Source organism: Hetaerina americana, unplaced genomic scaffold, assembly GCF_022747635.1.
Source record: "Hetaerina americana unplaced genomic scaffold, ioHetAmer1.1.p SCAF_2, whole genome shotgun sequence".
Lineage (NCBI taxonomy): Eukaryota > Metazoa > Arthropoda > Insecta > Odonata > Calopterygidae > Hetaerina > Hetaerina americana.
In genome coordinates, this window is record NW_027286763.1 from 89,904,424 (window position 1) to 89,976,512 (window position 72,089).

The window sequence follows — 72,089 nt, forward strand, 5'->3', positions numbered from 1 at the left end:
GGCATATACATTCATGCAAAAACCATTTCAACCTGCATGCATACCTATCAAATAACAAACAATGGCACCTTAGGATGCAGTACAAAATTTATTCGACCACGTGAAAGCTAGAATTTGAAAAGTAAAAAGATGAAACTGCACTTCTACATGAGCATACAACATACAACGGTCTCCTCTATCAAGGACACAGCTAGGGAAGGTGACCCAACGCTGTAGGAAGGGGGGGGGTGCCCCCACAGAGAGACAAGGAATGGAAGGGAAAACTTAAAAACAGGCAAAGCAGAGCAAGCAATACTATAAAGAACACTACATTATTTAATGGAAATATAATGCGGTCATGCGGGAAGGGTTTTGTTAAAAAAACACGAAGTTTGTGAAAATGCAGGCAATTGAGTAAAACTCCCCTAGACGTTGAAGGTGACAAGCGGAATTTTTGCTATCTATTACCCTCTTGCTGCTATTCCGTATTGTCCGTGGATAGAAGGAGTCCTTTACTCTGTTAGTTCTAGCATCTATTTCCTGAATATAATTTTCTTATTTTATGATCTTCGAAAAAAAATTCTCACAAATCATTTATTATGGTGTACTTACAATCCCCATTACAACGCCATTTAGATATGCAATCTAGATCTTGTGTTAGAATTAAACGATCCTCATCCCCAGGTATCTCCCGATGAATCACCGAGTCATCCGCGAACATACTAATCTTACATTTTACTTTGCAGTTCAAATCGTTAACAAAAATCAAGAAAAGCAATGTCCCGATTATAATTCCCGGAGGTACCACCTAGGTCACTCATACGCTGTCGGAACTAGCGCCGTCAAGGACTATCTTGTTCCCGCTCTGAAGGAAAGTCTTCAACCCAATTTATTGCACACTTATTTATACCTGCGACCTTAAATTTATGAGTAAGTTTACCATGGGAAACCGTATCAAATGCTTTCTGAAAATGCCCACTCGCCCACCTTTTCTCTTCATCACCTCCTTGAAGTCACAAGATTTCTTGTCACAAAAATCTATATTTGAGGCCCTCGACATTTCTCCCAGATGACGTTTTCAAATTTTCATCTCCTTACCTGTCATGAAAAATACAACAGCTACAAGGAAAAATAAAGCGCCTCCAGTTATCGATTATCAAACAGCAACAATGGGCATAAATACTTGATCATAGTGATAATATAATTGCCTTTGATTTCTACGCATTTATAGCAAATTACAATATTTTTCACGAGCAATTCACTATATGACGTGACTACTAGAAAAAAATAAGTATTTTTCCTATTCGGGTCAATCATGTACAGCTGTAATTATAAAACCAAATTAATTTCATGATCGAGAACATTCCTCCCGGAAGTGTGAGAGAAATACCGGAAGTCCAGCTAACATGCCATCTTGAACAGATGAAAGTTTTTCTGAGTATGCCAATTCAATTTTCTCGGTCAGCCTTGGTCATGTGCAACTTCCGAAGACCCATCAGGGAAGAGTGTCTCGAAGAGAAGAGAGGATACGATGGGGAGGAGCGAGTGGGGAAGGGAAATAAAGTCGAAGGGCCCACTTCACGGATGTCGTCGAATAAGAGACAACCAATATCAGGAATGAAAAGTCTTTCCCCTCAGTGCGGAGAAGGAGAGGGAGGAGGATTGAAGGAAGAAGAAAAAAATAACAAGGCATTAGGGACTGAGCACAAGAAATGGAAAAGGACAAGAGGAAAGAACAAGGAAAGAAAGGAGAGTGAAGAGAGATGGTTGGGAAAAGTGGTCCAAAATGAGTATGGAGTGATATTACGTTTCTGGAGAGAGAAAGACTGAAGATCAGCGTGGCGGAGATATTCGGTGGAAGTAGTGAGTGGATAACGAGAATCGAAGAAGTAATATTATGAGGAGGTAAGGAGGGGAGGATAAGGTGAGAAGGGAAAGGTGGAGGGTTGTGCAGCATTCCGATATAGCGATGCAACGTCAACATTTTCCCCTGGCCTACATGGATAATTTGAAGAAAAGATAGTCGGCCGATAATTATCTTTAATTTATTACGAAGTCGGTGTAACTTATGGAGTTAGGTAACCCTGAGGAAATGCGATATTAATGTTATTTCCCATTTTACTCGACACACTATATTAATAAATTAGCCTACCTGATCATTAGCGATCCGTTACCGAATCGCCGATAAAACTAATTGGTCACCACCTAGATACAGTTTGTGTTTCGATTGTCGATATTTGAAATTAAATATCGCACCGTCCGCAGATTAGGCGATAGGACGATGGCGGGGAATGGTTGGTTTTGTCTGCTGGAGAGCCTTGGTAAGGAGTAGCTTTAGGAAGCGGCGCTCAGCGGAGGGAATTTAGAAAGAGAGGCAGCAGAGAGAAGCGAGGGGTCGAGAGGCGGGGGAAAAGGGACGAGGCGGAGGGCGATGGGATTAGATGAAGTTATTACTTTGCCAGTGGAGTGGGTTGCTCTGCTGCCTCTTCCTCTCATTTCTTCACTACCCCTCCGTCGACTCCTTCCTTCCAACCTCCCGCTATGCTCTTTCTCCCCTCTGGACTCCCGATGTCCGTCCCAGGCATACACAGTCAGCCACCCACAAACACGCAGGCTCTTGCTGGAAAGCGGACCTCCGAAAGCCAGACCGACCGACCGTTCTGGACTGGGGACCGTTGGTAGGTAGCTTGCGCCGCAGGGGGAAGAGCAGAAAAAGCCAGGCCACCGCTTCCACCCACCCTCCTCCTCTCTTTCTCTCTCTCTCTCTCTCTCTCTCTCACTGCATTCCCCCCACTCGGACTTCTCTCTCCGGTGCTCCCTCTCTATTGAATGAGCTGGAGGTAACGAACGATGCCATCGGGATGTTTGGTCTCTTGATTAGAAAAATACTCGCTCCATCTCTCTCACTGACTCCCCCCCCTTCCTCTCTCTCTCTCTCTCGCTCGCGCGTGCCAATCGTACCCAAAGAGCATTTTAAATGTTAACGGCAGTAAAATGCTAATTGAGGTCCGACGATCTCGCCGGTTTCGCTGAGCAAACAGCAATGTTTTTTCTTGGGGAAACCGAAATGGGAGGGAGACGAGGGGAGGATCTGAAGGTGCAAAAACAATAGAAAACTGAGGAGTCACATTGCTTTTTTAGCATTTCATTATTTTCTGGTGAAAACGAATGAGGATATCATTTTTTCCGATGGGGTTCAAAGAAAGCTGTTTCGAACGTGAAGCGCGGAAGTTGTGGCCTATCGCGTCATGATATTGAATTCTGAGAACTAGGGATTCATTTCATTCATTTAGGTAGTCATATTTTCTCAATAACATTATGCATTACTGGAAACGAGGGTCTTAAATCTATTTAATGATAATTGGATTACATATGGTAAAAACGAATACAGATGGAAAAAATCGAATCTCTCGGATAGAAGTAAGAAAACTATAAAATTATGTCGGTAAACTCGAAATATTTTGAAAAATGGACGTCAAGAGTGGAAATACGTACTTCAGTCGGCTCAACGTAAGATTTGGAGAGTCAATAAAAATCAAAATGCACTCTAAATTCAAAACAAACATGCCTGCATATCCGACATAAGTATTGCCGTTTTCTAGATGATTAAAAACCATGCACACAAAGCCACAAGTAGAATTTTACATAAAGATATTCTTATCTTGATTTCTAAAGTTATCTTAATGATCAAAAACACAATATTCATAACAATATTCAAACAAATTATGGCTGATTCCGAGATTATTACCAGTAAATGTGTCAAGTGCGGTTACTATTCGATGTTATTAAAATTTTCAACTAGTATAAGTAAAACGCAGTTTATACAAATCAAAGGGCGAATGCAACCATTATTTTTACAAGAGCTCGTTCAACGTCACTCAAAATAACTAATAAGAAAAAAATTACGGCTGAAATACGTAGCTGAAGCAGTTTAATCTGTTAAATGGGTACTACACCAAAATGGAAAACGAAATTTTCTGGAAATGACATTAAAGAAATATTCCAGAGAACTGAATCCACAAGCCGGATCTACGCACGGGTGCCCAAGCCACATTCGGTCGATTTCTCATCCATTTTCACATAGTAACCTAGAAAAACAAGGTTGACACAAATACAGGGTCGCACCCAAAAGTGGTAGGACTGATTTTCTCTAGCGCGAACGCAGCGGTGTATGGGGGGTCTGCCTGGCAGGGTAAGGTGGAGGGGGCTCTTAGCTACAGACCAACACCAACCTCAGTCGCCTGCGGGCTGTCGTTGAGTGAGGACACCGTTTTTAGTGAAGCAAGTGTTTTGTCCGCGTCGAAAAACAAAATGAATCTGAATTAAGAGCAACTTTATTCCGTGAAGTTTTGTGCGAAATTCGGGAAGACGGCTACTGAGACCCTCGATATGATCAAGCAGGCTTATGGGGACACTGCCTTAAGCCGTTCCACAGTATTTGAGTGGCACAAGTTGTTTAAAGAGGGTAGGGAGCTCGTTGAAGACGACCATCGCTCCGTACGGCCGTCGACGGCAAGAACCGACACGAATGTGGACAGAGTGAGGACACTGCTGAACACAGACCGACGCTTAACCAGTGAACAAATTGCAGACCAGTTGGGTCTGTCTGCCTCCAACGTCCAACGCATTATTTCACAGGATTTGGCCATGCGCAAGGTGTGCGCCAAGATGGTGCCGAAAATTCTGCTCCTTCTGAAAATTCTGCCGAAGCTCCTGGCCAAATACGGCGTTGCCACGTTGCCGCACCCGCCCTATTCTCCCGATCTGGCACCACCGGACTTCTTCTTCCTCCCCCTGATGAAAAGACAGCTCAAGGGACGACGTTTTGACTCGATAAAGGCCGTTCAAGAGGCTTCGACGAGGGTCATCAACGGCATCCCCAAAGAAAATTTCCAGCGGGCGTACGGGGAATGGGAGCAACGTTATACTAAGTGTGTAGCAGCTCAAGAAGCATACTTTGAAGATTACTAAGTCTATGTAGGTATATCGTCAATAAAAATCTTGTAAAAAAATCAGTTCTACCACTTTTGGGTGTGACCCTGTGCGTACCCAATAAAAGCATGGGTTCGGTTGAGCCCTATAAGTGGTGATAATTACTTTATACCTCCATGCCATAACTATTTATTTATCAAAGACAAAATACTAAACAACGAATTATCATTCGCTAAATAAGCAAGGCATTTCATTTGATCGCGTAGAATTATAAATTATTTCTGAATCATGGAGACGAGCCACACGCATGTTCCCATTAATATTCTGAAATAAGACAATGATGGTTGATTGTCAGTGATTTAACCTAATATCTGTATTTGTTTTTTATTTATTCCAAAAATTCAATTCATCTAAAGACTTACGTCATTTACCAACACATCATGAACGTTATTTTTTCCATAAAATACTTCCTATGGCCGTCGGGAGTCATTGGATTCCAGCCTAAGCCTCACGAGCGGCTGCATTCCGACTGTCATATGTTTCATCTGGTTTTCTTTTTATTCTCCTCAAAACCTTATTTGATCAGTTACCGCTTTCATTCCGATATTTTAGAATTAGATCACTATTTAAACAAAACCTTTAGGAGGAGGTCTATTCATAGTAACGTATATTTTGCTGGGATAACTCACGATTTGAAATGAATAGGTCGGGGATATCTTTTACCGGGAAAAGAAATCAATAAACAAATAATAAGCTTCATATAAAAATCATATTTATTCTAATAGAAAAGGTGTAGCACATAAACACATACATGTGGCCCGTGGGCTATCTGCTAAACGAGTTTAAAAATTAAAGATAAGGCTTCAGGGAAAACGTATGACATTAACTTGGATACCCGCCCACATATATTTGTTATATTTCACGATTTCCTGAACCGGATTGCTAAAGGCAATTAAAAAATTTCACATATCTGCTCAATATCTTTTTAATCAAGAAATTTGTTTGTTTACGTGTCTTTTAAATTAAATTACATAGGCTGAATTTCACAACATTCGGCTGCAGACTTACAATATTACCACGTCCAAAATGTGAGCAAAAAACTTCAAAGGGATTTTTACTTGCATTAAATATTTTGGATCCCGATCACAATAAAAAAAATATCCAAATTTTGTTTTGGAAATATAAAGAGTAGGTAGCGTAGCTAGTTCGACATGTTCGAAATTCCAGCTTCCATACGAATTTTTTTTTCAGTCCCCTATTTCTATCCCTCCCACAATCTCTCTTTTCCTTCTCATTATCAATCATTTCCCCCTCACAAATTTTCATCTCCACGTTCGGACTCATTTTTCCAGCATGCTAACACTCTGCACACGAAATAAAGCAAATATCCAATTACCGGATACAGAATTTTCCAATTCATTTGCCTTTAATCCCTTGTACATCCTTCGTTCACCCTCTTTCACCTCCGCTGTATTTATTATCGTGTTTTGTTACTGTTTTTGCTGCCGTAATTTTGTATACCCTACATTCCTCCCAATTTCGAATCCTCTTACAAATTAAATACACTTTCTCTTGTCACAAATACTTGTAACATCTAAAAATTTAATCCGATAAAGTATTAGAGATATTACAACCAACATAAATTACGATAAGTCACCGTTTTCCTTATTAAAACAGCCTACACAGTGATTACAGCACAGGAGTTGAATGGGTAATGATGAACGTCACATGCTTACACAATGCTCACAGGATTGCCATTGATTATTTTTGGCGGCTACCCAGCAGAAATCTGATCTAATCACCTCATTTACACGACAGTAAGAACTTTACCTGAAAATAATGCATAGACATTACAAGGCTAAAAATTCTCATTCTTCGGCTTTTGCGCATCAAAGTTCACCCAGCTGAGGTCGTTGTTTTCATTAATATTTTCCTATACCTCAAAATTTTATATGACTTCTTAAATACATCTCAGAACCTTCTTCACTAACTTATTCAAACTCCGTCAGTGACGTTTTCCGTTCAAGTTTTACGCACACCGAATCTTCTGATTATCCCTAGAGGCTGTCAATAGTATCTACCGCCCGAAAATTACTGTTAATCATATATTATATTAAAACTAACTAACAAAATAAAGACGAAAACTCTTACAATTTCCCTCTTAATAAAAGATTTCTTTTCGAATAGTTTCTATGTACTTAATCATTTTCAAGGGTTCACAAAATATACTTTTGCCGAAATTTACCTACCTTTTGAATATGTAATTTCATAAGATCCCATATAGATAAAATCAACCCTCTTCAAATCGTAAATGTAATATGCTTGGGTACACTGATGGGAATTTGTTCACTGATAACGCCATTAAAATTTAACATCGGCAAAGAAAAATCATATGGAATATAAATGTATGACTTGAAAATTGGTAGGCGTAGTTAAATTGGTAATAATCTATTGATTTCTCCCGATGGACTACAACCTTGACATGGTGGAAGGGCTTATGCGTTCTGATGATCCATAGAGCTGTTCTGGAATCACGTTAAAAAGAATTCTGAGGAAGATAACCGTGAAAGACTTCAATTATTATCACATCGGACTATGAATCGTGCCCGGAGTGAGGCAAAGTTTCGACGGCCGTCGAAAAAATAGAATTACAAGATAGGACAATATTAAACGCTGCATAGACATCTGGTACATTCATAGGCGCATATGCATGTGAGTTGCTAGTATATGTATTCGCATGTGTTTAAGTTAAAATTGGTTTTTCATAAATATATACGTCTATTTGGGCGTGCCCTGGCATTTTTTTGTTTTGCATATGGTTGCACTCTATTTTACAGGCAGAGTCCTCAGACCCCCCACCACGCACCTTCGCGGTGTCTTCAGGGAATTGTAAACATTTAGGCGTAGATCTCTCGATATTTCTCTCCATTTCATCTAGTAGTAACCAAGATAGAGGAATACTCGCGAGTTATACAAGCTGTAAAGCTTCATTAATAAGAGTTCCAACGTTTTCGAAGACGATCTTTTTACAATACTTGCTAATGGATCTACTTAAGATGCTAAAAATCACATTTTTTTCTCATCATACACCATCAGTGACTCTCTATTTTAATCAAAGACTGGACTTTGGTAATATGTATGTCTTAAAATTGGTCATTAGCAATTACTGCGTACTTGAATAACCGCAGCGATTATGAACATTTCTGGCGAAACTAACAATAAAATAATTAAAATTCTAATTAACCCGAATGCAATTGAAACAACACTTGAGAGAGAATTTGTTAGCTTATTGATCCAGTTCATTGCAAGCAACTATGATTTTGTTCAGACTAACAACTTTTATCAATTGCTCCAAAATTCTAACGTTCTAAGTATCTTCCTTATCCGGGACAATAAATTTCTATATCTGATTTCCTCAGGGTTCCTCAATAGCATATCACACCGCTGTGCTTCCTTCATGGGCGTCCCCAGTCGTTGGGTCTCCCAGAACCTCATCCTAACCAGGCACATCTATTGTCTTCCTTCACTTCCTCTTCGTGTCCCCCCGATGCTTTTTTCTACATACACCAATTGTTTCTCCACCCCATTATACCGCCATTACCTTCACCCGCTTAACTCCACCACTTTCGGTCCTCCTATTTATTTTCCGAATAATAACTTTTTTTCGCACTAGTCCGTTTATTCTTCATATATTCCTTCAGGGTAACGCTGGTACACGGCCAGAATCTTCAAACACACTCCCTGTATCTCCGTTTTCCATACTCCGCCTTCCCTCTTCCTATACCCAAAACCACAATGCCTTCGCTTTTCTGCATTCCCTCTGCCACCCGCTCAGCTCCGTCTCTTTACTCTTCCCCTCTTATTTTAAGTCATGTTTTCCCTCAGCTTTTTCGTTTTTATCCACTGATTTTTCATTTTCGCAGGCACTTGGGAAATTGAACCGCTTGATGAGTAACATCGATCAAGCCACGGCCCCTTGTTCCATTCTCATCTCTGGTTTAGCCCCCAACCCCTATGCACCAATTCCCCCTCCAGAGAGAACACCCTTTCTGGTCCAGCCCACGGATATAGGTTATACACCCCTTCACCCTAATTCCTCTTCGCTCCCCATCATCTCCAGAATTGTAACTCACTGACTAACCAAGTCAATACTTACCTCATTATCCATGAGATAAGTTTTTTCTTTCACTTTCATCTTGCGTTATACTTTTTAATCTTTTTAGCCGTTCTCACATCAGTCTATTCTGGTCTTAAATAAAGAACAAGCACGCTGATATAGTACGAATCACGCATTTCGGGGGAAAAAACTTGTGGTGAAGGATGATGTCAGATATGCACACATATACGTACAGTCGCACAAACATACGTACATATTCGCACATTATTTGACAAAAAATGTGTTTTTTTAAACTCACAATTGAATCAGCACAATTTTTCCCAGTGGGGCCCCAATAGTGATAAAGTCGCGTTTAATAACTCATTCATTTCAAAATGAACTAAATGTAACTTAAGATGGAATAACTACATACTCGTATACGATAGTCAGATAACCTGAAATACGAGAAATAAAAAAATAAACTTGGAAAATCATACATTACCAACCTAAAACCATGAGTTCAGGATGGATTTATATTTAGGTGCAAGAGTTAATTACGATGAAACGTATCATTCAAAATGGTATGGATAAAATGAGATCCTTCAAGATCACTCAAGGAGATAACTCGTAATTCCTGCAGAAGCCAAAAACTCGGGGCAATGCGTACGATCGTCAAGAGTTAGTTAATTGAGACAGTTATCAGAGTGACTGGATCAAAACATGCTCTCACTCTTATTTGCAAAATTCAAACGTAACATGTCGGATTTGCATCGCAAATTGGCTCGTTAAACGTATCTCCATAATGATAACAAAATTCAACAACTGGCTCAACTTTAATCGTTTATTGACGGATGTTTTGTTATTGGAAAACATCTTATTCCTTGAACTGATTGCTAGCATTTTGGAAAAAAATAAGACAGCCATATTTAACCCCATCTACCACATACACGTTTTTGAAAGGTACAATAAATAATTTAGTTCAGGAACCACCTCTTTCCATTTATCCTGCTTTTATTCCACTTTTTCGATCAATCAATTAGCAATCTACAAGGTATCTTTCATTTAGGTGTACTGCATGTTACTCTTCTGATGAAAGAATGTGTAATAAAAATCCACTGGTTTGAAAATATATTCGACTTATTCGTAATGTGCTAAAAAAATTCGCCAATTAAGTTGGCATTTATTTTGACTCTGAGAAAGCTTAACGAATCGATGTTATTGTATATAAGTTAGACAAACGTGTATACTTCTTTCTACAGATTTTCAGCGTCAGTGAATGTTTTAAGCAAAATTTCTTGATGGAAAAGAAATATGACGTAACATACTCAATAATAACAAGGTTCAATGAGAAATAAAAGTAGAAAAAGGAAGCCTCCGATGCTTCATTATTATGATCTTCATGAATATTTATCGTTAGTATTTAATTATAAAATTCTGTTCTGACTCCCCAAGTCGGTTTGAAAATCCATACTCTTTTAAACAATGTATTGGGACGTAAAATTTCGAAAATCCGTTTCATAATTAAGTTTTTAAGAAGTTTAAATTACATAATATTAATTGTTTCTGACCACCAAATACTACTCTTGTAAGAGAATCGTAGGAATGGCCAGTAACAATTACCTTCTTTAGTTTTCGCAGCTTATTTTGTAAAATCATCTTGAAAATATATCTAAGGCCATTTGAAAAAGGCTAACCCTCTTATTGAATAAACCGTAAAACATGTGGATCAAAATTTAAAGAGCACTACTATGTTCCATGAGAAATAATGTACAACGGTGATATTCAAAGATGTAGTACATAAAATAGTCCCTGAATTGTGGTGTTTTATGAGTGAGTTGGTGACGAGGAAAAGCAGAGCAGAAAATAACAGTTTCACGCAGTTCGTAATTGGTGCTGAAAGCTGATATCAACGATATAATAGAGAGACAAAATCTGGAATTATAGAGGAGATCAGAACAAATAAGGATCTCCTGGAGTGATTAGTACTCGTAAAAGGATAGCCATATTAAAACGTTACACCTCTTTAGCAATTATCTGTTAGAAACAAAATAGAAGTTAGCAATCCTTGACGAATATGTTTAACAAAGGCGTAGAAAAAATAAACAGGATTAAAATAAAAGATTTAACAACGAATAAGAACAAATTAAATGAAAAATTCTGCTTATGAAGCTTAAAATTGAGGGCTGGACGTGTATACGTATTAGAAACTGCGTAGGGACGTATATTTCAAACGCAATCTTCGGAGAAATCAAAGCTACTAAGTTATGCTTTAAACACCTTTTTCCCTCGTACGTTACCGCATATTTTTTTCAGGAGAATACATTTTCAAGGTCCCTCTTTACATATATTATACGGAAAGTTAATCTCTACCATGACTAGTGTTTTACCAGCTCGCAGACTTGAAGAGATGGAACACAACAGAGCATAGCAGCTGGAAACTGTCTATATTGTTTTTTCTTAATATGTTATTTCATTCAACATTGTCTGTATTATTTGCGAACGGATTAAATTTACTTTACTAAATTTTGTACTTGAAAGATGAAATCCTAAAGATGTTGAGCCTCTTTTTTTAAACACGTACACATTATCAGGGTTATTTTACGGAAAAAATCGTGACCATTAAAAAAATTGGACAGGAGAACCCGGGAAAGTCGTGGAATTTATCAGCATGGCGCGGAAATTTTAATCTCGTTAGCATAGGAGAAAGTGTGAATTCATTGTAGGTCTAATAAATTCATTTTTTTGGACATAATATAGTTTCATATAGCCAAAACATGTGGCATTCTGCGGTAGTAGCCAGGGATATATGGATTTACTTTTACTTCTCAAATTCTCACTCTTAATTGTTTCCATGCGGCCTTTAGGTCTTATCCACAGGGAGAGAGATTAAAAATGATAACGAGTCACGAAGCAGAAAAATAGGGTCATTTATATGTAAAAATATTTAGGGTAATTTTCAAGCTTACTGTCGGTGTAACGGAATATGTAAACATTTCTTTACTCTAAGAAGGCTAAAGCTAGGCCCTGTATCAACCGATCGATCGGTTGAATAGTTTGCTCTTTATAAACACTTTTATACTACAAAATCGTCGTAGAATGGCAAGAAAATAAAGGAAGTACTTTTAAAGTACCAAGAAAAATAATATTTTAAGTTGTAGATTAATTAATTCCTATATAAGTGCGCATTTTTGCCAGAAAATATATAATTTAAATTTTGTTACCAGACACACTGCAGTCAAAACCATTTCATACAAAAAAATTCCTTCGTGCCTTGCCTACTTTGGATTAAAATACGTAAACCATTAGGGAAGCTTTCAGTATTATTTCTCGTCAAACTGAGTTTTTCATGTGCGTAATTCTTTACAATTATTGTTATTGTTTGTGTGAAGGATCATAGCAACTAATGTTATAGACTCACGGTAAGAACTACTGTATTCAGGATTTATCTGAAATTATATGATCACATGCGATTTATTGATCCACAATTATGTTGACACTATACGCAATGAATACCATTACCATCAAAAACACTTAATCTCCCGGTTACGAAATATCTTTAACGCGAATTTGAACTATTTGCTTAACATATTTGGGAAAGAAAAAAAATCATATTTTTTCAGTATTTACCTATATGTAATAAATAATCCTCCGAAACACAAGTGTGGAACGAAACGAACTTTGCCTTTCTTTCAATATTTTTTTTTACAACTCCAGTAAAATAAGTTATCCAAAAAATGAAAAGGTTCTTATGGCTAATTGCCTTTTTAGATAAATAGTTGAATTAGTTGAATACTTGTTACAAGTACTAAAAGCGCATGAATTAATAACCTGTCCATTAACTTATTAAATATTTTTCAAAAACTCTTTTAAGGAACATGATACATTAATTGAGATTGAAGTAAGTTTTAACAACCATGATTTTGTCCATATGGAAAGAGAGCTGGGGCATTTTCGCAGAAGTGTGGATCCATCAACGCTTAAATAAAGCCAAATCGGGTATTAAATATGATAAAACATCAAAAGATTACCTTATTACAATTCAGGGAAATCTTCTATAATAACTGCGGTAGCAATTGGCCAACAGAGAAATTACTGAGAACCTGATTATATTAAAATTTGAGATTGCTTTGCAAAAGATCTATTCACTTTTCGGTAAGAAAATAGAATTAAAATTACGCTCATGGCATAGATTTTGTTTCAATTTCATTACGACACGATAAAGATCAGCACGTAAATACTTGGAATTTCAATGAAATGAACCAATAAAAATATGCGGTTTCAATTCTTCTCCCCGTATGAATTTTCACAATTTTCTGATCATTATACATTTTGGTAATGATAAAAGTTGACAGAAAGGCATATATAACTAGGTACATCCTATACTCTTCTTTGAATATTCCATGCAAGAATGGTATACCCGTGGAAAAATGAAATAGCCAAGGCCGTAAATCTTGAACTTAAAAAGTTTACGGTCAAGGATATTTCGTTTTTCCATTGTCCCACGGCCGTAGGTAAGTACGTTTTACGTTTACATGGTATTTATGGTTACAGTTAAGCACTCGTACAACAATATACGCACGTAAACATATTTGGGAAACGCTAATTCATTCAAATATGAATAATAGTAATGCAAAACTTTTAAACGTATATTTAAAAAGATGGAAGGTATAACCCTGTTTTTGTCATCTTTGTGTGCATGAATCACACATTGTATGAGTCATATCGCGTGCTAGAGTTCCTTAACTAGACTTCAGTGTTCCCCAGGACATCCGTCTTTGCGGGCCACCAGCTTATAATTACATTTATTAAACCATAAACCTTTAGATATCACTGTAAAACTCATGGGAAGAAATGAAACGCATAACAAAAGATCTCAGCCGTTCATTAATTACAACAATAAATCAATTAATCGAGTAAAGCGAATGGTTTCAGCATTAACTGTTGCTGTGATGAAGATTAAAATTCTGGTTAACTCCGTGAGTGTTGTTTAGAATGGTGTTCACAGATATTCCACAGAATTAAGATTTGTTTTTGATGGATGCCTTAGGAGCCAAAAATCACATTTCTAATTTTTATGAAGTTTTTAATATGCTTAGCAATTTGTAGCTACATATGAGAAATTCGAAAGAGATATGACCTCACGTCAGCTTCGAATTGCTCCGAAGTGAGTCCAAATTTCGAGATCGGGAGTAATGTAGCTCACGTTTCCAAGGAAAAATGCCCTGAACCACATGAGCTACGACAGAATATGTTTCTCCGCATACCTTAGTAAAGAGCCAAACGACAAAAATAAGGATAATCCCTTTTAATACAAAATGAAGCACTTTGACCGAATGGCATAAATACTTCGATTTTTTTTCTTCCAGTGAATATGAATCAAATATTGTACACAAATAATATGATACCTAAAATTTACGGTAAGAAAGTAAATAATAAAATACCGAATTTAGTCTCTAATTGACTGCTACCCCGAAAGGAAACGGCATGAATGTACGTACACTTCGCACCAAATGCAATATCACCAAACGATCATGATCTGAAACGTAAATATTTATCAAAGACACTGCAATCGGTGTAGTTGGAAAATTCAAGACAGCTTGAATTTGAAACACTACCTTAAGTTAAATTTTGCTTAGCCGAGTTTCGTGAAGAGGTGAGATCAAAATATCCAGAGATCTGTTTTAGAAAAACAGTAGTTTACGAACCGATATGCATTATTTTTACCTCAAGAGAATATTTCGGAAATCAAAGACCACATTAGAAACATAGCAGGCCATTGAAACTGTTTTTTTACCCTATTCGATAGAATAGGGTAGAATCAACTGGAGGGTCTTTTACCCACTTGTTGTCCTATTATCAAGCTTCATTTAGAATTTAAATGAAAAAAAATAATATTTTCAAGCAGATACATCGATTTCATCAAGCTACTTATAATTATTGAAGCATATGCAATTGATTAAGAGTACCGCGGAACGTTGCCACGGACAAAGAAAAGTCATTATTTTTAGGGCTGATAGGAATAGAATAAATAAGGCAAGGATTTCTAAGATTCCTCCGTCAAGCCAGAGGTTTTAGTGATGCATTATGGCCAAACTTTAATCCATGAGACCATTTCATTCTAAACTTAACCATCATGAACGAAGGTAAAAATTAGTCTTGCCCTTCAACGTTCAACAAAACTGAGTTTAAAGAAATACTTAAGATTAACGCTAACCAGATGCTTTAAAAAGTATTATTCTTAACAGTTACAACAAGTGGGTACATTTGATATCTTCATAAATTAATGATAAGCTTCATATCTCACATTATCATTAAGCAAAGCAGCTACAAAATGAGAGGGTTCACTTCGATCCGTTCAGCGTACGCGACACAATACATTTTCAGAGATCTAGTCTTTCTGTGGTTGAGGCAACCATATTGATATAAAAAAACCATAAACACAGTAATCTACTCTAAGGTTGGTTTGGTAGGTGATGATAGAGTTCATCCGGTACTAAGCCAAACAATGGACCCATAACTAAATGGTTACTGATCCTAAAACTGCCTTGGGCAAAGATATTTTATTTTCGTGTCATGTTTTCTATCAATATAATTTAAACAGCACGAAATTCCATTGGCTGTTAGGGAATATGCCAAGGATTAAAAATATATCAATGTGTTATCAAATTCTTGAAAAATTTAATCACTGACATTCACGCAACAACACTGAGACTCTGTATTTTTACTCCCCAAAAATAAAAGATGACAGTTTCTACCTCGTGAATCGTTAAAAATTTTGGAATTCTAAACATTTCGAGGAAGGGATATATCTTATCTGCGGTGATAGCCAAACTATTTTAACTTGACTTATCCTCTTCTCTCTGCGCCGGCATATCTCTTTCTTTCAGCAGAACATTCGACGGCCTTCATCTTTTATCCTCAAATGAAGAGAATAGTCCACCTGCCTGGTCATCTACCGGGGGCGCGGCGGCAGCCAGATACAAACATTCTCGCGTCCATTGGACTCCGTCTAACCCGAGGCCGTTTGAGAGGGCGGAGAGAGGGCGAGGGGGGTTGTTGGGGTGAGGGGCGGGAAGGGGGAGAGGAAGGATCTCACGGTGGAGGAAGCGGCATCAGAGGGCGGAGAGAAGACGGAGGCACCTGGGTGGGCTCATTACGTGGACGAGTGGGAGAAAGCGCGTAGCCGATGTCGGGAAGGATGGGGTAAGGTGGACTGGTAGGGTTGGGGGCACGGGAAAAGAGAGGCGGGCAGTCGTGATGAGGGGTAGACTTTAAAGGAATGGGACGTAGGGGGGGGACGGTGGATGGGGGGACAAAACTGGACTGGTATATGGTGGGAGCGGAGCATAAAGTATTGGTGGGGAAAGGGGTATCAGGAGGGAATAAGCATGGGATAGTTGGGTGAGATTGGGTGGAATGGATTAGGAGGGGAGGCTCGGAAGAAATGTTGGAGTTGCGGGGAAGCAACGGTAAAGATTCAGGTCCGAGGCACGAGTTGGACGAAGAGTTACGCGCTCGGGAAGGGGAATGACTCAATTTTCGGAAAAAATAATTTCGTGTGCTGTCACTGAAACTGATAATTTACTCAAATTCACAATGATATGAGGACTACTTGGAGACAGAGGTATAGAGTAGCTGAGACGGGCTTTGAGTAGCTGGAAAAGTAACGTAAAAAACATAAATTCCATTTGAAAATGCAATAGAGTGTTTTACGGTTTGGAATGAATACCCACTGAGCCTGCACTAGCGGGTTTATCAATCAATACCTCCTTTAATCATTTATACAGATCAATTCCAGTCCTGTAAGGTATTCATATTTCATTACGATAAAATTAGGTGACAACATAGAACTCATTCTTCCTCATGGACTACATTCTTGACGTGGACGATGGACTTCTTCGTTCTTATGTCTCCTAGAACTGTACTGGCGGTAGCAGTGATATTTGCTCCTGTTAGGGTCTCCCGTTAGGGTCTCCCATGCCAGAGAGGTCGACCAGTAGGAATCATAAGAAAGGCAGTATAGTCTGGTCCTCAGTGAGACAGCTGCGTTTAATCCAAGTGGGAGTTCTAGTTGAGTGATGGTGTCACGTTAAAAACATCATTGAGGAAGGCAACAGGAAACCATATCAATTATTATCTCATGAGCCGATGATGGACGAGATTATTAAAACCGTTTTACAGAGTGCATGTATTCAAAACCTACCTTCAGGGTAGAATACCAAAAATGGAAATAATACACATTGCATCAAATACTTTTTTATTCTTCGAGTTTATCTCTTAGCGATTCGAACTTCGGCTGTCATCATTCTACATAACTTATTTTACCACCCCACATTTCACCCTACATTCAGAACTTAGATACCTCCCATTTGTCAATAGATCATCAGCCATCAATGACAATTTAACATTTAATACTTTAATTTTCCTTTCTCTCTGATAAAACGCATTATTTCTAACAAACTACTCTCTTTAGTAAAGATTGCTTCTTCATTAAAAAAACAGACGTGGTCTTCCTTATTTCTACATTATATCAGAGAGAAGCGGACATGAAATCCTCAATTTCATATACAAGTCTTATTAGGGATCAGAATACACAATTCTCAATAAATGAAGGATTTTTTCAACATAAAATAATGAGCAGTGCTCTTTTGCTATCTTGATTCCAGCCTCACAACTTAAGAAAGCAACAACATAAACGAATAGTTTTTAGGGTAAAAAATGCGTATAATGTTGCGCTTGCTCGTACAATCAGCCGGTATCATGGTGAGTCTCCGGTATTATGTTGACATCTCTCCGAGGCGTATAGTAGCACTCGTAACAGTGCATTGGTGACGTAAGTATATTCTATACCCGTAAATTTATAGCCTCACAGGAGCTACTCCTATCTCCATGAACTTAATGCATGCTGTTCCCATTGCGACTCCGATTCACTTCAATTCAATTTGATCGGGTAAAGGATCGATCCTGTGTAAGTGATACGACCACGGATAAATTGCCTTCAGGGGCCCGATCCGACGCGAACAAATAGATTTTTTTGTTGGGATCGTCTAGGGCTACCCCACGCACTGCAGCATGCGTAAGTGTAGAGGTGTGAGTGAATGGAAATACTGAGCGAGCGGGATTAGAAGAAGAGAGGGAGTGAGGACTGCATTACAAAGATGGATAGGCAAGAGACGGCAGGACAGATGAGAGGGTGGAAAATTGAAGCAGTAGCACGTGTGAGAAAGAAGGCGAGAGAAAATAGCCCTCGGAGAAGGAACGTCCTGGAATCACGAAAAGACGGAGTGGGAACAATAAGGAAATAACCTAGAAAAGGAGACGGCACAAGAAATAACTGTGTAATGTTCCAAAAGTTCCCATCGAGGATTCATATTTCGACGTAATTTCCAGAAGAAAATTACCCTCGTGATAAGTACACACTTGAAACTGACGCGTCTACGTTTAAATTGTGATTATAAAATTAAATTCGCATAGAATATTAAAGCCTGTCTGCCTATTTTACGGAATTATTGCACGCATTGCGGTTTGATAAACCCGAATTTATCTAAAATGTGACTTTAACATTTCAATTTAAAAAATACAGACTTTTTGACTATCTTAGTATTATTATTTTTGTAAGCTTCGGCTCTAGTGCCAAAGTTGCAACTATTGCAACCCTTTATGGAACAAAGAACTATCTAATATTTAGAAAATTACTTAATGATATTTAAATCTGGGAAGATGGAATATTATTCATTATAATGGAGACGAAGATATTTTTATACATTCTTGATGCACCTTCAACTCCTACAACGGTCACCGGTTCTGGTATTACCATGCACGGTTCATCTTACACACAAGCCTATCCGACCAATTTGGGAGATCATTCGTGTAGAAAGAGAAATAGGGTCGTTAACTTATTGGTCGTTTGGCGGTCAACAGGAACCCGATTCTTTGTTTACGAGTTTCGAAAAAAAGTTGCAAAAAATGTGATAGGGTATGAGAAAGTGTTATCAGGTGGAGAACAAACACGTGAAAAAAACAACATATTTCAAATTGAAGATTGAAAATATATGTATATTAACTCATGTCTTAAATATTCCACGATTGACCGTCACATTTACCACAGCAATATCTCTAGTCACATGACAAAAAATCTAATATCATTTTGGTTAGCACCAACGCTTCCGCCAATAATCACATTGGGGAATTAAATGGATGTACGAGTATTCTAGGGTAGCACAACAAAAAGTTTGAGAGAAATATGGCATGAAAAGGATACAGCTCTCAAAAAGGATAACTGTAAGTCACACTCAAGATATGCATTTAAAATAAAGTATTTTGTTGCTTTAGTTTTCCAGCAGGTCAATGGTAGCTTTAGACTAATTATATACCCAGTATCGCAAATTAAATCAAATATATCTTAGTTCAAACCTGAGTGCGGAAGTAATACTGGCTCAAATACTGGTTTCAAATTTTAAGGGATACCTGCAATAGTTAGACAGTGAATTTCCATCATAACTGTATGCATACACCCTAGCGAAAATTAGAAATTTAAACGAAAAGGGTTGTTTTTGACCTCTGATGAAGAATAATACACTACTAAGAGCTAAAAAGTTTGCAGAAAATGTATCGTGAATAATTACACACAAAACACGTGACACAGAACATAGTCGGAATGGTAAGAAAATGAGAGGCGTCCAATGGAATAGCGTTTTGCCACGAGGCGAAAGAAAGGGTAAGTGGGAATGGGTTGCAAACAAGGAGGAGTGGTCACGAGTGGGAAGATAATGGAGGTGCAGAACAGGAGATGTGCTAGGGGAGAGGGTTGAGGGGGCTACGGGGAAGAGACGCATGGTGGCATGAGAGGACGTGAGAGGAAGGGAAGCTGGGAATGAGGTTACAGGAAGGGTAGATGAAAAAGGACAAAAGAACCCCCGGAGAGAAATGGGGACGATACACTGCCATTGGTGAAGAAGAAATTGAGGCTAGATGGGTGGACGAATAAACAGACTAGGTAGCCCAAGTGCTCTTACTATGGAGAGTCGAATAAAAATCGTGAAACATATACTTTTAGCCTTGTAATTTCTTTAATATAAAAGATTATCAGTAATATTTTGCTCATAAGCACTCCAAATGGTGTGCAATAGAAATATTACAGTACTTAGAAAGTTAACGATACTTCCAGAGAAACTATGGCTTTAACTGCTACCAAGGTCGCTTGTGTCAATACTTATTGTAGGTAACTTGGTCAAGGGGATTCTCTCAGGGAAGTAACGCTCTTTTGGAGCTGTCTAGTTCACATGTAAACTTTGTGGAGTAACAGAGAGGAATCACCAACTTTTATTCATTGGTGAATTTTGTCATGTCATATAGTATTGCTCCTTTTTGGCACCATGCTGTTGTGAGACACTCATCAAACCATGGAAATCACCATTGTCAACAGTGGGATAATATACTTAAATTTTAGAGCACAGTTAAGGATTTCACCTAATTCACCCTAGTACTATCAAGAACACATGATAGCCCAAGGGTTTGTATTTTTAAGCTATAGAAGTACATAGAATGATAGTCATCCATTCTCAATTGTTATACTTTCTTCTAATTAGTTTGAATTCATTTTCAAATTAATCCAACCAAATGCCTCCACAATTTTCTTGTTTTTTCTTTTTCTTCTCCTGAAAACCTAATAATTTTTTAAATTACGCAAATACTGTTATACATGTGTGTATAAGGCTGCTGAAGTCATTAACATTCAACTCTGTAAAAAGAAAAAGACAAATGAGATTTTACCCGCAAATATCGCTCCAATAAATAAAGAAAGCCGTCTCTCTCTTTATATAGTGTTGCAGACGGGAGTACTTTAGGAAGGAAATGACTAGATGAAATTTTCCACCACCACAGAGTAGAGAGACATTAACTATCATAAATTAAGTACTCGTCTACAATATTATTCCCTATTTGGTGGGTTTTGTGGTTTAAAAGGAACAACCAAAGAGGCTTATGCCTCTAACATTTACTAAAATTCCTTCGAAGAAAAACCGAACGTCACTTAGACAGAAGGCGTTCTATACACATATAAATAATATGACCTCAGGTATTATAATTATCTTAACACCGGACATCCATAAATCATTATTTCGCCTTACATATCCGCGTTTAAATTCAGACGTATTCTCTATTTCAGCTGTACGAATTGCAGTTTATGTGCGGATCGACTGCGTGGCCGTATTTCATTTCATTAGCATGTATGTAGTTGGCGGTTGGTTTTGAATAAGGATAGGTATATATATATATATATATATATATATATATATATATATATATATATATATATTCGATGGATATAATGCAGGTCATGCAGGTATACTACTTTTCTGCCTTAGATAGTAGTTTCCTCGGGCTATAGCTAATGCTCGGTTAAAGATTTTTCATTTATACGGGAAAGACGTAAAGCGGAACGCCGAAAAGGATTCAAGGACTTCTGTTCTCCAGCCGTCATAAGAGAGCGACCCCGGAACGGTAAAGGAGAGGGGGTGGAGGAAACAGGGGTGAAATGGAAAGAGGGATACGTGGAACAGGAGAGAAGAAGGAGAAAGAGCGAAGGGTGATATGAGAGGAAGAAGGGGCGAGGGGACGAGAAGTGGAATGGGACATAGCCAAGGGGTATGAGAGGATTGGAGAGGGTGTTAAGGGTGCGAAGAAGCGGGAGAGAGATAGAGAGAGAAGGAAGAGGGACGGGGAAGGGAAAGTGGCAGGGAAGAGTGGGTGAGGGGGAGGCTGCGATGGGTATAGTAGGAAGATTTGCTTGGGAGATGAATGGGTTGCGAATAAAGCGAGAGGACTAGGGGAGGCGCGGAAAGCGTGAGTGGATTTAAGGGGTTGAGGAGGCGGGCTGGATATTGAAGCGGGGGAGGGAAACAAAGAAGAAACGGACGCGGCGAGCGAAGAGAAGAGGCCCGGGGAGACAAAGGGCGCGGTGGGGAAGAGGGGGACTGGAAGGGCGGGGCTGGGCGGCGGAGGAAATTAGAGCAGGAGAGGGGGAGGAGAGGGAGGATGTGAGGAGCCGGAAATGAGAATAGGGGTGGCGACTTGTATATATATGGCCCCAGTCACTTCCCTGACTCGCCCTTTGGCGATAGAACCCTCGCCCGATTCCTCCTCCCAGCCTCATTCTTCGTTCTCGGCTAGCCAGGGGGGGGGGGTGAGATGGAGCATGCAGACGCAGGCGATGCGAAAATGCAACGAAAGCCCCTCTCTCTTTTAGGCCGATTCTCACCGAACGGGATGCTGAGCACGCCATCTTCCTTAGCCTTGCGCCTTCGAGTTGCCAAAGCGGGTTTCAATCCCTCGCTTCACGTAGAGGACGAGCCATGAGGTCGAGAAGGGAACCCTACGTAGTCTCCAAGCTCCTGTCCAGTGATTTATTCCAGCTAGGATGGATCCGGAATGAATATTTATGAGTGTCAGTTTATTTCAATCCTTTCTCTCATCTAGCTGATCAACTACGATCAAATTCATACGATATTGATTATTTGAGACTTTATCGTTATTTTAACAACCTTGGAATAATATAATATTATTTTTATAAGGTAATCTACCGGTTACATGGACTATAAAATGGACATGTTGGGAATACTTGTGCGTTCAGATGACCCCTAGACCTTTGCTGGCGGGAGTAATGACCATTGCTCCTAGTCACCCATGCCAGATAGATCGATGGTTAGGAGCCAGACGAAAGGTAGTCCACGCAGCGTCTGTTCCTTAGTGAGGCTGCTGCAAAGACGTCTGACCCCAGTGGGGCGGCCATTGAGTGATGGCGTCGCGTTAAAAACACTGCTGAGGAAGGCAACGGGAAACCATCTCAATTATCATTCCCAAGAGCATAATGAAGGAATAATATACGAATGTAAAAATTGAAACCAACAGTTACGTTACACAGATGAAAAGGAAATGGATACAAACCCTCACATGCTCTTGTTTCATAGCTCAGTCTTTGGAACTGGTGTATTTGGCGTGCGAGAGGCTTACATGAGGATGTCTAACAGGGCATTCTGCTTCCTCACTTGCCTTAAATCCGTTGAGAGGTGGCCTTCAGAACTTCGTTGGGCGAAGGAAACCCTCCTCTTCGCCCACTGATTTCATTAGAAAAATGATCCGAGTGACTTATTGGATTAGTGTTACACTCTCAACAGCATCCGAAAAGGAGAGGAGAATGTCTTCAACAAATGTTTGTTCGATTGCCTCCACCATGCAGATATTAATTCATTATCCATTGATAAGCGGACTACACTCTGATCACTTCATCTAAAGAATTCACACATTTAGAAGAACACATGGATATGAAGAAATATCAACTTGAACAATCGTATCCAATTACCTAATTCCAAGAATTTCTAATCAGACCTCCAACGGAGTCATAATTAAATAAAATCAATTGCATTGACATAGTGATAAGGTAGTTTATATAGTTAAAGGAGCGAATAATTTCAAATAACGTAAAAGAGGCCATTAGCACGACAAAGACATTTATTGGAATTGAATATTGTACTAACTTCAGTAGACTACCGAAAATTTTGCTACTATGAGGTTATTGGACAACGTGGAAATTCTTATCATAGATAATAATCTTTAGCATAAATCCTTTTTGAAAGAACTAGGTTGCTATGAAAACTATTATTTTTTCATCACTTTTAAAGGCTCGTTTCGTCCAGAAAACATGGATGAGAAGGAATTCGACATTAGCGATTGTCTATATATTCCGCCTAGTTTTAAAACGTTTAAGAGATGAAACTCATAGAAAATTCAGAAAAGGGCGTTCAATTCATAATGAGTATGCATACTAATCGAGACAAATAGTTGAGACAAACATTTTTCAGATGAAAATGGTTTTTAATGGCCGGACTTGGCCTCAAAACACTGAAAACTAGATAGAAGCTCTTGTTTAAAGGATCGAACATTCCGAGACTCTTGGATGTCAGTATTACTTGCTCTACAAATTCTTCTAATGTAGATATAATGACAATATATCAAATGAGTGTACTCAATGGAATCAATAAATGAAAGAAAAGCGGAATCTTCGGACATGGATGTAGGTCACCAAACTCAAAGGGTATTTCTCCAACAAGAAAACAATTCTGAGTTGATTGCCTACGTTAATTTGCCTTACTTTTTCACTGACCAACCTACTCTCCTCCAAAAGTATACCGCAGATACATAAAGGTCATAGACCAACGATTAGTTAAGAGCCATTTGTTTCTTTTTCATCATTTAGAAATTCTCAAACATCTGTAATTCACAGAATTACACACAGCAAATCTTTCTCAAAATATATTTAGAATAACAAACATACAAAACTAACTGGCCGTTACATAAACCACAGCTGGGTTCAGAGCCCACAGAACCTTTATCCTTTAAAGCATTAAAGCTTACTTTTACCTTACCTTGTTCAATTATGCCTAATGTTGCCCCGTAAAACAACTGGATTACAGAACAGATGGCAGATAATATTAGCAACATTTTTAAATCATCCATAAAATGTTACAAAAAAGACTATAAGAAAACTTTTATTTATCATTCATGCAATACATATTATCATAAAAAATACTGTTATATGGTTTATATTTTATATGAGGCAATTCATTTTAACCCCATCTTTATCAGATGATATAATTTAGAATAAAGAATGCTGTTAAAGTTTTAAGTACTAAATTTTATAGCTGAATATTTTTACCGAGAGATGACACAAGAGGTAGCTTAACCCGATAGGCATAACTGGGTTCATGAGGCTTCCGAAACACTGGGCGTATCACCTACTGTATAACATACCTAGAGTAAAACAGTTTCAATATAAATAATAAAATGGAACATGCATATTGATACAATTTTTGGCTTAATTATAAATACTTGTAAGCAGTAGAATGGTTTTCTCAATCTTTTATTTACAGTTCGTGACTGACCGTCTACGTCAAATCCACCTTGAAAATTTAAATTTCTCTTTTTTATATGGCATGCAAAGAGTTCGAGAAATTTTTTATGCAGCAGGAGAGATTAATTTATAATCCCACGGTTATAATCATTTCGGAATGAGAAAGCTCATCTCACAGTTTAGCCTCCATTTTAAAATTTAGGCGTAATGAATGTAGTAAAGGTGGCCATAATAATAATAAAGATTTGCTAGTATTAATGTAAACACTTCTCGAAAGTACCCTTACAAATTCCGGAATGAAAACGTTACGGAGCAATTTAAGCCACTATTACGACCTATAAACGAAGGTGAAAAAAAAGTGAGGTAGGAGCGACCGACGAAACACAATAGTCATTGGTAAAATAAAAAGGGGGAAAAGGGCCGGCCATAAAAGGGAAATTAAGCTCTCAGATAGGTATCCTATGCGGGAAATTGGACTAGCAGGATAGGGCTCATTCACAGCGGGGGCCATTTCCCGCCCAAAGTATAAGGGGTGGCGTGGAGGAGGGAGAGAGGGGGAGGAGTGGGGGAGGAGGTAAGGGAGGTGCCAGGGAGGAAAAAAACAAATACTGGAATGGCGTTAAATAGCAGTAATAACCAGCTGGGAAGTCGGTACTGCTCCGCCGAATGGAATGTAATGGAAGAGGGGTGGATAATGGTACGGGAGAGATGCGGAGGGGGTGGTGGGGGGCGATGAAGAAGTGGAAGGAATATAGAGAGAGCGAGGGTAAAAAGGCTTGCACAGACCTGTAACGGATGGGAGTGAGGGCGGAGGGAATCGAGGAGCGGACATAAGATTGGAGGTGAGATGAGATAGGTGGCGGTGGGCAAGGGTGGAGGAGACCTGCGTTATAATTAGCGCGGGGTTATGGATGGCAAGAGGGTTTCAAGTATGAAAAAAGCAAAAAAATAAATAAAATAAAATAAAAACAAGAAACCTTTAGTAAGGCAAACAGAGAGATTGAGGGAGACAAATTGTGAGGCTATCGTAGGGAGAGCGGCGGACGACGAATGGCGGATTTGGAAGGCCAACCCCCAAACCCCATGAGCGTCGCAGGTCGAGAGGGATGGGGAGGGATCAGTGGCAAGGGGATGGGGGGAATGAGACTGCGTTATAAAAAAAGGGGGATTCGCTCGATAAGAGCTGTCGGGTTTATGCACGCCGAGTGAGGGAGCTAAGAGATCACCAGAAAGTTAACGCGAGAAAAATATTGCGGGGCTAAGGCTTCGCGTATTACCGGAGGCATGGAAGTGCCTCTGACTGGCACCATTACATCAATAGTGGGACATAAATGAACTCTCCAGCAGGGAGAAAAAGCCCTCCACTTAGAGCAATTAATTGGTCTTTAGGGGAATCAAGAGCCTAATAAAGAATTAAACATTTTCGATGGAAGTATTGGAAATCACCTGTTAAACTTCTAATTCGAATCTCAAATCTAAGGGGGGAGAAAATGAATTTTCCATGGAAAGGAAGATAGCAAAAACGAAGCATTTAATGAAAACTGAATCACCTTGCTATATACTAAGGCTTTTGATCCTATTTTGAATTAATATCATTTCAAATACACGCCGATATCAAAAACTATATCCTCCATAATCTAACAATTTCAGATCGCAGAAATTATTCCAACTCACGTAAACGGTAAATTAACCTTGAAAATACACACAGTCACCATACTCTTTAAACACAGCTACTGGATGATTCAAATGAGATACCTGAGTAGTATATTTGTAATTCTCTATGCAAACATATTCTAATAACAACTGAGGTTCATCCCTATCCCAAGTGATCTCCACGATCATTTACGAGGAGGAAGAGATCGCTATGTTCTCAGGAGAGCGTTTTCACGACGACGTGTGAATTTCCATTTTCCGGAAAGGGGTAAGTTCATTTCTTCACTAGACCACTTCACTATTACTCTGCCCCAAAAAGATTTCAAAATGAAGTTAATGGCCAAAATATCGTTAGAATTCAGATTCGAGGAGGATATTAAAGTGCACCACCTGGGCAATGGGGCCTACATCGATATGCGATTACTCGACAAACCACGCCTAATTTCTGAATTACATGCACCAATGATTCATATTCGTCATTTTGCGTAAAAAAACCATTTAATGTCCTGAATAATTAATAACCATTGGCCTTCATAAACAACAGACGGTTTGATATACCAATGTACAAACCAGACTAAAATTCATTTAAGGTTTATCATCCCGCGAAGTTTTAAATTAACCAGCTGCATTTACAGCCCGATAAATGCAGTATGTTAATAACACAGAGGCCATTAATTGCTACGAGCGATTCGTCGGTGACATCAGAGCGCGTTTGAGAAAATGCGGCGTCGAAAACACGTGAACCCTGTTATTTGAGCCAATATTAATTTCCCTTTCGACTGACCGCAAGAACGGTTTTTCTTTAGTTGACGAGGTCAGGGTGGTTGAAAGAGCGTAATTGTGTGGGACAAGTAATATGCACCTCGGCGTAATAAGCCGGAAATATGTAGAGAACAATCGTCGAAGTTGAGGGAGAGGGGCGGGATGGTAGAGAGGGTCAGCGGGAAGTTTGGTTAAGGACCCAATTTGAGGGGAAAGAAATCGAGATGGAGCTAAATGAAAGGAAATTAAAAGAGCGAGATAAGGAAGGAAAGAGTGAGAAGAGAAAGGGGAACGGAGACGCGTGGGTATACCCAGGAGGAAAAAAAGGTCTGGAAGACCAGCGGCCATAGGATCTTTTTTTGGAGGTACGTGCAAAGGTTTAGGAAGGAAATTGAATGGAAAACAGGTGCTGAAATCGGGGTAATGATGCGAACGGAGAGAGGTAGAGATAGTGGAGTTATCAAAAGAAGGCATTCTTTTTGACTTTATCCGTTACAGTAATCCAATATGGGCGACTGCGGAACCAAACTGAGCGAATAATTTTATGAGCGCCACGGACCGCGGGATATCATAAAGGTTTCAATGTGCGGGAAACGCAATATAGGTTGCTGCCGCACTGGGGCGTTCATCTGAGAGTACTGGGCAGCTTAGAAAGAAGAGACAGCTAACCAAATGACCGATAAAACCCTTAACGTGTAACCACGAGGTAAAACAGATGATATATTGAACCAAACGCTTGCATAGTTGAACGTTCCGGTAGAATTAAAAATATAAAGGTTAAATCCATCGGTAATCGAAGGAAAACCTAAGAAGAGGAGCTTAAAAAATTGGCAATCACCTCTTTAAAAGTTCTACTTTGCAGAAAAATATTAACTAGAAAATTAATTTTTTCTAGGATAGTGGGGAAAATTAGCAAAATCGGAACACAAGCACGGCTTTCTAAAAAAAAAATTAATATGCATCTTTGTGTAAAAAATTTTTTTCTTTCCACGTTATCCTCTTAATATTTTTAGAGCGAAATAATGTCTTTATAGATGCTACTTACTATATAGCCTAAGTCCCTAAATCGCTCATAGATATCAAAGAATAGAACATGCATGCAAAAAATTTGTAACAAAAAAATATAAATTATTAATATTTGATTTAGTTAGATAACTAATGAAACGTGGAAACTGAAATCCTAAATTAAGTAAGAAAAAAATTCAAACTTCAATGCTTCATCGTAGATCTGCCAAGTCCCCGGGACATCGAGGAAATTCAAGCGGTCATTGGATTAGCAAATGATTAAATGCATTCTCTCTAATCCCCCTCCTTTAAGTCAATACATAAAAACATGAATAAATAACATTAAATATATCCCCGATAATTCGTAAGCCTATAGCACCACAACCATATTATCTGTTGGTAGTAAATGAATTATGCGAGGTGAGATAACAGTGAAGTATTTTTAAAAAAACAAACGAAGGTGATAAAATTTGAAAAATAAAACACAAAGACATGTAGTACACGAAATAACGGTGAGGAGTGAAGGGGAAATAAAACCGAGAAGAGAGACAGAAAGAGAGGATTTATTTAAAGAAGAAGAAAATGAATGCGGGAGAAAAGGGCGGGAATAAAATAACTGCCAAGAGAGGGAATTTGTTGGCAAATGGAAACTGATTAAGCCGGAGGGCGAAAGAGAACGAGGTTGAGTCGGGAGGGGAGAGAAGATGAGGGGCATGGAGGGCGAGGGAGGGCAGAGGGAGGATGGGGCGGTGAGGAAGGGCGGGATGAAGGTGGGTTGGGGGGAAGGGAGAAAGGAGGGACAGTGATCTAGAGTAACTGGCGAGATGGGGGACGGGAGGCGGCGGACGAGGTTTCGAATGAGGCACGTGCGGAAATTAAAGGGCGCAGAGATGTGAAGGGAATGAGTGGGTGGGAAGGGAGAGAGGGAGAAGAGGAGGAGTGGGCGGGTGGTTGGAGAGGGAGGAGGAAAGGGAGGAGAAATTAAGGAAATGAGGAAAGAGGTAAATGCTCCGAGAGAGGGGTGAGAAGGTGGGGGAGACGGTAGGAGGAGGGATGGGGAGGCCAGCAGAAAGAGGAGGGTGAACGGAGGCGGGCGACCGGGCGGGGGGTGGGAGGGGGATGGTGCAAAAAGAGGAGGGGAAAGGGGAGGAAGGAAGGGAAATAGTGGAGCGAAAAAGAGCCGTATAATTTTTTCTTTAATCTCGAGGAGGCGTTGGAGAGGGTGTGATGGGAACGGGGGAGGGGCCAAGGTGTGGGCCAGGGGAGGATAGGGCCGGTGATGGAGTCCCAACCTCTAATCTAATCCCGCGCTAAATCGTTTTGCGAAAGGGGTGAAATCATTTTCGCTCTTGCTCCGTATAGCGAAAGGTCCTAGAGTCTCGAAAGAGTGGGGGGTTTTGAGAATTCAAAGACATTATTTGTCACCTTCAAGAATCGTTGCCATAGAAATTTGATTAACTCTTGAGCCACGGCAAACAACGAAATTAATTTGAGTTGATGATGGGCTTGAATCATAAAAAGAGTTATGATCGGTGGTTTAATTGCTTTAAAACTGTCGCAAGACACGTCGCACTTTTATTATAAAACGTTAGGTTCTGGGAAGTAATTTAAAGTTTCACACAAAAGCTAAGTGGCACAGTTTTCGTGAATGCATCCATAATGTGATTAAATGTGACCATATGCTACTAAATCAACTAAAAATTTATATTAATTATTATAAGATGAAATAATGATATCAGGGGTATTTTGACCATGAAAGAGGCATGGATCAGTTGCTTATCTTAATATTGAGAAAGAAACTTCTCACGGGAAATTATTAGATAAGATATACCAATCCTAGCAGTCATCTTATTTGAAGGATCCTTTGTGATTAAGCAAATTTCAGCTTGTGTTACCCTCATAGTTTCTTCATTTACTGCAAAATTCATCACACTTTAGGAATATTGCAGGCATCAAAGGACGACATTAGGTTCGGATTAACTGCGTCAACATAGCCATGTGATATAATAATTCTCGCATGATTACTTCTGAATAATAATTCTAGCAACAAAGCCAAACTCACATATCCCACACCATATTTCCAATCGGAAATAGCAGCTCTTTTGTATGATTATAACGTGGATATTCATTCGTTAGTATTGGAATATTTTTTGGAAATAGAAAATTAGTATGCGTCTGCTTTATGCAAATTCTAATCAAGACTTATCGTCAAACATCAATCATAAATTCACCAAGGAAATAGAGATGGAATAAAATACATAATATCCCGTATGACAAGCAGACAGTGTTGCAAAAGGATTAATCAATCATTGAAGTTAATGTAAGACCCTGCCACTGTACTTGCAGGAAATATTTTCATGAAATATCATTTCCAAATTACAATAACTATTCTTCTAAAATAATCAGCAAAATATTACGAACGATTAGGGATTCGACCAAAAGCCAATACAAACTACCTGTATAATTCCAAAATTTTTTCATAGGAGCATTATTAAAGGGCCTTGTGGCATGTGTAACCCGAAATTTAGTCAAACAGAGAGTCCTTTTAAATAAAGAAGAATTTTATGCTGGGGAAAATCTTTTTGTGCCAAAGCATTACTATTTTCCTAAGTTTTTCCATTAATTGAACGCAAAGTAAATAAAGTTATTCATCATTACTATGGAACAAGTAAAATAACTTACAAAGTCGGAGTCAACAATCTAAAGGGAATCGTGATAATTTCAGCATCAAGGTATTTAATCATTCTCCAAAAGGAAAAATAAATATCAAACTTTACGCAGGTCACGCATATTCAAAGTATCCCACTTTTTCTTATTCCCTCCACCTGCTAACATGTTAAAGCAGCGTCAATTACGGAACTTTACGACCTATACTGGTGCCGAACATTTTCGGATATAATGCCCACCAATTTTGTCTAATATTTTATTGCCTTCGTTTTCAGAGGTACTCGATTATTTACGGAGACACACGACAGTGGTGAACACTATTTCATGCTACACCCATCGGACAAAAAGCCACGTAATAGAAGCGGAGTTTAACGAATTTGCACAACTAAAACAAATGAAAAAGAAATACAAAACTAAAAAAAATTGAATAGCCAATGTTTGTGAACACCACTTAAGAGTGTATGGTTTTCCGGAAATTTCGCTGAAATGAATAGAAACTTTATAAACCTTGAAGTATATAAATTATAGCACAAAATTGTTATTTAAATGCATCATATTTTTCAATAGTCTATTCAGCCTAAGGAAAAACCTTTTGAGGAGTTGTACACTACGAGTTAAAGCCATTTTCTTATACAAAATTGTTACCAGAAAATTTAATTGATTTTGGAAAGAAAATGAGAGAGAGATGAAAATATTTATATTTTCCATTTGAAAGAAAGTAATGAAATATCCAAAACATATAGATATTGGAAACAGTTTCCAAATGCATACCAGTCGCCTCTCACAGACATAATTCAAAATTCATGTGATGAAGGTTGAAAATGGTATAGGTGGTGAATAATATAAAGAAGAAGTTAAAGAGTACGTAACGACATTTAAAGGTCCACCCAAAAATCCCATCTCGTAACCTTACCAGACTAATAAAACAGAAGGATAAGAGGCGTTTCTCAGAGTTGGGAGAATCAATCATTACCAAATGTTTCGGATGGCCAACATGAAGAAAGAAAAATCTATCATTGACTTAATGCGGAGAATGAAGTGGGCCATTTTTCAGGATACGAATAAAAATATCTGGGAAGGAACTAAGGACAAGAGACGGACTCGACGGCTAGCAGGATGAATGTTCACATTGGAGGAAGATATCTGCAGAACACGAGAGCAAGAGAGAGGGAACGAAGGAGAGATACCGAGTGAAACTATTGAAGGAGCTAACGTGGACGGGAAGATCTTGTGGTGGGGACAGGAGGGAGGGATGAAGAAAGACGGAGGGTGATAGGTGGGGCACGAGTGACGCGGAGACATTACGGGGGGAAGGGGGCGAGGAAAGCCCAGGGATTCATAGAGGGCGGTCGTCGGGGATGAGAGGAAGAGGAGAGACATGGGAACTTAAAAGGAGGAGGGAAACTTGGGCTGAGAAAGAAGGGACGATGCAAACATTTCAGCACGCCCACTCTGCCAACGACGGTGGGAGGATGAAAGGAGGAAGGGAGGGAGATCCTCCCCCTGCAAGTCTTTCTGGGGGGAAGGAAGAAGGGGAGCAAGGGATATCTCTGCAGGGATACAAAGGGAAGGAGATACCTAGAGGAGGAAGATATTGGGGAGCCTAAGACGAAGGGGGGAGGGAACTGCTGGGATTGCTGCTGAGCGGCATAGGGGAGTGGGAAGTAGGAGGTGTGGGTCTTTGGTCCGGGGAGGAGGAGAGGCAATGTCGCTTGCGACCAGATTGAAAGGAAGGAATTTCCCATACCTACGCGACGTATCCCCTTTTCACGACCCCATCCTTTACTAGTCCTCCTTCCCCTGGCTCCACACCCCTCCCTCCTTTTCAATATCCCCTCCTTAACTTCCTCCTTTCTTCCCTTCCCTCCTCTCATCTTCCGCTCTTCGTCAGCTCCCGTCTGTGCTGAGCTCCTCTCGAGCGTCATCACGTTCTTTCTTATTCACTAACCTACTCGTGCACGTTCTCAATGCCCAGTGGAATTTCACCAACTGTATGTTTCTTGTGACTTGGTATGTGTTAATAATTAGGTAATGGTTTCTATAACCATTATTTCCGTGGCTGCAGTTTTTCATGGAAACGACTAATAAAAATAGCTGTATTATATAGTCGCTCATATTCCTGAAAGCTTAGTTTCATCGCGACAAGTGGGTATACAATATTTGTGGTTTTTTTGCCACAAGTAGTTCTGCCTATAAATATCCTGTTGAGTCTATTTGATACACCTTTCACAGCGTACCCCATGGTTTAAGAACATATTTTGACATTTTAAATAATCTTTCGAAAGAGAATGACTTTCACTACAGATGAAAATAAATGGGTAGTCAGAAAATAAAGAAGCATTTTTATATTTTTATGAAAGGGTAAATATCTGATTATGTTAGCAATATTTCTAAGAATAAACACAGACAGCTGTTACTGTCGATAGTTTTTTTGCATAATAAAGTGCATACAAAACTTAACTATCACTTCATTGAATAGTGCTCTAAACCTTTCCATTATTCGAAGTAACTAAGCTGTTTAGATTATAGTACCTCAGGTTCTATTTTATTTAGAAAATTTCTTCGGAAATCACAACTACAAAATAGTGATATGAAAATTGCTTGAGGACCCAATGGTCTTATAATTGTAAATTTACAAAAATACGATGATTTATTACGCATCGAATGCTCATTTCCGGGTCTTAGAATATTCTAAACAAAATAGTTATTCATGCGGAAAACCAGTGATTCTTCTACTAAGGAGGATAAATGCATAAGGCAAAGTTGCCTTATGCATTTAAAATATTGGCAATATAAGCAACCGCCAAAATTTCAGCTTGATCGTTTCTTCATGTTGAAAGTCAGTGGAATACTGTCATTGCCAATGGAGGAACAAATTAATCTTCGTAAAACCCACTGTAAATATAAAGGTAGGCATGCACTCAGATCAAGGCCGGACCATTTTTGCAGGTGAAACGACGCTCCCTCAAGATCAAGGACCGCGTGCCAAGGAGTTAATTTAGACTAACCAACGTACACAAACGTTGGGGAATGTTGATAAGGGCTGCATTTCGCATGAAATTTCCATCCGTCATTGAAGAGCGTTTGCGGTCCCGAAAATTGTACTCAATTTTCGTTCAAAGGTGTTACAATGCATTTGTATCAACGATAGCCAGAGGGGAGTACGTTTCAATGCCTTGAAACGCTTCCAAGGACGAGGTATGAATGCAGCAATTTACTTATGTAAAATGAAAATAATTAAGCCTAGTCCCCACCATGAAAGTTTACCACCCCGATTTTCTTTAACTGAGCCTATATGCTTGCAGAGGATATCTTGTAGTGGAATATAGAACACCAAATGATTTCATGAGAGAATGTGAAACATTTAAGGAAAAACTTAAGGACCACAGATGCCAAATCTGAATAACATGATTATTTAGCAGCACGACAATGCAGTAGCCTACAAAGCGACCGTCAAAAAAAAAGATTTATTTCACAAACTTAAGCGAGAAATGTGACCACAATCCCAATAAAGCCCTACGCTTTTCCTCCTGCGACTACCGGTTTTCCCTTTAAATGAGAAAATAACTTTGAGGAAAGCTTTTTACCGAGGAGATATCTAAGATCATTCAAAATATCTCTGTCAAATCGAAGGGGATTTTTCTCTCGGCATAAAGAAATTTTGCGTCTAGAAAAACATTTGCTAAAATAAAAGTATGCATAAAAAATATATATTTTTTCACAAATTGCCATACGATGAACTGACTGATGAATACCGGGAGAACTAACCACGATTTTCCAATTTTTTACCCTTCACCATTTATTTAATCAACCAATACTAAAAATAAAAAAAACGCTAAAAATAGTTTAGTTCATGCCATAGACCACGGAATTTTTTCGTAATATAAATGAAGAAAATTAGAACAAAAGGTTCAATACGGAAAACCGGGGGTCATATTCGTGACGCAAAAGTTAAGCTAATTAGGAAGGGCTATCAACAAGCATATAGATCAGCATTAACGTTACAAAATTGCAGTAAGCCTTCAGCGTACCCGGACTGAAATACTAATGATAGTAGTCATCTCACGCTTACCAGTTCAAGAATTAAACACAGATATGAAAGTTATTATAGCACAAAAATAAATAGCTCACCATGAACGAACAAAATCAATAAATGTATTAAATTTTAATAATAAATAAATATATACACTACCCGTAGGAGAATACAAACTCTCAACTTTCTTTTCCAATTTATAGCAAACATAATGGATTACGCTTTCAGATAAAGATGCCTATTCAGTTAAACAGTTACAAGACGGCGAAGATGATATTTAAGGTCCTCTCCTCAAATCAACCAACCCACACCTTTAATCCCCGCCCCGTCCCAGAACCACTATCATGCCCGGCAATAACTCTTGATTCAAAACACGTTATATTTTCAAAACCCGAACCCCAACCCTCCCACCCGTTTTTTACTCTCTCCCACTAATTCCCTAATCCTCGTGCAATTACAGCAATGTAGTTTTATCTTATGAAGTGCCAGCTATGCCCTGCCTTCTATATTGAACAGTGTACCACTTCCCTAAATATTAGAATCAATAACCACCGCCCCTCATGCAAGAATTCTTCCTTCCTTAGGATGCTCACAATCCCAAAACACGCCTCTGAATATAAAACTCCCATTTATAAATGTTATAGTGTCTCCATTCTAGCATCCCTCCCACCCTCCACTGAAATTCAAAACAATAGAACAGGCATATATCTGGCTTTATCATACCTGGAAATAGCCAGGATTTATATCAGACACGAATTACCGCGATTTCCAGGTATTTTCATCCCACCCGCTCCTAAAACCTTACATGTCAATCCCACCTTCCCCTCCCAAACCTTTCCCCGCCTTCCCCTTCCATCCAGCGTCCTCGTATCCTACTATTGACAACTTCTCAGTTCCTTTTATCTCTTGAGCAAGGTGGTATGACCACCGAAAATTCGGAATTGGTGAGTTTATTTTTTGCGTTTCTCCGTTTTTGTTCGCTAGTGTTATCTGGGGTTCGATTCCCTGGGTGGCCTCTCCACTGGGCATTCTTAGCTTCCCGGCAACCCTAAGCTTCCCGACCACCCTCAGCTTCCGGGTCACCCTTCAACCAAGCTGTGATTTTTCGGGTACCAGATTTCCTGGGAAACCATAACCGGCATAGGGAAAGGAACTGGCCCCCCTATCCAGATGTGTGAATTACCATCACCTGCAAAACCGACCTACGGGTTGATTACTGTGTTTATAGTTTATATAGATGCTTTTAGGTATTAACATCTTTGTATTGCCGAAGGGAATACAAGTACAAAAAACATTGCTGTTATATTTGTTAACATATTTTAGAAACTTACATTAATACTCTGTAATCAATCTCTATGTATTAAGTAAAATTTAAATGTTGACTGTGAGAATTTATTTACTATGGCTCAAAAGCTGACTAAATAATACAAAAATACTTTAAATACTTTTCAAATAGACCCAGCATTACAAAAGGTAAACTTTCCTTCTTTTTACATTTTCAACACTAAATATTCCCATTAAAGTTCATCTCTTTGACTGTGTATATTTTGTTAATTCAAATCTATCATTTTAGACTTTTCTTTGTTTTTCAACACTCGTGAAATTTCCAACACAGAATTTTCAGCATTCTCAAGATAGTTTCTTTTGTTTTCAGTACTTCATTGTACTAATTAATTCATAACCTATTGAATTATTTAAATGAAACACTAATTTGCAGCTATTTTTGGTGTCTACAAATTTGCAAGCAAAAAAATTGAATTACATCAGCTCCCATGTATTATTAACAGATATCTTATTTAGGTCATGAGGGGAGTGAAAGAAAACAAAAATAAATACATCAAGTCCAAGCAAGCAATAACGAAAAATCTCATGCTGAAGATTCCGGATTACGAAAATGTTAACCTCCCTAAACCGCTCCAAATCCCCATTCACCGAGTTTAATTACAGCCCAACGGATTGGCCGAACGCGTAGGGCAAACAGACAAACTGGAACGCCCAATTCGAGGCACTGAAGGAGAGGCCCGGAACACTTACCGGGAGGGGAAGGCGACGCACAAAACGTCTGCGGCAGCTCTTCGGATTTAAACCCCCGGATCCCAGGAACCGTCCCCCATCACGACCCCCTCGCCGTCCCCAGCCCGCCTCGACCTCCTCTCCATTCCCCGTGTCACCTCTCATCCACCCCCTTCGCTCCCACCGTCCCCCTCCCACTTCACCTCGGGCAACCTACAGACGACCTCCTCTCGTCATCCATGATTCTGGATAAGCCCATTGCGGGAGGTGGGCGAATAAGGCGGGGGTGCAGGAGGGAGGCGAAGGGGACGGACGGTAGGACCCCCAAACGGATTGGTTAAAAAAAAAGGAAGCGGTAAGTCTCTCGAGGGAGAGGATGTTGGGTGTGGGGAAGCGGATGAGCAAGAGGCTGGGAACGGAATTCGAGAGGGTTGAACGGGAGGCTAAGAGGATGAGTAGAGGAAGTAGGGACATGAGGAGGGGGCAGGAGGAAAGGAAGATACGAGGATACGCGAAGAAACGAAAAATATTATATGGAGACTTTTGATTAGGTCGAACTTAATTAATTCCGAATTTATTAAGCCCGATCATCGACTTTATTGAGTCGTAGGAAATCGAGACTAAATGGTATTCTTTTTGCGCTGGACCAATTCCATGAAGCCCGGAGCTTTTCGGCTGTTACCTAAAGGAAAATAAATAACTAACATCGAGGCGATATCCCATTTAGGGAGAATTTGGCCATGTCACTCTTATTCCAAATCGTAAAAATAATTGTAATGCTCCACTGATATGCATTTAATCTACCGTGGAGATTCATAGATGCCTCAACTGAGAAACTTGATCAATCAGGTGACCTTCTTTCGTTCGAAAACGTTTTGACGGTGACCTAACTCGTATGGCTGAGAGTTATATAGGATATAGATGATTAATTGAACTTAGAAATACATTTCATTAAAACATTTTAAGCGTATTATGATTCAATGAACGAAACGAATGAAAGAAGAGATATTGCTAGCCGACAAGCAAACCCCATGATTGACAACAAGCACCGGTAGCTTGCCCTCCGGGCTTCGATTATGACCAAATACCCAAAGTCTGAATAGTAACTGCGCAGAGTTGAATTCAAATGCACAAGAGAATAACTTTAAATAATGACCAGTGACGAGATATTAGATACTACTTTTATTCAGTAATACATGATATACCGTTAAAGACAAAACCATAGTACGCAACAGCGGAAGAACTAGAGTGAATTCTCTTGAAATAATTCTCAGACAGTAAAAACTGGAGTTTTTCGTTTATTCGGTAAAAACTATAAAAAATACTTGAGAAAACGTTCATAGTGATCATGGTACGGTTAAATACTTTAACTACAGTTAATTTTGTATAAAATTTCTCTGGATATAATGAAATGAAAATGTCACCATCTCTCCAGATAGTGAGGACTCGATTACGTGGAAAAGTAGTAACTCCGATTGATATGGCACTGATAGTAATGACATCACATAACATTTCAAGATGGTAACCGGATTTAACGGTGGCGCGAAGAAATCTATTTTTTCCGAGAAGGCATCAAGAAATATGCACCATCGATCTCATTACAATTCTCACCTCCATTCCATTCCAGGTGTTGCGAAGGAGCATTGATGGGAAGTAAGGGAGAGAGCGACTAGAGTTCGCTAGAAAGGGAGAAGACGCAGGCTCATTTCTCACGGACGGAAATAAAGAACTAAAGTGAGCGGGGGAATACAGAACGTGATGTACGTTGTGAATCTGAGTTTGTGAGGCGTGTGGGGAAGGGAGAGTAAGGTGTGCGAGGTTGGGAGATTGGTCGGAGTGGGCTTCCCGTCTTGGCCTTGCTTACGACCCGTCGCGCCCGGGACGGACTCCTCCTCCCGTGGGAGACGAATTAAGCCTTTCCAGATGTGCCCCGCAGCCAACGCAAGGAAATAGGTTTTTAGGGCGCTGAGCGAGAAGGACGAGCGAATGGAATTTACATTTCCTGTGTGAAGCAATAACCTCCACGAAACAGACTCCGGCAATTACAAATCTCGTCGAATGAGTATTTGCATGGCATTGCGAACATTTCCTGATTCGTACTGAAGACCAATCTAGAGGTAAATTACTCTCTCAAAACTATCATGCGTCAATAGTTTCATGTACGCAATTCTCCACGTAGAATTTCAAGAAGCATGGCATCGAGAAACGCGATAAATGTAGACTTGAAAAAAAATAAAATCTGGTATTTTCTTTCATTTTCAGCCGATAAGCCAGGGTGAAATAAAATATGGAGAGAGAGAGTCCTTCATGTTGACTGATATTCCCTAATAAAAGTGACAAAACGTTTCCTCTTAGAAGCTACCTAAAATAATATTTGCTGTGATAGAAATAATAATTCTATACAACGTTTTTAAAATTGATAAAAACCATGCTGGGCTCAAGATTTAAAGCTACAGGGATTCGTTACTGTATTCAAAAGTTGCTAAACTAGGTAATCTCTAAATTTAACAATCAATACATGACCAAATCGATTCTCACTGACTAACATTCGCTTCACAATAACTGCTTGGCACTATTCAGCAGTTGCCTCGTCACTATTTAAGAATACTGCACTAACGTTCAACCTTCAATGAATATCTTCACTGACTCCTCCATTATTTTCTATATTATTCAACTTATTTTTGAAGGATATACTTTTACCTTGGTGGAGCATTTAAACTGAGAATATTTACATTTAGCAAATTTGAATCAACTCTCTGTGCTTCACGATTGACTTTCATGATCAATATAATCGCAGCAGGCATCCACAACTTCATTATGATTATGTACTAGTTTAATCAATTGAAAGAATTGGTGACCAGCAATTAAACATTTTGACAAAGTTAAAGCATATATAACTGATGAGTACGAGTTTCCTTCATTATTTTGGGTTAAAATGCCTAATTTAAGATGTATTACCGGATCGATCGCGTGGGGTAAGCATAGTTATTTAATATTTAAGCAACTACAACAGAATAACTTAGACGCATTAGGAAATCATTAATATTTTGAAATGAGTAAGCACACACATAGACATAATGGCTGCGTAGTTAAAATTTTAAAATATAAAGAAAAATAAATTATTGATTTCACCTTGAACAAAAAATGAACAAGATATTAAAAGCTTTCCTCCAGATGTAAACTTCCCTGAGAGACCTTCACATGTGGATAGGTGTACATAAAATCTAACTAGATACCAATATCACTCAGTATCGTTTAATAACATATCTATTCACTTAACAAATATTTGTGCAATATTATGGCTACAGTTATCAGAGATGACAATAATTCTTTAAAGAATTAATTATGACAACCCACCTATTACATCTGTTTAGTTTGGGACATAAGTTACGGAATTTTCACATGACAAGTGTACATTTTAGAACTATTTGGACAGTGCACTATACTTATATTTTAGGTGGTTAGACGGACCAGATAAATAAGTCGAGTAAAACCCAGTAGAGAGATGTACTGAGTTACCCTAGCTTCCATCAAACAAATACTGATTATGACAAAACCAAAGCTGAGCACATAACTCGTAATTGATACATATTGTTTCTTTCAGTCCTTGAATGAGAAATTCACGTTTACAATGAATTATGCAGCGAAAAGTCGGTGTCTCATCACCCAGAGCCATCATAGTTACTTTAAGCGCACGGCTAAAATGTAGGAAATTTAAATCAAGTTAATTACATGTTCTTTAAAAAGGGATGGAATCTCTGGCGATAGTATGATATGATACGAGTAATATTACTGGGAAGAGAATCGAAGGCATGAAACAATATTCAAATATGAGAATTGTGATTCAGTAAAATTAAATGCTATTAAATGAACACATCGATCATCCTTGTTCCAATTCCTCAAGTCCTAAATATCCTGAACTCAAAAAAAAAAATACTCCCGTCAGAAATTCCGAATTTAGCAATACCTTTCGTGAAGCCACCGATAAGGAAGGATAGTTACGCCTCGAAACACATCGGTTAGAGGAGGCGGGGGCGCTAGGTCGGTGGACTCTTGTTCATATAACTGACGAGCACACAAACGCACGCACAAATACAAATACACATACACCCACACACTGAGGATTCCGCAACCCAGTTCAAATGTTTGTCCCGACAACTCGATTGATTCGAGCGAGGGAAAACAAAAATCGCGCAATGGCCTGATCGAGATGGACGGCCGGCGATTGGGGCCGGCGAAAAGACCCAAGGACTCGTGAAAGGCTGCGGCAGAAAATTAAAGAGAAACAGAGAGCAAACGAAGAGGACGGCGGTGGCGGCAGAAGATTCGATGGCCCCAGAGGGACGGGGGTGAGGGAGGATCGGCTGAGGAGAGGGGGTGTGGTGGGGCGGGGACTTGTTGGTGGACGGTAGGGGGAGGGTAGCGACAAAGATCAGGTAGTGGGGATCCCGGGGAGGGCAGATTATTGCGACAGGGGAAAGAGGGGAGACAGGGAGTGTGTCGCCTTGTCGAAGGCGATGTCGGTGGGGGTGGCAGAGTTTGGGTCGGGAAGGTCGGACCGAGGGACAAAACCTGACAACCCCTGCGTGCCACGGGCGCCGACGGACATCATTCCGGTCGCTTGCCGCGGGAAAAGAAGTTTTTTGAGGCGGCCGACGACGCTAACCGACGTCACCACCGCCACCCAATAAATTGGTATTCGCATCTCGGCGCGGAAGAAAAAGAACGTGCCGAGTTGAAAAGGAAGAGAAGAGAGGAATCCAATTACGACGGAATCGGCGAGAGAGAAAGAGAGACCACGTCCATTGCCAGCTCCCTTTCCCGTTCCGCAAACCTCCCTCCTCCACGGTCTTCGCTTTAATTTTCTCCTCATTGCCGCGCCCTCTTTCCCTCGCATCCAAACCCTCCCCCCATGGCGATACTTCCTCCGCGCACCTCTCGGGCACGCGTCAAGGAGAAAAAAAATAATATATCGAACGGGACCAAGCGTTCGTTGAAAAGCAGTCATTAAAAGATAGACATCGATTCAAAACACTTGTCTTTTCGATGATTTTTATCCGATTGATTTATTGGTTACCGAATTCTCTTTCGGCTGAAGAAATACTTGTTTATTTGTGATTCTTAAAGACACAATTTCGTATTTTAGTCCTCGCATAACCTAAACTACGGCATACCCTCGATCCTTACGGGAGAAACTCTTCTGTCAACCACTTATGTGACCGTTCGCAAAAAGCATTAAAAAAGGCTGGAAAAGTCAAATGACAGCATTAAAAAAGAATAACCAATTTGCTCTGATAAAAATTAAAACACGAATGATTATTAATTTTTAGATTTCCACTTCTTCCACCTAGTCATTAGAAATAAATTCATTGGGCATTGCATTTTCATGGCCACGGGAAATGGCGATCTCATTGATGGCGTTTCAAAAACAGTGCCGCTTTTAATTTAAAAATTTCGAAATTTTATGCCCCATAATTCCCAAACTAAAGGTTGCCGGCACCTCTTTCCAATTCAGGACTTTGTAATGCCTCATTACGCGATATGATTAAAATAATAAAAAAACCTTCCACGACGAAATTTACTGCTAAAAAATTCTGCGCCTTTTGAGGCATTAAATTTATTTTCTCCTTGCCTTGCCGATTCCTTGAATTTCCGTCCCCCTCTTTCATCTTCTTTATTACATCTGCCTTCTTCCTTATCTCTCCTTTTCTCGATGGATCCTGCCCTGATACTTAAGGAAGTTTTCGAAACTTAAACACCGATGTGGAGCTTTCATTTATTTTCTCTCGAGCTCCACACCGAAACGATCAATATCTCAACTGAAAGTTTTCCTTCTTTTCACTAAAGAAAAACAGCTAAGAGCAGGAAAACACCCATGACCCTGACTTTTATTACATTCATAGTTTTTGACGTAGCTACGGGACCACACAATTAATCAATCACTTCCCCTACGGTCAAAATTATATTTCCACGAGTTTAATGTTAAAAAATAATATTAAAAGACGTCTCAATGGTGAAGCTCATAGCTTTTGCTATTAAAGCTTAAGGAAAAGAAACGCTGGCGTGAAACAAGGAAAAGAAAAAGAAACAAGGCCCTACTCATGCCAAGTTTTATTTATATATTTTTAATCGCAAACGTTCCATATATTCCACGAGGTATGTCCTCGAATAAAATAGATAATTTGCATGTAATCACCTCATATAATGGAATTTAATGGAACTATTGATCAAATATTTTGATAAAGGGTAAATATCAAGTGAATTTCAAGTAATAAACGCTAAGCGAACATATTTCTATAATAGTCACCTCAACTAAATAATATTCTGGGCAGTATTGTTTAGACAACACTGCCCAGAATATTCCGTTGAATTAATTTAGCAACAATTCATATAACAGAAGATGCATAACTCAATTACTCACCACTACTACTCAGTTCTACCGAATGAGTAATTAATTTTTGCATTCTACAGATGAATACAACTACTATTTACTCCAAAATATTTTAAAAGACACTTTCTCAGTATTATTCAATTGAAAAACTTATTTCCGTATGGGGATTACTACATGGCCATTGCAATTCATTCATTTGAAGCTCTAATTAATTAATTTCATCAAATTTATCATGGAGGGAGGCCAATTTTTAATCCCTAAATGTCTTCAATTCTTTGTTTGAGTCTAAAAATATCAATTTATTCTATTTATTGTAATAAATAATGTTATATAAACCGTTCTACATAATTATCGACAAATAATGAGTTCGAATTAATTTAGTAATTTTTCTGATAATATTGGCATTTTTGAACCCTATATTACTTCTCAGATCAAAACAACACAGTGGTAGCACGCGTAATGTAATCGCAACACGCAATGTGGCATTCTTTTTCATCAACATTCATATATCCTCACTGATAATTACGTACGAGTTTACGCCACTTCTTACCGCATTCACCACTAACTTACTCTTCCTATTCCAGGAAAGCAGGGCCATTCCATTCGAATATGACACGATATTCATGTTTAATCACCCTTCACTGCAGACTAGGTCCTCTGTGCCTCAAAATAAATCCCTAAAATCCTCATTTCCTTCTCTCCGTTTCCATAGAGCCATTTTTTTATTTTCCTCATTTCCTGCGTCCTCGAGTCCATTTTGAGGAGGCTCCTGGCTTCATTCAAATCTTTATTCACGGTCTTTTCAATCGCATGATCGTTTTCCGCCTACCATTTGAGAGGCCTCGCTCTATTTGAGGTATGACAGAGATTTTGGGCGTTAAAGCATTTCAGAAGGAGAGTACGTTGCTCCGGGTTCAGAAAGGACTTCGATGTTCCCGGCATTAAGTTCAATACCGATCCCGTATTCCAAAGTATACCCCGTTACCATAAAATACTGTACACTAATGCCCAGGGAATCGAGCACTGGTTCTCCTAACATTCTACCCTATTAGCGTAATGCGAAACGCTCACTCGTCTACTGGCCATTTTATGCGTGCGGAAGCCATTTCGTGTATAGCAAAGGAGCATGCAAGGAAATATAGAAGTAAACGTGAAGTATATGTAAGAAATTAGAGGAGAGTAAATAAAATCTGCGGGCCTCGGTTTTTTTGAGCGTGCGCACCCCGAAATGGAACTGTGCATATGTCTGCACGTATGATATATTATGGTAAGTAGTTGATAATAGGTTAGAAATAAGTTATTAACACTCAAGTTTCAAAAGTTCCTTCAAGACGTTCTACCTATTTAAAGGTAAGTTTTGGACGGTCCCTTGGGGGTGAATCCAAAATAGGGTAATAACTTTCCCTCTCTTTATCCTATTTTATTTCTTTCTTCATTTTTCGTAAATGATGCCTGTTTAATGCTACCTGATTCCTTCCCGTACCCCATTTACTCAACATTCTCCCTTATATCTCGGCCTTCGACTTCCTACTGCCTTTCATCATTGCCTTCGTTCAATTTCTTTGCCCTTTTCGGATTTCAGCCAGCAACTTTTTCACTTCGCTCACCTAAATAAAAACGTCTGCGTTTGTTTTTCTATTTTCCCATTTTGCTGTCCACTCGGCTTCTTCAATGAAAAGAATCTTAAAGATAATATGCATAAATTGAAGCAAGCAGAGATTACCGTGCGACAACATTTCTACCACAAAAGGAAGACGATGTGATTAGAGTGTAATTGATCAACTCACCCTTTCTGGCTCGAATCCTGACCCAAATTAATTTCTTTAAATTAATTAATCGTGGCAGGCCTTAAATTCATCACCATGGAATATGCGCAGCTAAAATTATGTCCTGTGGTGTTTTTTTCCCTGGATTTAATGCTTTCGCGCCATTGGAAATCACTCAGCATAATAAACATTTGGCGAATGAAGTCTTTCTCACAACCCACTCTCCCCTTTCCTAAACGTCACTCTTCGTTTCTGCCCCGCCACTACCCCCCACTCATCACCGTCCCTAATTCGTTTCTGCTACTCCAACTCCCTTGTGATGTTTCATATCTAACTTCTATACATTTAGACATTACACGCATTGGAGTGATACACAATCACACCAAAAAAACAGCACGACTTTAAAGTGTTCCAAATAATTGCAAGTTAACATGAAGATGACAATTAACAACACATTTATATTTTATTTAGTTACCCACTCGGGTTAATTTTTAAAACATCAAGATTCTACAATGAATTTATGTATGCAGCAGAAGCGTAATCCATTTAACATTAATCTGAAGCATTTTATTCTCGTTGGTCAAGGGTGAGATAAAGGCGAATTTACATTGACTTTGTGCATGAATTCATATCTTATATGCTGGTATTTTAAAGCTTAATTCATACAAAAAAATCCATAAATATGCAACTGTGTGAGAATGTAACTGTGTGCTTCTGTGAAAACCTTCTACTCTAATACTTTGTATAGTTCTCACCCATCTTCATTCATTGTTTTCCCATAAAATGCGACTTCTTTCCTGTAGTGCACACGTAATACGTATGGTTGCAATGGAATCGCTTCATCACGAACGCAGAGAACGAATCTACAATAATGCGATCGGTGAAATTCGTTTTTCATGCTAAAATAACATTTTCTTCCATGCCAAAACTGACCTTGGGAAAGCAAATTGTAGGGAATGTGAAATTTTAAGGTCAGGCAATGACTTTGAAAAATCTTTAAGTCGTTCCAGACATGCTTCCCTGGAATGAATCAGGGGTATAACTTTCATCCACAGGCTTTAGATGGAAAGAAATGAGACAACATTTAACGGCATATATTTTACTAATTTCACGTAACCGGGAATAGACACCAGCTGAGATTACACCTTGATCCTGAAGGGAACCCCATTTTAGTATTTGTGCTCAACTTCATCCCCGATTAAGCACCTATTGGGAGAGACCTAAGGCTGCTATTTACAACGCGGCCGAACGAATGCGCCTGCACCAAGTTATGTGCGAGACCTCTCCCGAAATGTTCCCACTCTGTTTGCATCTACATCTGCGTGATTAGTCGCGTTCGACACGAGTCATTACTCAGACCCTACAGATACCCGCCCCTCTTCCTCACCCCCAAAATCCGCGCCCCTCTCATCAGTGCCCACGCCATCCCTCCATCTCCACCGTTTCCTTCAATGCACCCCCATCTCCCTGTGGGAGCTTCCCTTATCCCCTCCACGCCCACCCTCACAGTCAACCGTGAATGGAATATCTAATTGGATCATGGCGTTAATTATCCACTGTGTGAACCCTGTCGGTTACGTCAGTCCACTCAAAGGACTCAATTAGAGTAAGTAGTAATTATGCATACGCTATGGATTTGACGATCGCGCGCTGTAAAACCAGTGCCTCTACGTTTGCTAACAAACTGCGAGGCTATCGTTTAACTTGATGAAAAAGGAAAAAGAATGTAACGCCACGGTATTTCCGAGGGACGCACGGCTTTCGAGCACGGAATGGTTCGAAAATGTCATCGAATGTAAACTAGGGACTTCACAAAATTGCTTTGCACCTAGCGAGAAAGCTACACCAGATTAAAGACCAATAAAAAAAATCTTCCTCCAAACGTTGCCATTCCGGAGATTATTAGCTTTGAAGTCTCACTGACCATCCGACGGCATTTTTTAATGGAATAGACGCCACAGAGTACATGGAAAGTATCTATCAGATTATTACGCCAACTATCTCGCAGTGTGACCACAAGGCTTCATACCCTTCCGTTGCATTACTCCCCGTTCTTTCAGATTTCTACCGCGAAACATCAATTTAGAATAAAATTCACAGCGAATACGGAGAGGAAAATAGAGGCGGCGGATATTCGATTCGAAAAACGAGAAAAAATTTCACACGACGTACCCACCACGACCAGAGTTTTGAACCCCGAAGTTTATTTTGAGAGATAAGGATAGAAATCACCTGGCATTAAGTCCGTCGGCGTTTTAAATTAATGCATCGAGAGGGGTCGATTCTTAATTAGGTACACGGAGTGACAAACATTCCTTTTTGAGAGGTAATCGAATCGGGAATTCACGGGACTCTGAGAAGAGCCTTGTTTATCTTGCTTAATGTGACATTAAAAGTCAGAAAATGGTCTGGTTTCCATAGAAATAGAATGATTAGAAAAGAAGAGGATCAGAAAGGGTCAAGATAAGAGTCAGAAATTGGTTTGATTTTCCATAAAAATAAAATTGATTACAAAATAATTTGTATAAATTTAAAAAAATATCGTGAAGAGGGGATTCAGCCATTCAGATACATAATTAAAGAGCAGACCAGTAGAGAACAGAAACCTAAAAAACACAGTCCAGTCGATGCAGATCGAAATTAAAGAAACAATGATCTAGGAAAGTGGAAGTTTGCTGAGTAAGAAATGCAAAAAATATATAGCACATAAAACAATACATATATCTAAAAGAACCATATGTATAGTATCAATCTTGACAAAATGAGTTTTATAGGAACTCAATAGAAAAAATTCCTGTAAGGAAGAGTAACGGTCAAATTCCTGAACCAAACATAGTGACTTCAGAGATAAAAGGTCAGTTAGAGCATAACGGAATATGTTTTGACGACGGGAATTTTCAGCAAGCAGTATTGGAAAATATCCGAATCTAGTGAGAGTCTTTAATTAATACTTCGACATTACTGCATGACTTAAAGAAGAAAAATGCTTCACCTAATCTATTCCAGTTCTAGCCAAAGATTGACAATGGCAGCATTTTAAACTTCAATCAATAAATATATTGCGCATCAATACAAAGCGAACATTTCAACTAACTAATTCTCTTGGTATTTAGAGCTCTTAATCATCAAAAAAACATCCGAGTAACTGAGCCACCTTCCGCATCGTGCTCTGCCCCTACTTGACCGAAGAGTGTAACTTTTTACCCCCAGCTCTCACCCCTTAAGCGTCTCAGCGCCTCGGCTTAAATTAGTGCACCCTCGAATCCCCGCGTGGAGCATGCGCTCTTCCACATAATACTTGAGTACATACGCACACACGCCTACTCATGAGTACTCCATAGCCATCCAAAATGGAACCTAGTACCCAACTGCCAATCCTCAACCCACCTCCCTCAACGCTCCACGCCAATACGGACCCCATACACTTCACACGTAACTCAAACGTTGACATACACCAGGCCAAGGCAAAAGGGTTCCGCGCCCTGATGTATGCGCCCATCGCGCGCCCTGCCCGTCTTTTCCCACCACTCCTCTGTCGTCACCTATTTCAACCTTACCATCTCCCTCTATCCTTCTACCAGAGCGCGACCTCTATGCCAAGACACAATTCTTCCTCATTTCTTAACGCTACTAAAGCAAACAAATGGAAAAATAAATATTTAAGTACCCACTCATTTATTTACGGAGGCTGAACAAAATGAAAGACTACAAAATTAATCACATCTTCCCAAACTATACGTGCAGACCAACCATCACGCCGCTCCGTGCTGCCCATTCGACACTAAATCTCTTCAGCACAGAGAGAGCGCGCGAGCCCTCTTCCAACCATTTGTCCGTCCCCTTTATCCCTTTATGTGTAACCTCTCCCTATCCTGCTTTCTCTCTCTCACTCACAACCTCGACATTACCATTTCTCGTTACGAGTCGACGTTGAAGTCTGCATAAATACGCCAGGCCGTGGGTGTAATCTCTTGTTCAGGGCGACATGAATTGTCGTTCAAGGGGACCGAGGTATCGCACACATATTCCCTCACTCTCCAGCTCACGCTTTATCTCTTTTTCGCCCCATTCTTCCTCTTCCTTCTCCTCCAACTCCTCCATTACTACTTCACCCTGAACTCATCTCTCTCCTCCAACTCCCTCGCTCACTCACAACGAGCTTGTGTATTCCACTCCTCTTTCTCTCTCTCTGCCACTCATTCCATGTTGTTAGGCACAAAACGGAGAATCCAGCATCGCTAGTATGTCCGTTCGGTACGTATGCTTTTTTTTTTAAACGAGGCCCAAATTGTTGGCTTTTATCGAACAGCCTTCTTCACCTTTTTTTTTCCTGGTCCACAGCTAATTTCAGGACTGGGGTCATACCGCCAAAGAAGATTAGTTGCGCAAAAAAATGCACGGCGCTCGTTAGCTGAGGTATTTGATTTACATGGTTCCTTTCAGCATGGCATTTGGGGAAACTGGGCTCATTAGATGTTTATTATTCCACGGGGGTTAAACATGTTTTTACTGACGCTCAGATTGCTTTCAATGAGTCCGTTGCCGGGTGATTAAATGCCGATTAACGCCAAGTTTCCTCGTTCGAAAATGTTATCAAAACATTTCCGCTGCCTTAAATCAAAAGTAAAGTATTTTTATTTGAATGAAGCCGGAATAGCTAGTTTGAATGGAGTTTATTGTGGGCAGACATTGATTCAGAGTCATTATTTGACATCCACGCAATACCCAGCAAACAGCCGCAAGAGCGTGTGGTGGGGTATTTAGAAATATAGTATTCGATGAAAGAAAATTATTTTGAACATTTTGGAGGCTTTTGGGTCTTTGCTTGGTAAAATAATTGGAATTGAATCCGGATGTATGTTTTGGTAAACAATCAAATTGTGACTAGTATATTTAGAGAAAATGTGGTTAGGGAAAGATCCCATGATAGTGTCAAACGTTAATGGTGTTAGGTTTTATAGGCTGTGTTCGAGAAAGGAAGTTGGGTAAGCGGGGAACAGGGATTGACACAATGCAGGGTGAGTTCAAAAAGTAAAGCAATTGAATTTCCCGCGCCCCTCCTATTGGTTGGAGTGGAATCAAATTACTTGTAGTAGGTTGGGAGGGGCGCTAAGCTTTGCCGCCAAACCAGTCTTAGTGCTCTCCAAGCTGTGGAAGCGAAAGGATGTCAGTTATTGTAAATCTCTTCGCGCCGACCGTGTCACGAAAGACCAACCGAGCGGGAATTTCAAGTGAACTTTCGCAACGTATTGAAAATGAACCTGATTATTTTGATAACGTCATCACGTGAATGGTGATGAAACCTGTAAGCGATTCGGAGAGCATTACGAAGAAAGAAGTTAAACCACCTGAAATATCAACCCGACAATTGGTTTAAAAGAAAATAATTAGTGCTCAATAATTTCTACCACCGAATATTTTGTTTGAAAAAGAAAATATGTATCGATATTAGGTAAATTACAAGTATAGGCACATAATTTTGTGTGAATTCTCAATGAACGCCTATCAATACATAAGTATGAGTTAGGTTATGTGGGGCGTGAGGGTGCCACAACATGAACACGTATATGACAGAGTTATATTATTTGGTGATGATATTCTCTTAATTCTGCACTATCCAGAATTAGCAGAAAAGTATTTGAAACGCCGTTGGTACAAATCGATTTGAGCAAGAGGAAAAGTAAACCCTGTATCAGGCCACCCATCGTGAATTAGAAATTCATAATAAATACATCCGTTACATCCCCACTCACATTTCGCATAAATAACTTCCAAAATGTTTAACTGACGTTCCATGCCACAATGGACGAGGGTTTCCGGTTTATCTCAAATTACCAACAACATATTTTAATTGACATTTCGATTCGGCGATGGAAAGGTCATTTCTCGGTCGAATAATATTTCTTCAGAAAATAGACTGATTTGGGGCTTGAACTTTGTAAAAATAAACAGCGATATTTTCCACCAAATAAAAGTGGGCACATACGTAGACCATAATGACAATTCCTGATTTTAATGACTTTAACAACCGCGAAATGCATCATTTTCATTTCGGAAAGGTCTCTGCTGTGTTAAAGATTTTCATATTTTAATTACATTTTGCATAATCCCACGGATCATAACTGCTATTTAAACTTATGATAATTGATGGCCCTGGCTAATATGGTATCTACAGGTATTAATATGCTCAAATTTATCTTGATGGAAAATGAGTGCACACTGATATTCTACGAGCTACCAAGGGAGTACGAGCGGAAACCTTTATAAATTTTGTTTAAAAATGAGCTGAAATGTTTACTGTGTATATGGTTCCTAAACTTCCTCGCATACTTGCAGAGAACAATATAAATTATGACATTTCACTGTGCAAATCCTCCATATTGTCATGCTGGTCACCGGTAAGCAAATTCATCGTTGCTCTAAAACAGCGCGAGAGCGTACTCACGGACGTGGAGAGTAAAATAAAAAAGTCAAAAACGAATTGAGCTTCTATTTCATCAGGCTCTTTTCTGCCTTGACGATCGAGAGGGGGACAACTCATTTGGTTTTAGAGCTCAGCCACAGTGGCCGGTGGGGTGATGGGAGCGAGGTAAAAGGCGGGAGAGGGGCTACCTACCAGGGGAAGGCCGTGTGTGTTTTAGGAGGATGGATGTGTGAAATGTTGGAAGGGATCCGAGATCGGGGGAAATGGCGGTGGGCAGGACTAATGGTAGTGGGGCACATATTATATCGCAAGGAGACCCCGAAACGCACCTACGACCCCATTGTTACGGAATGTTTATGAAGGCGATACGTTTGAACCTTCTCAAAGCGACGGCTGTAACTGCGCGAGATGAAACAAAGCAATGGACAAGGTGTGTTAGACCGGGTGAATATAAAAGCTACGAGTTTCGGGAGTGGTGTTTAAGGAGAAGAGAGGTGGGAGGATCGGGGATGGTGGGAAAAAATGTGGAGAAACGAGGATTTCTGAAATCTCTCCCAGGCTGGAATAGGGTGTTTTGTGTATCTCATGTGCGACTCTACTCCACCCCGAACCCTCCTTCTGGCTCCAAAACACACCCCACCCCCTCCGGCTCTCTCTCTCTCTCTCACATATTTCCTCTCCAGCCCGAACTCCAAACCCACGCCCGCTCGCGCTATCCGACCGAAACATGGCGTCATCTGACGTACCCTAGGGAAAAAGCCCGTACTTTTTCAGTTCTTTATTTTTTTTAAATAAAACCTCCTCGTACCCACTGCCCCTCAAACACTAACGCACTTGCACAAGACCCCGTTTTATTTACACATTCCGGAGTCCCCGCGGATGCATTATAGAATCCCACGTGCGACGCGCTAGCCCTCTGCGAGCACGCCATTCTTCACTCCTCTTGCGCAATCATCCTCGTATTTCCACCCCCCCCTTACTCCCCACGCCCCGGCTTTGTACTCAAACGCGAACAGCGGGACACGCTGGAACAAAACGGACACAAACGATTTATCGAAAAAAAAACAAAAAGGAATACGGAACAACGGGGGCCGACAAGTGTTCGGGAGGACTTGGGCGGGAGGAAAAGTGGAAAAAATAGATACATTGTTGAGGGAAGGTCATGCTACCGGTTTCAGAATGGCGAGTGGGGGGATGGGTGCGGGAGCGAAGGGTTGTTGCGTTCCAATAGTGGGGTTTGCAGTGGGGTGGAAGGCGGAGGGGGACGAAAAGGAAACAGGGGCGTCAGAACTAACGCTAGCACTGGTAAAAACGAGGAGGAAAAAAATTAGCACGGGCAGGCGGGGAGTAGATATCCTAGAAGCCTACCCTGTCCCCTTTTTTTCTCGCACCCTCCTGCCAGGCAATCTTGCGCATGGGCAGGGTGGAATTGGCACTCGGAAGAGATGTAGAGATGAGAAGATTCCCCGAAAAGAGGAGAGGGAAGGAAGGGAGGAAGGAAGGAAGTGGAAAGAAGAGGCTTTAGGGCGGGAAAACTCGGACTAGGAGCACACGGTGGGTTGTCGTGTGGGAAGGATGAAGGAGGGTTTGGACGGAAGGGACAGGGACAAAGAAGTTGGGCGAACGGGGGGGGGGGGGGAGAGAGGTTAAAAGATCTCCTTCGTAGACGGCTGGTTGGTCGCGGTGCGTGGGAGTAGTAATTTAAGGGGGAGAAGAAGGGAGGAGGGCGGGACGGTTAATTGGGAAATAACGCATATGCGGGCCTCGGGAATGGGGAGAATTTTCGCGAATCCGTGGCCCGAAAACGGGAAAAAACAGGAGGGAGAGGGCAAAAACAAAAGGATACCAGCAACGAGGGCTCCGGGAAAAGGGAATGACTGGCGTTTGCTGTACAATTCTCTGCTTTGCACACACAAACCTGACCTCCATAAAAACCGTCGAGATACATGTGAGCACATATTTATTTTCCTTTTCTCCTTGTTCCCATTCCACGGGGAAATCTCGGAGCGGAGCCGAATCGATGTTTTCTGGACTCGGACTTGAATAATCAAATATGCTGCCTGGTAGGGTGCTTGAAAATTTGGAGTGAGTTCCGGGAAGGTTTAAATTTAAACAGACGAATTTCAAAACGACTGACTGGTTTTTGGCAGCACGGATTTTAAATATTAATGGTTTTAAATTTACTGCCGAACCCGCAAAATAAACGAACAATGACAATATAGAGCTAAAAATTCACTATTACATTCAAGATACTTTTTTTAAATAGGCTTTCGGTCATATTAAGAAAAAAAAACGTTTCACGGACTAAACTATGGACTAAAAAACTTAAACCTATGGACTAAAAATATCCCCGAATCAATTACAGCGCTAACAGAAATATTTGTCTGTGAACCTTATTATCAGACGCATTCATAATTAGAGAGTGGAATTATGCAACAATTGAAATTTCACCGATAATTATGACGGAAACCATTCAGGAATAGAAATAATGCTTCCTCCTGAACAATGAGCATGAAAGGATTTTAGAAATTATTATTGTTCTCGCTAAATGACGAATTTCCCCCTCATTATCCAGCAAACCCCTCTCCTCTCTCATATTAATGCCAAAAAAATTATCAATTTGCATCGTCCCCCTTAATCCCGAAAACGCACGAAGAACCTGAATAGCAATTCAGTCATTTCGACCAAATCCTCTTTACTTTCCCACTGGATTAATTTATGCCCCTATTTTATTGGGGAAATTAATTAATCAATTCGGGAACTCTATGAATTTGATTTCAAAGCGGGACATTGGGGAATCACAGTATATGCATGATCTTCTTTTTTTTATATCCCTCGCTCTCTATTCCTCTCTCTCCCCACCCACATTTCTCTTCCCACGGGCAAAGAGACGGCGAACTTTGGTGGATTTCATATACCCGTTCACCTGCACGATATCGCTTCCGCACTGAGCATACATCTCCGATAAGGGATCTGTATCCCATTCCGTCCGAACAGCTTCCTCTCGCTACCACTTCCCACTCTCTCTCTCTCTCTCCTCCAGTCTCCCTCACTCACCGCTAGCCCGTTTACCCAGAATGCCCTTTGCCATCGTGGGGTGCTCTCCTCTTCTCTACCTTTGAGCACACTCTGCTTTGGCCTCTCTCTCTCTCTTCAGCTCGTGTGCATGACAGCCATCCCAGTTCGGCATTCATCATGTGCCACTGCATGGGAATAATTACCCAGAATCCTCGCAGAGACCGCTGGGTTCCGCCGCCGCCACCGCTAACACGGTCTTTTAGCTCAGCCCTTCCCCTCGTACCCCTCCGCCCGCCCACACCTTCCCGTCTCGCCCAACCGGCCCACTTTCACACACCTCCCTCTCACGGCCGCAACGATTTACTTCCCCACTCGTCCCACCCTCCATCTCACCCACCACCTCTCCCTATCTCCTCATCTGCTCCCCCACCTTTTCCCATATCTGCCTTATCCCTCTAACCCCACCCGTCCTCACTTATCATATCCGTCTGCACATCTCAAGCTAGGCTGACATCTCCCTCCAGACACCCCATCCCATCACAATTCTTTGGGAACAGTATAACGCGTGCTGGGTTCATTTTTTTTAGGTTGGAAATTGTTTCGTCGGCATCCTTTACCCGATTCACCGGAGGACGGAGGCTGGAGAATAACGTTTAATCGTGTAATTTAACGGACGTCAAACGGATGGACAACGTCCTTGCCCGAGGCGAGGCGGGGCTGCCACTTCTGAGTTCCTTTATAGGTATGACGCCCGAGCTCTTCCGCCTTCACCAGATTATTTCCATTGGTATTATCCGCCATGTGTGGGTTACAAATGCCATTCCGAGCCAAGATCACTTCACTAACCAATAATCATAAACGCGCCCATTTCAATTTATTACCCATAACCGTAGCAGAGTGAAAGGTGTTGATGAAGCTACCTTGAGGAACACTACACTCTGAACAAACCAAGGTCGATTGGATTCTTCTTCTTTTTTTTCAGAACTCTGAATTTATTACATTCTATTCCCTGCGAGAGAGCACATTTACTATTACTATGTAGGACGCTTAGTGGTTCAGATACATGGTATTTCCTTTGACAAGCAAATTTCACTCACAGTGAGAATTCATCAAACTTTCCCAGCAGCAACTGTCAAATACAAATGCCAAATAATGTACCGTCAATTGCTGAGCTACCAGGTATCTATTTACCACATTCTTTACTCTGATGTGGTAAATGATTTCGCAGTAAGGGAAGGAGGACTCATTACATTTTATTTAAATGTAACCATCCTCGCCATTTAATTTTGAATTTAGTCACTACTGCCGACGATGAATTTCAATGATTAAGAGAACGAGTATCTTTATCCTTATAGATCCATGGGTGAGATTTTAAATGCTCCAGTCGTAATGTCAAATACTGCAAACATATTTGCTGGAGTACTACAATGCGAACATTAGTCGCTTTTAGTACAACTTATTAAATGGTTCAAACAGGAATACAAAAGAGCTCGCACACATTTCACATGAGATTTCTATCACGAGTGTTAGTATTTTTAATAGTTATAGTAGAACAATTACTTAATTTTAGAAGATTTCAAAATAGCAATGGCACTTGTTTGTGAAAGGTTGGCAAATTTAATTCTAGGAATAAATGATGCATAACAGTCTCAGGTTTAACTTGGAGGAATTCCATCCTTATGAGGGCAAAAAAGAAGTGTAACGTTTCTTTTTTACCCTCATAAAAGATGCAGTAAAGTTAAATTATCAGGGTTAATGAATTACTTGAAAGATATATGACTTTTATTATAGTTTTTGGGCACAAAGTGATAAGGGTACATTAGCCATCGCTGTGAAGAGAGTCACTTCCAAGCCACCGAATATGACACCTCACTTCGTAGTCAGATGTAAACACAGTGGGCGTCTCTCTACACAAGTGTATCAATATTTATCCTACGAATTTCGTGCAGAGCAAATAATGAATTTTGAATAATACTGACCTACATCAACTATGCTAAATGGTAAAGTTCATAAAATCAGCGTTCAGACAGAAATTATTTTCTGCTAAAAAAACAATCGTCAATAAATTTTAAAAGAAATGGGTTAATAATAACATATTCAGAAAATTTTATTAAAATTTATAAAATTTACTGTACTGTACATGTCCATTTAACCAATAGTAATATCTATAATTGAGTACAAATGCAGAGGAAACATCTTTAAAACAAAAAAACGCATGTATAAAAACAGTTATAAATTTATAAAATGAAGTGTAACACCTATATAAGTATTTTGTCACTACCATTGGTTCAAATGATACTTGGATTCATAAATTATTAGGAAAGAAACTCCAAAGTCTAGGAAAAATGGAAGTTATTTTTAAAGTGTGTTTCAGACTTCGTGTCTTAACAAAGACTGCCATCCTGACGCAGTGGAAGCTGAACTCTTCGATGACCTAACTTCTAATGGTTGGGCAACACCAATGGTGAATGCTCATGGTAGGTGATGTGTACCCATGTCTGATATTCAGAAGGCCCGAAGCTAGATGAATATAGTAGTCATGATAGTCTTTTCCTCAGTGAAATGACTTCAAAGGCGTCTCTTCCACTGGAGCGGCCATTTAAGTGACGACGTAATGCCAAAAAAGGAATCGAGAAAGACGACGAGAAAGCACCCTAATTTTCCTCTTTTGAAAATATGGTGCATTCATGAGCTCGCACAGACACGGAAATCGAGAGACATTCCGGAAGTGCCGATCACAATTCTTATGCAAATGCGGGACGGGGATGGTATCAAAGTACGAGAATCCGTACAACTTTTGGGGGCTATGATAACTAAGGACATGCTCTTGGGAAAACATAGAGCAAAATTCCCGAAATATAAACAAAAAGGTTAGAATTAACAAAAAAAAGATATTTGGTTAAAGTATAATGAGATGGTGAAGGAACTATGTTATTTAAATTTAGTTATGCCCCACCTAGCTTACGCTGTGAGTACATGGGATCTCTTTTTGGAAGGCTTAGTTGTAGAACGATTGAAACCTAGATCAGTTAGGTTTGTGAAAAGTTACGAACAACGTAGCAGTTTCACGACATTATTGGAAGAATTAGGATGGGAGCCATAAATTTACATATTTCGTCGATATCCTGCATTTATTTGAAATAGATCCATTTGTAGAACAATTTTATCGCTCTAGAGACATGGGTACAGTTGAAAGGGGGATTTCTTAAAGACGATCCGGCACCGAAGAGGGTGAAGACGGTGAAATCGTTCGACTAAGTGATGGCCGCGGTGTTTTGGTATGCAGACGGAATCATCTACGTATATCGATTACTTGCAAAAAGTATAAATAATAAATGGAGACTATTTTACGTCTTCATTTTACCGGTTAGGCGAACAAGCCAGTAGGAACCATTCTCCTTTGGCAAAGAAAAAAAATTCTCTTCCATGGATACAATGCACGGGTTTTCATCTGCGCAGTTACGATGGCAAAAATAATGGAATTTAAGCTAAAATTATTACAACATCTACTGTTTGCAACAGATTTAGTTCAGATTTTGGAACATCATTTATACGTCGATTTGGCTCCGAATGACTATCGTTTATTTCCACTCATGAAAAAATGGCCCGGCGGAAAACGAATCACGTCGAGGTGGTCATCGCCAGCATAGATGCCTTTTCAGAGGACCTTCCGAAAGCTACTTTTCCTTTCCCTAAAATCTTTTTATTATTATCAAAACAACGTTTCAGCACACTGTCACTATCTTAGTCTTAACCCATCTACAGTACGCCAGCTCGATTTATATAAGGAATTCCCACGGCACTCCTACCTACCGATCAATTTTTTCCCTCTCTCATCCTTCTGCTCAATTCTTAATATCTGAAAAACTATCTACCCCAGAGAGGAGGTCGATGAGCGATTATTCGCTAGATGTCTTTCTTTCCTTACCCACCACATCATTCATTCCTCAATCATCAAAAATACCAAAAATATAATTCACGTGGCTGGAGTGTGCTCACGGAGGTTAATTTGCAATACTCATTAGAATGAATTAAAGTCACTGGGTCACTTTCCACACTTCTTTCATTTAAGAATAATATTTACGGCATTATGTGCAATTATTACCTTGATAATGGAACACACCTCCGCTAACAATGAAAGGCAATAGTGAAAAGGTAAGAGAGATGTGTTAATTCGAAGTTGATTTAGTCTTTAGATTTAATACATGCCTCGGGGTAGCGTCGCTGAGAAGATTTTCATCAAAAGAGAACCAAACTTCAAAAGCCTATAAAAGCCAAGCCTAAAACCTTTCCATGAGCTTGGCAATAATTGTCAAATAAATGTCAAATGGATATCATCCTCCATCCAAGATGAGAATAGGACCATCATATTTACTTCTGTATACGAGGAAATTATTAAAACACTATAGTGCAAAAGGAAAGTTGACTTCTTCGATTAGATGGATACAGGTCGTAACTTTGGACTTTAATAAACATTGAGGAATTCCAATGCAAAATTCACAATGGCATTAAAATATTAAATTAAACCAAAAGGTATGGTTTCTGAACCAGGCTCTTATTCATCCTTTCAGTTAACATTTATTAAACAGTTTATCAAATTTCGCATTCATAAAGTTGACCGTTGATGTTCAAGATTTGTCTTTGGTTACTCATTGGTCATTATTTTTACGTTAATCTATGAATAATTAGCATAATTTCATTGTGAATTTACTCAGTAAAACTAATTTTTTAGCTTCAGAATAAAAACTATGGGCGTACTATAATTATGCAGCCACATTTTTATGAGGATAGATGTGTACATTTTCTCAACTAAAGAGAAATGCCCGGTGCCGTTTAAAGTAAAAGGATACCGGTGTAACGCTGAAATCAAGATAAAAAATTTTCGAACTACGGGTGGGTTACGCCTGGAGGGAAGGAGACTACATGCGTGAAACCTTGAAATGCTTCCGCCACGGTCCTCGGATTTTGGTTACAGCCCCAGGGTCTGAAACGGCACCGGATGGCGGTGTCGCCCGGAAAGCATTTCAAATTGCGGAACAAAATTCGAATTTTCTCTTTTCTTATCAGATACGGTCCCCTACCACGAATGTGACACACACACATACACAAAAACACATGCACAAAAGAGTCCTCAGCTGCAAGTTTTGCACGCAGTCATCTGTCCTCCGCATCCACGCTCACCCCCTCTCTTTTCTCTGGTTCTCAAACTCCCTCCCTCCCCCTTTCCAATCCCCTCCTATCCTCGTGTGATGCTCTCCTCGCTTCTCCCACTTATGCCCGCGTTCCCGAATCGAAAGGCAGGGGACCGGGCAGGGTCTGGGGGGTGGGGGCAGGAGACCGTCCCTCCTTGCTGCACGCTGCTTCCCCCCGCCTACACACGCACTCCGCCGCACGCAAATGAAAGCGCGAATTTTCGGCAGCCACACCATTGCCTCCTCCCGACGGCCTCCTCCTCTCCCCGTTCGTTGCCTTCCCGACCGACCGACAAAAACCTTCCTCCTCGCCGATCGTCCTAAATCCTTCTCCTCCCGCGATCCCAACCCCGATCTCGTCCTATACCGACCCTACTCCGTCTCCTCCCTCCGGTCCCCTCCCCATCTCCCCGTCGGCACATCCATATTCTCGGGAAGCGTGCTTTAATCCAAGGGCCTGATTTAAGTGATTCGGCCGGGAGTCGGCAATCGCGAATGGTACGGGATCCATCAAAGGGAGAGAGGTCCGAGTCGGAACTAAAAAATGCAAAACCTATTTTTGGCAGCGGGAATTCTGATGGAAGGATTGGGGGAGGCGAGGGGTTTTGAAGGGGGCTAAAGGGAAACACGTAGTCGGTGGGGGGGAACAAAAAGGGGGTGGTAGGGATTTTTGACGTTTTTCGGAGGTTCAGGGGGTAGGTGATGTGGTGTGGGGGATCATAATACTGGACGTAGTGGCGAGAGGTGCAGGAGGGTGAAGATCTGTTGGGGGTTTACGTAACAGGGGGATGGGGAACGTTGAGTGGAGCCGAGTTATAGGCGGGGCAGAAGAATAGACGAAAAGAGGGACGCTTGGCTGAAACGGGGCGGAGAGTGGAGCCTTTAGTGCAAATGTATTCCAGCATTAAGGAACCGGCCCCATATGAACTCTCATCCCACTTATTCCCAATCCCATTACGGATAAATTTTCTTTGAGCCTTTAAAATGACCAATTCTCTTTGGAAAAGAAGGAATAATTATGCAGAGAACTAATTTATGGAGATGCCATAATCAGCATACAGTACAATCTATGTATTCCTTGTAGCCCAGTCAAGTTATCTTTTCGTCGGAAAACATGGATAAAGCATTCACGAATAAGTAAATATTGTACGCTAAAAAGCACGATTCGCAGGATTTTTTCATGATATTATACGTTGAAAAAACATGCACAATACGGGCAACCTTCAACAGAGTAGACTGAAGTTCACGTCGGAAAAAAAGCTTCTTAGTTTTTATAAATTCGTTCACTAACAAATTTCATCGCCATTAAAAAGTATTTTGGAGGGTGAGAATAAAAATTTAGAAATTATTACCATAAGGTTCAACATATTCCACTAGCAAGTTGAGTCCGCAAAGCCAGCATAAAATATTACATGAGACAAATGCTGAAAATCCCGTCTAGGGCACGCATGTTTTGAGCGTGAAAGTGGCTGCTCCCGTGGGAAACGCACACAGAATCAACTCCAGGTGCTGTGGTATTCCTCCGAGGGTATGGGTCACGATATTTACCTGCCAGTCAAAAAACATCATAGCATACACGGTGGATTACACCCACTAGTTTACGGTCAAAGAAAAACAAAATTATCCCAACTGTCAGGAATTTGTGACAAAGACGAAATGACATTATAAATTGTTAAAATCTAAACTATAATGCAATCAAATTCTGGTAAAATGCAAATCAACTATTGTACTATCAGTTATTTCTTTGGAAGTCATATCCTTATTTAAAGAGATTTCAAATTGTGAGAACTTCCCCCGCCAGTTCTGCGTCCAGGGGATAGGAAACGCAGTTTCTATTTTTGAGTACATTGCACTCTCTCCGCACAATGAGCAAAGGTTGACAATTAAATTCACTGAAACGCGTGAAACTTTCTATTTACGAGGGACTCTCAATGTATATTTCAAGGGAAAACCTTTGCAAAAGGTAGAATTCGATGAAATAAATTATGATCGCGGGGTGAATTAATTTTTTTCTAGAGTGTGTATCAACAAGTTCTTGGATACAAAAGTGCATAATTCTTCCTCCCTCATTGTTACCTGAAAAGATTACGTGCCTGCGGGAAGAATTGGGAACGCGTCAAAACGCAGGTGGAGAAATTAACACCTTAGGCCCTTCGGTTAGTTGGTTAAGCGGACTGTGCGCACACCAAATATTCTGTCAACCTCCCACACATCTCAGCAGGGATTAACATACCCCATTCTCCCCTTCATTCTCATGCACCCATCCCCACACGGGCTGCGGGAATGGTAAATTTTGGGGACACGATTCCGCTCGGACAAATCGATCTCCATACCCTCGAACTCTAACTCATCCTCACTCACTTCAACGCGAAGAAGGGTCGGTCTCCCCACTAGCCGAAGCGCGTAGGTGTCTGTTATTCGATGTCGCGCCGCTATGATTCCGACGCTATTGACAAACACGCGTGCACGCAAACGGGAACTAGCAACTGGACCGTCCAACGGAGATGGCCCAGAGGGAGGGAACAGGTTGAAGGGAGAGGAGGAGGAAGCGGAAAGGTAATAATGAACGCTGGTCTGGTTCATACTCAGCGGCCCGCTGGACGGAAATAGCTTCGGTGGATTTTCGCGGGGGTCCTAGGAAAATTGCCATTTACCCAAATTAGGGGCGTCTCGCGAGTTGTGCGCACGCATGTGTATATCGCGTGTGTATGTGTTCGTGTGTGTGTGTGAGAGATTGAGAGAGAGAGAGAGTTAATGAGGTGCAGATTAAATTTGCGAGGCTGGATAGTACCGCTTGAAAGGCTAATCCGGTCGGAGTGGCGGATCCAATTATGTATTATATCTATCTGTAAGACGCGTTGTTTACATTCTAGTACTTGTTTGAAATAAAAATTCACCCACTAAAACGACTTCCCGCAAGAAAATTCGATATGGAGGCATGGAAACGAAATCAGAATTCATTTACCATATTATCTTGGTTTTTAAAAATAATAACCTTACCCACCTGCACACATGCGTAATTCACACAATTCAGTGGCGAGGGATAACGTGCTATTCGTAATTGAGTTATTTTTAACTGCCCAGGTAAAATTTATCCTGAGACCACCACCCTTTATTCAAGGGCTTAAGGTAAATAAAGGAAAACGGTTCCCAAAAACCAGACGGGACTTATCCCTCCGACAAAGCAACGAAGGCCAGTGAAGAAAACGAAAACTTTTCAAATTCATTTCCGCAACGCCGTCTCCCTACGCTCCTCGCCTTTTTCACTCACGACAATTATCCGGAGTGAACGAAACTAGATTAGGAGTGCATACAGCCCTTTTTTTAGCCCACCTCGTCGAGTTCCTTTCGAGAGAAAACTGCTCAGTCTCCGGGAAATAACCTTTCAACGCTCCTGCGTGCACGTGTGCATTTAGGTAGGGTGTCCGGCTGGCCACACCGTGCGTGCGACGGTGTTAGGGGTGTTGGAGCACACACGCGTGGCCGCTAGGGAGTCCTCAGCTGCCGTCCACATTCGATTGCAGAGCGAGGGAGACCCCCAGCTTTCAATCTGCCCCGCCCAATTGCTCCTTCCTCCCCAACCTGCCCACATCCCACAAACCTTCCCCGCCCTCCATCCCTCGCCCCTTTCTCCACATCGGGCGACCCGAAACGCCGAGCCCTTCCCCGCCCGCACAACCTCACGTCGCACGATACCCGCTAGTATCGATTCCCCGAGCCATAAGCATTTGGCATCGAATCCTGACTCTGGGCCGGTAAGCGAAAAAATGCATTGTGAGTCGCTGCGTGAATAATAGGCGGGGCTACGAAAGCTGCGCTCCAATTCAAATATTGATATATAAAAATTCTCTACATGAAAAAGATCGAGGCGACGGTGATATATCAATTGCGTGGAGATATCATGAATATGCTTGATCCATATCGCACATCGATGATCTTCGCATGAGGGAAATTGTGGTGAAAATCAAGATGCTCGATATGAGATGTGATAGCGCTCATTCAAAATAGGCTTGTTTGACGGAATTAAGGGAGGACGAGGCATTGAAAAAGGGTGTATTATTAGTTTATGGAGTCAGTTTTTGACCTGTGTTTTGTCCCGTTTACGCCGGGTTTGTTTAAAAATAACAACCAATGGAAGAATACAAAGCCAAATTCTCTACTGAACAATGGCAAGGCCTAAGGCAAAAACAGCTTTCATTATTACAAGAATTGTTTAGCGTCCAATCGAATTTATCAAAATATTATTTAAAATCACATGACGGCCTTTATGAGGGGCATTTGGCTGTATTTTATAGAAACACTGGAATCTAAGAGCGGTGGAATGCGGAAGACTGTAAGTCACCGAGTTATGGTGAAGTTCAAGTATGTAAAGATCAGAGGAAAGATAAGGAATCGAGCGCAGAGATACTACAACCGACAGGAATAATACTCTCACATTGAAAAACATCGCAAAAAAAGAGGCGATTGCCTAAGACACATGAGGCATGAGAGTCTTGTAAGGACCAAAATAGAAGGAGAAATGAATGGCTAGAATTTTACAGGGAGACAAATGAGAATACATGGAAAAGTTCGGGGAAGATATGGGGCGTAGACCATACGTGGAGATGCAGAGACAAGCTGGAAATTGAAACCGATGTCCAAATGCCGTACAAGTAAGCCTATCAATAGAGTGATAAACAAAGAAAAGGAAACGATAAAGGTGTAAACAAGAGAGCCATCATAAATTTCAGTTCATTATTCTTTTCATATTACAATCATTCCATTATGAGCATTTAAATTAACTTTTCAATAGCAATCTAACTATAAACTTATTATATTATTTATTGTATTCTTTCGAAGAATTGAAAGATAACTTGCGTGAATCCGCGATTGTTTTAATAGAATGGTCAGTACATTCAGACGAATTGCTGTAAACGTTTAATCACCTATGACAGCATTAAAATACATAATCCACATAATCTGTATCCCTCTAGTACAAAAATCCCCGAAGATATAAAAAAGATCAATATTTGAGTGCTTAAAAGTTAATTGACTGACAGACGTTCAGAAGGGGCAAGAACTTTTATCTCCATTGTTAGCTACTTTTTATTGTTAAGAGCAAATTACCAGAGGACACGTTTAGCAAGGAAAGAAATGATCGAATTATAAAATTAAACGCGAATAGGACCGCTAAACAGTGAAGCCAAAATACGAAATTTTATAAAGAATTTCATATTCTAATGAATAAATTCCGCTTTATAATAACAAATTTTGCCTCTCAAAAGAATTACACACATTTTTAAGCCCTCACATGATGACCTCGTATATTTCAAATGCAGCTGACTGCCAAAACCTCGGAAAATTAAGAGAATTGCAATGAAACTACCGATTTTCCATTTTCCCCAGCAACTCGGAAACCACGATGACGTGGACAATCCCGTGTTTGCACGTCGCGGACTCTGATTCCCGTTCGTAGGTGACAATCCTCAAGTCGATGTTTAAACTTGAGCGTCGCCTTTCACTAGCGCCATCCTCAGCACGCCTCAGTCCCAAGCCAAACGAATGGCACTCTTGTCTCTCGACACACACACACACACACACACCCACACACACACGGGACAGATTCCAATTCCCTCCCCGCGTCACTCCCCCAAACAATCCCATACTTGACCCAAAGCCTCAAACCCTCCATACAACATACACACAAACCGCCTCCCGAAAAAAAAACTCTTCGGGAAGGACGAAGTGGAGAGTGGAAAGAAGGAACGGAAGAAGGTTCCAATCACACAAGTGTTCTTCACTTCTATCCCAGTTCCCAACTGCGGACTGGATGGATGCGTGGGCAGAAAAAGAGGACGTGGGGGAGGCTGAGAAACATGAAACGTTGAGGAGGGCTGGGAAGAAAGAACTCAGGGATACAGACGATTTTAGAAGACGGAGAACAGAAGGACTAATGATACTCTTATTGTATTTCCCATCATTAAATGCGGAGGGAAAAATATGGGAATTCAAAAGGAAAGGGAATCAAGGACGAATTGCGTCCAAGGAACTAGTCAGCTTCGAAGGTCTCCCATGTTACTTTGGGTTTTTTTTCCTTTGGAATGATTAAAGGGTCAATGGACAGTGAATATTCTTCGTTGAAAGCCGAATAGATATACGAAAATGCTCAGGTAACTCCGGGAAAATAAATAGATACTTGTTGTAGGAGAGCGGACAGAAAGTGTTGTCGGTTGCTAGAGAAAATTAACTCCATTTTAACGTGATATATGCTACTAGCGTCTGCAGAATGTTACGATATGGCACGATTTTGCGAAATTCGGCATTTTAATCATGCATGCGTAATTCTTTTTACCTTGAAACACCTATCTTAATTTTCGATGCTGGAAGTCAAAGTTACGAGACATTATGCAAAGTAGTTCCATTGAAAGATAACGCATATAAAATCATATTAATTTTCCATTGTTCATTTTCCCCATCAATGAGAAAATACCTTTGTCTTTCGTAAGAGAGAAGAAAATAATGAAAATACTTTTCTTAGATGTTATTTTGCCAATTGAAAAGCACGCAAAATCTTGGATCATATAGAAATTTCCACCCTGTCTTGCGTCAAGCTCTGTTCAAAGAAAATTTGCATCCTCCGCAGAAACCCTCATTAAAACATTTTCTGAAAACCTTTAGGTAAAATTAAATTTCTGCTGCAGGAAATTATTTACTTTCACAAAATAAATTTGCTTTATAGCGAGAGGAAAACACTTCGTCTACATTGTACTTGCCACCTCTTTTACATTCTCCATTGTCAATGTCATTCACATCTACCCAAAAACATGATATATGATATTATAAATATTCAGCATTCTCATAAAACTCACAAAAACCGTTCGTCTTGCGTGGCTAAAAGAACGTAGTAGCTACCAAGTACAAAACCGTAAGTCTTTGCCGAGAGGGCAGCATTTAAAATGCACGAGAGAAACATAAAAAACACGCTCGAAATTGGCATGGAGGAGTAAAAAAAAAGGAGCGGGCAAATATCAAGGGACCAAGGGGTAAGCAAACATGCAATCAACGGGGAGAGAATGAAAGCGAGTGGTCAGGATAGTAAAAAAAAGAAACAGCGTATTAGATATGGGTGTGGAGGTAGATTAGGTCGGAAGGAGGGAGTAGTTACGAAGGGAGAAGGAAGATGAAGGGAACGTCGGGGATCAGACCTGAAAGCGAGCGCTTTACATTCATTGATCCACTTTCCGAACGTTATGCCGTGCGTCGAAACATCTTGGATGAATTTTCCGCTAGTGTGGGTCAAGAACGGCCGTGAATTACAATGGTGCGCACTTCTCTGAGGACTGAAAAGGTAAAAGAAGGTATTTCATATGGTGAGATACGAGAGCATGCCTCGGGTGAAGTGAGGCTTTGACTGACTTTCCAATTCCTAAGTGAAAATAATGCACTCATCCCGTTACGAAGTACGTTTTAGACCGGTGACATGACCTTTTTACTGCTACGCAAATCGGTATTCGTGCAAAGAAACAGAAAGCATGTACGATAAGAATAAGGACCAAAAGCTTGGAATTTTAAACAGCTCAATTTCCAATCAGTTTTCATTTTTATACGGTAAACAGATTAAGGAGAGAAGAGCAATAGATTTTTTTACTGAATGTGCGCTATTAACATTCTACAACATATTAAAAAAATACATTTCCAAATTTTGGAATAAGTCAATTTCAATACGAAAATTTTAAACCTCGGAATGAATTCTGCTGAATTCATACACATTGACTTTAATGTGTGAATGTTAAACTCACCCCAAACTAAGATGTGTAATATTCAAACATTCGGGTAGGGTGGAAGAGACGGCGGTCCATTTTCCTGCGTCGCTATTGTTTCACAAGAAGCTCTAGTAATCGCTCAGCTTGATTTAGATGATGAATATTTGGATTAAATTGCCTCAAGGCGTTACCCAGGATCTTCTCATCAATAGGCGCTTGCTCTATCTGCTTAGCTACCTCGCCGAGTCAATAAAATGGTAGTGAAACAACAGTTAAAGGAGACTACAAATACAATCATGAAAATTTTTTTGATCAACAGTGTCACTGTTGAACTGTTTGACGTGCAAAACTATCAGGCTAGGTATTTTAAATTACTTATGATATTTAGCCATTGATGTATGCCACAATATAGGTGGAATTTATGTGTATTGAAGATTTTCCCACATCATAGGTTTCCAATAACTTTTGAGATTTTATTGTTGATATATCACAATTATGGGTAGCGCATCATCGGTAAAATCTCAACTAAACAATTAAGTACCACTTTGCTGCTTTATAGAATAATTTACGAGTACATTTATTAAAACCAAATCCATATATATTTTTTTAATTTACAAATCAATAACGATACCCCATACATTTACCCCAAAATTTTTTATTACTCCGCCGTTTTGTGCTGATAGATTCGATGAATCAGCTTTCCCTTTTCATAAGTACAGGACGCAATTTCTAAATTTTCCCATCACTTTATCTAACAATGAACAATTTATGAGCAATAAATCCACATTGAGTACAAAGAAAATACAAGCTATCCATGGCTGAGATCCATATGTATTATTTCTCGTGCCTCGCGTCCATGTAACATTCTCCTCAGTTCCAAGAAAACTATCCCTCTCTTATCTAACCGAACACTTTTTCTTCTCTCTAACTCACTTCCCTCATATTTCCACCATGTACCCCTTTTTTAGTTATCTCGATCCCAGTTTCGGTATTCTGCTCCATATGACAAGTTCGGAGGCAGCCAGCGTTAAAAATGGTGGGTGGTTGGCGCTGGAGGGGGGACAAGGGAATGGAGGCCGAAGAATGGAGGAGACGGGAGAAAAAAGCGAGCGGCCAAAGAATAAGGTCCCCTTGTTTTTCGGAAGGGATGAATTGAAATTCTAGTCATCCGTTCCGTGAAATCGAGTTAAGGGGGAGGATACTGGGGAGGGACTGAAATCAGGGAATGTGCTCACAGGCGTCGTTGCAGGGACCGTGTCTGCGGGAATCTGAGGGTTGAGTGAGGAAGGGAACCGGGGGTAGATTTTCGCGAGCAGGGGGCGGTGGTTGGTGCTGAATGCGAGTGCGGACGTTGGGCGGTGGGCGGGACGGAAGGAAGCAGCAGAACGGGAGAGGGTATGAACGCCGATGGAGGTGACTGGGGGGAGGAAAGTGAACGAACGTGCGAAGGACCTGAAAGCAAACAGGTGGCGGGTTCGGGTGCTGAAAAGTAACTACTGACCGAATGAATAAATTCAGATGCTGTGGTCTCCCCGGTGTTTGAATAAACTCGCTCCCTCATCTTCCCACCGATGCTCATGAAAATGGAAGGAGAACTGATTTCCTGCGGGAAATTTTGATCTTGATGTAGGAAATAACTTCATAGCAATCAATTTCAACCAGCTTCATTAACAAATAAAAATAATGAGATCATTACGCTAGTACGATAAATAAAATTAAAAAGTGAATCCAATAACATGGCATGTCTACTATACGACTTGTAATGTCAATTTCTTCAGGTTTAATATCTATCTATGTAATTACGTGGCTACTGAAGGGGATCGTGAGGGCAACCCAATGGATAGTGGTTTTGTTCGGTTCCAAAACGCACAGGCTTCGGTTTAAAACCGAGTGTTTCCTCTCGACAGCTCCCTCATAAACCTAACTTGCGTAAATGTTCGAGTACCAGATATTCCTGGCAAACCGCAGGCGGCTCAAGGAAATGACCCTCTCCCCATCCTCTTCCGCCACCCTGAGGTATTAATTTCGCACGCCGTTGGACTTACTACGGTTTGAGATCCACCCTCACCCATCAAACTAATATCCGGATAATTTACTGTGGTTGCCTGGTATGGGCAATTCACAGGATTGGATCACCTTTACTATTCATGCTTGAGATTCCTGGTTAAATTATCTAGTTCTAGTATTTCGAGCTTCCGTCTTTAAGTTCTTTACAAAATCGTATAAAGTTGTAAGGATATCAATCGGGCCAAACAGGCGGAAATTCAGGTAGATTTCCATCGCTACAGAGTTAAATATGAGCACTTAGTTCCCCTGTTCTTTATCTTTATTCAGTGTTATTTCTTAAACACAAAAAAATGAAAACAAGTCATCTCCTCGCCAATTCTAAAGATCTTTTTTCACGTAAAATCCAATAACTATTTCCAAATACCGGGGAATAATATAAAACTACGTTCTATACACTAACACTATACACTAAATACAGACCTTACCTTAAATCACATATTTCAAGGGCGGTCGTTAATTCACCATCATTTTGCAAGGTCAATTGAGAAAATCTTACCTGCAATAAAAGAAACGAACATAATTAATTACTAAAGCATTAAAATATAGTCAGTCCATATTCATTAAAGAAACGATTTTGAATAGTAGTACAATGTACACATGGGATGATTTTTATCCAAATACAAGTAGCCGGTGTGCGCCGAATACGTTCTTAATGAACACTACAGGACACAAATTAGAACTTGTCATTCAGGGAGTAACTTTAATTATTTTACTTATTTAAATTCATAAATAATTAGCCTAAAGATATTATGATTTCTCATTGCTTAATTTTGGAATTAGAATACAACACGTGCAATATCTATTTGACAATATCAAGAACTTTTAAAAACTGTACTCAATAATTATAAGGTAATCAGTTTAAAAGGATACATACAAAGGTAGGGAATATGAAAATTTAATGAAGAAAACACTCAAACCAACGTCTTTACAGAAGCTTAAGACCTTTAAAATGCATAAAATTACTTGTGACAAACTTTTATGCTGTGCATTTTAAATACGGTCCCTCAAAACCGTTTTCTAAAACTATAGTTTTTTGTATTCCTTCGCCTGAGAAATCTTAATATTGAGATTTTATATTAATTTATAGTAACTAAATTAAAAATATTTTGTGACTCATCTAAATGATTATAATTCTAAAATAGTTCCTAATTAGCCAGTCTTGCAAAACCTAATTTACAAAAACCAATATTATTATTTAAAAACTAATATCTATAAAAACCAATTCCAAGAAAACTTAAATTTGCAAAACGAAGTTGAAGAAATCGATTCAATGAATGAAATAGTTAAAAAGACTCTTTCTTAGTTCATAGAAATTGTGTAGCATTTTGTGGTCATCCGACCTTACCTAAATATTACTATTATTAATAAATCAAACAGTTGAAATATTTCGGGAAACAAAGAGTCTTAACTATTTTGAAAATATATATTAAAAGGTAGATCAGATCACGTACGTAAAATCAGGGCGGTAGATAGTGCAACGGATAGATTTAAAATGTTGTTTTTACCTCGTACGATTAGAGATCCAAATAGATAAGATCACTGGCGTGAAGAGGATAATTAGTACTGGTATTATATATACTTTGTTGATATCCTGGATGCATCTTAAATAGACCTCTATTTATATCTAGGTTCCCCCAAGATTTGATCATTGCTCCGTCATTGGATTGTTTTGCACGTGGAAACCTTATAGTATGGTGACTAACTCGGTTATATTGCAAGTTTGAACAAATATCTGTGCAGATGAAATGATTTTGCATGTATTGCTGGTGACCTAACATTCTCCGTCACACGCCCTTGGGTGGTATATTGTTGATGTAGATGAAAAGCGGTTACGCAACGAAGGTGAAGAATAACATCGATCAAGGAACAGGAATGCCAGAGGTAACTCATTCAATAGTTGAAAAAAAAACAATTTCACCTGTTTTCCCTGAAAGGTTATTTTCTTGAAATGCAGTAATCCAAATAACTGACGAAATTAAAAGATTATTGTAGAAGCAGTAAGACCCGGAGATGAAGGTACGTATATTTATTTCCTACATGTTATTAAGGTAAACATTTGACTCAACTCTCAAGAAAAACCCACACGTTCCCCAGAATGCGACACAGCTCAGTCTAAAAGAGTATACCATTATTATACATTTGATGGAACAAAAGTACATGATATCTCCGTAATAAATTACCCAAGCTATGTTTACTAACGTGTAGGCATGTGCTCTTATAGCAACCGACTGCTTGGTTCATGACTGACTTTGCTTTAACTATCTTCACTTTAGAAAATTTGTAACTTAATACACTAACGATAACTATTTGATATAAGCTATTAAAAATTCAGACCATGGATAATACTTTAGAATGTATTAATAACATTAAATGGATGGGTGGCTTCATCACTGGGTAGGACATGAGACGTTAACTGAATCATAGGAACCACGGCAGCTAACA